Here is a 57481-nt window from a genome sequence, read left to right on the forward strand (position 1 = left end):
GGATGTCGGATCCAACGCCGCCACGCCCAGATTTGGAGTCGCCGGCAGTCGCCCAAGGCCGGCGACACCATCGTCGCTTTCAATCTTCACATTGCGACCTCTCCGTCTATCTCTGCGTTGGTCAGTAATTTGGGCCAAAATCTTCCCTTTTCTCTGTTTCTAATGAAACTCTAGCACTAAAATGGCGACCAGAGGTAGCAAATCGGAGAAGGTGAAGCGAATTTTCCAGCATTTGATGGGAACCGTGATGGAGGGCTCAACAGGGAGGAAATGGTCGCGCTCGCGGTGGCCGTGAACCCGAGGGTCAAGTTCAAGACCTAGGGCGAGTGCATTGACGGCGAGAAGGGGCTCACCTATGAGGGCTTGTTGAGGACCTACGATAACGGCACCGGCGACGTGGACCGCTACTTCAACGTGCTGGGCCTCGAGCTCAATTCCGCCGACGCCAAGAACAAGGAAGTGAGGTCGGGCTCGGACGAGGTGTCGTCGTCGATTGTTGACGAGAGGGCAATGGAGATGCAGAAGAAGCAGAGGACAGCAACTTGGGCTGGTGTCGCCTAACCATGGGGTGGCGTTTGCGGATGATTTGGAGATTTAGGTGAAGAGGTTGAAGGCGAAGGATGAAGAAGGTGAATGGCGGAAAGTGCAAGGGAGAAGAGAATGAAAAAACAAAAAAGAAAGAAAGAAACAGTCAACCCAAGCTGACGTGGGAAAAGAAGATAGACACGTGGATGACAAGTTGGAAAAAAATTGTCAACATTTGGACAGAAAATTAACCTAGGGCAGATTTGGGTTTAAAATAAAAGTTTGTGATTTTTTATGAGACAAAAAAAAGTTTAGGGTAGATTTGGGACAACACCTAAAGTTTGGGGTTTTTTAGGGAATTAGGCCCTTTATTTGATATAAAGTCTACTTCAAGCCCTTATTTGAGAAAATGAGAGCACTTCGGGTTGTTATTTGGAATTTTCCCTTAATAATTGGATTTCATATTCTATTTAGTCCCCCATTAGTTTAATGACAAATTTCGACATGTTATAGGTGAAAATATCTGAATGCATCATATTAACTTAGGCTTAAAATGTACTCTCACGTGTAAACTTCATATCGTAAAACCATGTCAATTCATATTCATCATCGCAAAACATTACATTTTTTTTGGTTAAAAGTAAGCTAAAAAAATGATGTGTTTTTTAAATTTATATTTTCTCTTATCAGAATTAGGCTTCATCAAAAATCTACTTTCATAATCGTAGAATCAGATTTATCATTTCAATTTCAAGGATACTTCTACACAGTTTGGTAAAAGAAAAAAAGGAGAATGACCAAGCCTAATTTATGGTAATCTTTCTTTGAAAGTTGTAATTTTTTTATTAATAATAATGGGCCGCGCTTTTTTCACTCCTACTATGGCTAAAACACTCCCTATCATAATCTTTTGACAATTTTAAGCTTTGTGGGTTCCATCTTTTTTAAACATCATTTTTTGCTTGGTTGTAGTGTCCCATTTGTTTTATTCTTCATATATCGAACTTTCAATATAAGTTTCAAGACTTAATTTCATTATTCGTTTTCAAAACAAGTAACCGAAAGTGTCGGAACAACACTCAAGAGCAACGAGTCTGGTGGAGAATAGATACCGATGTAGCTAACCTTGCTACGATCTGTGTAGAAAGACTCGACGAGCCTTTCCTTGGACATCAAGAGCTTTGATACCAAGATAGATTATGAGGCAGAGAAATTGTGTTATTTATGCGTATTTGATAACGAAGAGTACATTAACATATTTATAACATTGAGTATTTAAGGTAACATGATATTATTACAATCAATTAAGATTAAAAAAAAGGATATGTATAATTAAATAGAGATAATTTACAATTCTAATGACGTGGAGAATCATGAAAAATATTTTAAATCGCTTAATCATTTTTCAATTATTTCAAACTATATTAATAAATAACAGATAAGAAATGATGATCTCCTTGGGCTTCACAAATATAATTTTGAGTTACATGCATAATATGACATTTGAGAGAATTAAATCATCACTCCCATCGATACATGATAATAATTATAACTAGGGGTGTCAGAACCGAACCGGAAAATCAAACCGAACCAATCCGAACCGAAATTTTGTGTGTTTTTTATTTGGTTCGGATAATTAAAAAAATAACAGTTTTTTTTTTGCCAGTTCGGGTTTTATCGGTTCGGTTCGGTTCGGTTTATAAGCGGAGCTGAACCGAAAATGCACAACATTCAGATTCGATCATTTGGGTTTCTCTCGCGAGATCTTCACGTCTCCCTCTCTCTCTCTCTCTCTCTCGTCCAATCAATCCTTCGATGATTCTGTTCCCTCTCGCATTCACGCCATTCTTCTTCGCAGCGAACAAGGCCCCTCTTTCTATTAATCCCTCTCTCTCTCTCTCCTCCCCATTTCTCCCAAGATCCTCACCTTCATCGCGGTTTCCAGCTGCATGGCCAGCAAGACCTCCTCGGCGAGGAACAGGAAGAGCACAGCTCCTCCGCCCTCTCCGCGGCGCGTAATTCTCGGCATTGTTTGCTGAGAGGCCGCCGCCGCCGCAGACCACCGACACGTCAGGGAGGATCTGGTTCGTGCCGTACCACCGGCCGTCGGAGAGCTCCGCGTGGTCGAGCTCGACCCAGTCGCAGCTGCCGCGGGGTTGCAGGGGGCGGTAGCGGCGGATCTTGGGGAAGCCGTCGAGGTCGGCACGCGCAAAGGCGGCGAAACCGTTGAGGGCAGTGGTCGTGAAGAGGAGGAGAAATCACCATCGTTCTGAAGGTGAAGCGAAAGGCCCCATGAGAGAGAGAGAGAGAGAGAGGGCGACAAAGAACGTAAGGATGCGGTGGGAGGAGAGAGAGAGAGAAAGGGCATCTGTCCAAAAACCCCAAAAAATCAAATCAAATCAAATCAAATAAAGGAAAATCGAAAATTCGAACCGAACCAAACTGATCCGAACCGGGTTTTTGGTTCGGATCATATTCGGTTCGAGGAGCTATTTGATTTGGTTCGAATGTTCATCCAAACGGTTCGGTTCGGTTTGGTTCGGGTTTTCCGAACCATTGACATACCTAATTATAAGAATGATATTACTAATAAGACCAGATATCCATTTTTACTAAAAAAGAAATTTGCTATCCCACGCGCCGCGCGTGGGGACCGCTGGATCCTCTCTCTCCCTCCCTCTCGTCACAGAGCAAAGCACAAGATCTCTCTCATCAATGGAGCGTTCCGCTTGGCCTAGGAACCTCTCCTCAAGCCGCAAGCGCGCGATCAAGGAGCTCCTCCATGGCCAGAACCCCACGAAGAAGCTCAGACATCTCTTCGACGCTCACTCTCAACCTGGCAATAACACACGGCAGCCCTTGTTTGCGGAAGTTCTGGTCGTCAACGGCCTCGGGTCGTTCAGCAACACCCTATCCGAATCGATGAGCGCCGAGTCCGACGAGGTCATGCAGGTCCCGACCAACGCCTGTGTCTGGTCCGAGGTCTCCGATGAGGAGAGCATCAACACCCCGTTCCGGAGGTTATCAAGGGACAAAATTCGTGTTTTTCTTTTCTTACTTTGTCTGAAAAGTAATTTATCTATTTAAGTGGGGTTTCGCGTAATTTAAAAAAATGCGAAGTTTCTTTTTGGCAAGGAACAATTACATATAAGGGGAGCATCACGTGTTGGAAGAAAAAGTTTGGCTCTATATCTTTTGGAAAAGTTTCTTTGTTTAGTTCCATATATTTTTTGCTTTTTATCCCCTGATGATTACCGCGAGAAACAGATCTTTTGGAGATGACAGAAAGATGGAGGATCCAGAGCTCGAGGAGGGCGAGGCCTATTCTTACCATGACAACGATCATGGTTTCGATGACGGCATAGACCCTGATGTTTCTCTATACATTGCAAGGTCCTTCTATTTGTATTTGTATTTGTTGTATACTCTGAACTAGTTCATTTATTCTCGTGTATTTCTTGCGTTTAGCAAGTGCTGGCTTTTAGGATTTGACTTGCCATATTTGGTCCACTTTACCTCCCATTTATGGGCTGTAGACACTTTATAGGTGGATATGTTTAAATGTTTCTGTATGACATATAGATCTGTTCTTACTACGGGGTTTGGATGCTATTGGACTGAGTTTCTTGTTCACAAAACCTGTCATAAGCATTCTATACGAGGCTAAGTCTCAAGAATCTGGAGATAAAGAAGAACAGATTGATGCAATGATTTGATTTGAGAAGGAGAAAGAAATGTTGGCACAGTATATCGTCTAGCTGTTGTTGGCGTTCTGTTTTTCCTTCCCAGCAGTTTTATGTATGTAGGGAAAGGTATTTAGCTGGAAAAGGGCACTTACTTTAGTGAAGTTTCTGATCTTAGAAATATCTTCAGTATGAAGAGAGGAAGGATGGTGGATAGGATTACGAAGTAATTTCTTTCTTCTTCATGTAACTTTTTGGTACAGTAGCAGCTGTGTCTCTGTATAAACCGTTACTCTGTCTCCTTCATTCCTTTGGTCATTTGTCTAAGTGTCTTCAGGATTGGTTTCCTATGTATGCTTGTCCCCTTTGTCGTGTAATTATTGGGAAATGGTTGACGTTACTGTTTTAATTTTGAAGGAGGAGAAACTTCAGGAAGTTCTGGGACACTTCCGTGACGATTTTAAAAGAGGGGTAACAGCTGAGAACCTGGGTAACTGAAAAAGTTAAAGATGATACTTTTTTGTGATCCAAGAATGACCGATGTGTATAACCTTAAATTTTTGGGGATATGTATTCTGCAGGGGCAAAATTTAGTGGTTACGGTTCGTTTTTACCAGCTTACGAGCGATTTCCACCCAGAGGTCAGAATTATGGTACACCACGGTCGACACGTACGTCAAGTGGGGAGGTAGAGAGTGTTTTCCTCGGTGGGAAACCTGTATTTCAATTTGGTTTTCCTCTTATTACTGGATTTAGCACTTAAAAGAGTTCTGCTTTTACTCAGGATTTGCGCCATGATTCTTCAGTTTCCTTACCCACCACCCATGCGAATAGGGATCTACCTGTTTTTGCTGCTACCATGTCACACGCTTCAAGGAAGAAAACGAATGTGCAAAATTCAGTTAAGCAAGATGGGTGCAGGCCACCTCTCCAGGCTGTAGAATATTTTGACAGTAAGTCTGCCAATTTGTCTAATCGGAAATTGCTTAAAGGTTAGAACCCTTGCCAATGGCCGGCGAGGGTCGCGATGCCTTGCCGGTGGCCAGTCGCTGGCCATGGCCGAGTACCGGACACAAGCCAAAGGGAAGGAAAAGGCAAAAAAAAAAAAAGGAAAAGAAAAAATTGATAAAAAAAATTCGAAAATAAAAAAAAAAAATTATATACGTTAGCGCCGACCGTGTCACATAGGACGGCCGGCGTTCACGTCAACAATTTCCAGCCTCAATTAGCCGAAAGGACTTAATTGGTATCAATTGAAAGGGTTAGAACAGAATTGATACTAATGCATTAAGTTTATGACTTTTTGGTATTTTTCTCCCCTGATCTTATGATTTTGGGACATAACTTGACAGATCATGATTGGATTATAACGAGATTGTCTAGCTTCCAGCATCAAGAAGTTTTTTTTTTCTTGTTATTTTATTTATTTTGATTTTGGGCAGAGAATGAAAGTGATTTTACATGGAGTTGAATTCAATTTATGGTTCTGAATAAATCTAATATGCTCATTTTTTTCCAGAAAGCCTTCGGATACATGGACAAAAGGGAGCTCTCAATTCATCGACGACGGGCACTCGAGGAGGAAATACGGTTAGAAAGAGATTCTCAACTACGAGTATTCCAGGTGCTTCACAAATGATATACATTTTCATATATCTTCAAAGATATATATATATATATATATATATATATGTGTATGTGTGTGTGTGTGTGTGTGTGTGTGTGTGTGTGTGTGAAATAGAGAGAAATTCATTCTTGTTTGATGTCTAAAACAGGGAAAATTGTCCAAAAAATCCTAAATTTTTTAAGTTTGCCAATTCAGTCATAAACCTTTTCACTTTTTGTCAATTAAGTCTATCCAACCAATTTTGGCCGTCCAGCGCTAACGTGGCCGCCGGCCAATGCTGATATGGCCGCCGGCTGGCGCTGGCCGTCCGGCCAACGCTGACATGGAAATTTTTAAATATTTTTTTTCAAAATATTTTTAATATTTTTTTCTTTTTTTTTTTATTTCTTCCCTTTGGCTGGTCCGGCAACCGACCAGAGGAAAGAAGGCCAAAAAAAAGGAAAAAAAATTCGAAAAAATATTTTAAAAATATTTAAAATTGCCATGTCAGCGTTGGCCAGACGGCCGGCCGGCGTCCACGTCAGCTCAGGGCGGCCAAAATTGGCCGAATGGACTCAATTGGCAAGAAGTAAAAAAGGTTTAGGACTGAATTGGTAAAAGTGCAATAGATTTAGGACTTTTTGGATAATTTTCCCGTCTAAAACATATATTATGTATCTTTACAATAAGTCACGGCTTCAAATTAATAAGAAACTCATCCACTATGTCGACTTGGCTAGTATATTTATGCTTCTCTCGTGATGAACAATTAAACAAATAATTATATGGTTATTGACCCACCACGTGTGATAAATTGAGGGAACGAATTCTTTTGATTGTCATAACACGATATAATTTATATTCTGATCGAAACAAGCTCAATATTGCTTTTTATCGACTGTCATCATATGAAAAAATTTCAGGTTATGTTTTGGATTGGAAGCGTCCAAACCCCAATCTCAAATCAAGCGTTCATTTAATTTACAATTTAATCGAAACAAACGAGTAAGGCCGTGTTTCGGGGCACTTGCAGGACCTGCTGCTGGTGCATTCACAAGATCGACTAGGGATGTTCGGCGACCAAGCAGGTCCGACGGACCAGCCCACTCATCTACGTGATTTTACGTACCAAGGCCGCCACACTTGCAAAGATGCTCATCATTTAACCCCCCCCCATTCTCAGACCATCCCCCCCAAAAAAAAACCATTCATCCTGGACTCACCATTCGACCAAAAATAAAATAAAATCCTGGACTCACCAAGCCCTAGGGACTCCTCCATCCTCCTAAGTTTCAACGCTAGCGTCACTGCCAAACAAGACGACATCAACAACAACCCCTTCTCTTCTCCTTCAACTTTCTATCAGTGGATCATGAGCAAAGGTTGCCCAGTGAGGATGATCTGAACCCCCACGGCCACAGCCATGACGACAATAGCAACAACAACATTTAATCCGCAGCATCCGATTACTGCCCTGTATTCAAATCTGCCGGGGAGATCTAAGCCCTGTCGTCAGATCAAGGGATTGTGATGCTTAGGGTCTCATGGTTTTGATATGATTGTGGGGTTCTGAGTTTGATGATCTGTTGGATTATGAACTTCGATGTTGATTTTGGTGTAGGTTTCTTGATTAATGTGAGAGGTGTTTGCTAGAATGAGTTCCCTTGAAACTATTTTAATCTAATGCGGCTGTTTGTTTGTTTAGGAGAAAAAAGGAGCCATATAATAGCTAGTGTAACAATAGTACATTGTTGAAAAATATTTTAAGGGGTTTTATATATCCTCTAAAGATCCTCTCACTTTGAGGAACTCCAAATACAGGGAAAATTGTACAATCAGTCCTAAACCTATTGTACGGATATCAATTTAGAATTAAACTTTTAAATTTGTCAATTCGGTCCACAACTTTTGTGCAAAATAAATGAAGTTTTCCAATCAATTTCCGCTTGAAATCACTAATATAGCGATATGCCACGTAAGATGATCGGTAATGACTGTACGTGGCGATGGCGTGGTGGATGACGTGTGCGTTGGCTGAACGGCTCGACTGACACTAACATGCTGATGATGTGTGGGTGACATTAGCAACACATGTGCAAAAGCTTTATGTGCGTGGATCCAAGAGGTTGGGCTGCGTGTGGCGATGGATTGAGATGACATTTTAAGAATTGACTCGTTTGAGGGCGGCAAGTCTGATAGTGGTTTGCTTTTCAAAACAAGAAATCGAAAGTTATGTGCGGCGAGTATATTAGAGAACAGGGTATATTGGCGAACAGTGCGGTTGACGTTGGGTTCAGATATCAAGAGCTCCAATACCAAGATAAAAATATGCGGAAGAGAGAATTGTGTAATTTTTGTATATTTAATAATATTGAATTACATTAGCCTATTTATAACCTTTACAAGATGACTATTTAAGGTAGCATGATATTATAATATCAATTACAATCAATCAAGATAAATCAAGAATATGCACAATTAAATGGAGATAATGCACAATGAGACACATGTAGAATCGTGAAAGTTACGAGAAATCGCTTAATTATTTTTTAAATTATTTCTAACAATATTAATAAAACAGAATAGCAAATATGATATATTGCTCTCCTTGGGCTTCATAAATATAATTTTGAATCACAGGCATAATATGATATTTGAGAGAATTAAATCATCACTCCCATCTATGTATGATGCGACTGTAACAATAATAATACTAATAAGACCAGATATTCATTTTTTTTTCTCTTTAGAAAGAAGTTGCTATGTGTCATGATACCCCACGCGCGGCGCGTGGGGGAGAAATGGATCCCACAAGACGCGGAACCTTCACACATGTCAACGAGCTCTTTTGTCCTCATCAAAAAGCCTCTCTCTCTCTCTCTCTCTCTCTCTCTCTCTCTCTCGACTTTCACGCCCTCATCTCAAAGCAAAGCACAAGACCAGTCTCATCAATGGAACGTTCCGCTTGGCCCAAGAACCTCTCCTCAAGCCGCAAGCGCGCGATCACGGAGCTCCTCCACGACCAGAATCCCACGAAGAAGCTCGGACATCTCTTCGACGCTCACTCTCGCACTGGCAATGACACCCGGCAGCCCTTGTTTGCGGAACATCTGGTCGTCGTCAACGCCCTCGGGTCGTTCAGCAACGCCCTATCCCTATCGAGCGGCGCCCAGTCCGATGAGGTCGTGCAGGTCCTGAGCAACGCCTGTGTCAGGTCCGAGGTCTCCAAAGGGAAGTGAGAGTATCCAGTCCCCGGTCCCGAGGTAATTAAAGGCCAAAACTCGTGTTCTTTTACTTCTGGTTTTGTCTGAAAAGTAACAAAACTATGACAGTGGAGTTTCGCGTAATTTAAAATCATATGAAGTTTCTTTTAGGCAAGAACAATACATATAGGGTGAGCATCACATATTGAAAATGAGTTATTTTTTTTGTTATTTCATTTATTTTGTTATTGGGCAGAGGATGAAAGAGGTTTTACATGGAGCTAAATTATACATACATGGGTCTAAGTAGTTCAAACATGAAATGTAAAATTACTCATTTTTACGCAAAAAGACTTCAGATACACGGACAAGACTAGACCAAAATTTGATCGACAATGGGCACCAATGGAGGACATATGATCATAATTCTATTTTCAACTCGAAGTTCTCAAGGTACTTCACAAATGATATATCCATTTTCATTAATTTCTCGTATATCTTCTATTTGTTTTGTTATTAGTTAAGATAATGAATCTTAATAATTCTAATATAAATTGGGAATTACTCATTTTTTCATAGAAATACTTCAAATATACGTTGGACAGTAAGTGTGAGTCCTGATTTGGACGACGGGTACCAATGGAGGATAGTTGATCAGGGACCGATTCCCAAAATCCCTGGGTACTTTACAAATGATATACCTTTCCCTAAACATCTCATATATATGCATCTATCGAGAAAAATATTGTATAAAGTAGAGAGAAATCAATTCTTGCTTGATGTCTAAAACAAATATTATGTGGGCATCTTTACAATAAGCCATGTCTTCAAACTTAATAAGAAACACATCCATCCATCAACGTGGCTAAATTATTTATGCATCTCTAATGATGAACAATTAACCAAATAATGTGTTATTGCTTGTGATTGAAGCTGTGTTTGGGGGGCACTTGCAAGAAGTACTTCAGGTGCGCTCACCAGATGGATCAGGGATGTCAAGCAGCCAAGTGGGTCGATAGGACATTGTATGACCCACGATTTTTCCGGATCGCATGCCAAGACCGCCACACTTGCAAGAAACTCATCCTCAAATCCCCCCCACTCATCGTGGACTCACCAAGCGCTAGGGACGACTCCATCCCCCTAAGTTTCAACACTAGCCTCTTTGCCGAACAAGACGACGAGAACAACCCCATCTTCTTCGACTTTCTATCGGTGAATCAGGAGCAAAAGTTGCCTGGTGATGATGTTGTGAACCCACCCCCCGGCCACAGCCATGACAGACAATAGCAACAACAACAATCAATCCACATCATCCGATTACTATGCCGTATTCGAATATGCCGGGGAGATCTTAGCCCTGTTGTCAGATCAAGGGGATGTGATGTTAAGGTCTCGCAGTTTTGATATGACTGTGGGCTCTGAGTTTGATTCTCTGTTGGATGATGAACTTCAGTGTTAATTTTGCTGTAGGTTTCTTGATTAATGGGTGTTTTCTAGATGAGTTTCCTTGAAACTATTTATCCCATGCGGCGGTTTGTTTAGGAGAATAAGGAGCCCTATTATAGCTAGTGTAACCACATTACGTTGTCAAAATATATTTTGTAATTACGAGGTTTTATATATTCTCTGCAGATTCTCTCACTTTGAGTCTTTGAGGAACACCAAAAACACTTCACTTTTATAAAAGAAGGTGCAAATATCCATCGTTACACTCAACTCAAACTTATACAATAAACATCACGAATTATCTGCAAATGAAAATTTGTTCTACAGCAAACTGACTCTATATTGACTAACATGAACCGATTCCATCAAGGGCCAAGAAACAAAAGGTTCAAATCCTTAATAACCAACTCCACATCCTATGATCAAAATATACCAGAACATCGCACCCTTTTATAATCTAAACCATCAACTATATCTGCTGCATAACGGACACCACTGATCTAGAGGTCCATAAATATAAGGGAGTTCTCCTCCGCTAACCACTTCTCCACCGCACATAATCTCAAATACAACTTAGAGGTGTTTGTACTTCGAGTCCCTACATCCTTCGAAGCAGTGTTTGACTGTGAATCTCACAGTTTTAATCACAGCATCAACAAGAGGAAGAGATTGAATGTAGCTTGGAGCTCCCGGCTCTCCACTGAAAAACGCGACGACTCCATATTAGCTTCAACAAACACTTGCGAAAATCTCTTCCCTTAGTGGTCTGCTTCGACCAAGATAGTTCAACATTCCAATTGCCAATGCTTCAATGAATGAAACACATATGCAAAATGCGAACCGATGAGAACGACCACACTTCGAAAGTAGGTGAGATTTGGATTCACTATGATCATCACAAAACTGCAAGCCGGAAAAGAACAACCTACTCCAGAGCAATTTATCCTTCTTTCTGCTTCTAACAATATCAACTTCAATCCTCCTAATTTGACATAAAAGACCTGAAATCACAATGCTTGACCTGTCTCCAATGTTTCATGCTAGCTAGGTTGATTTTGAATTCACAAATAATTGTAAATATTTTCACCGACTTCGTGCAAATATAGATGCTGAGATCAAATGTTGCTGATTCATATTCGACTACATAGAATATGACGGAATCGTATAATTTATCTTTTTTTTTAATGCTGATGAGTGACAATAATGTGTTCGGAGCTCTTTGAGCATCTAACTAATTCCTACAGCGCTAATTCCGGCCCCATAAACATTAAATTGATGGAATGTGCAAGTTTAGTGATACCTAAGTAGTTGTTGACTTGTGATGACTAAAAATATCAAAATTAGAAGTTAAAAATACAACACGGGCTAAGTTATGTTTGCTTGTCCTAAGGGGATCTGTAGTAAAAAGCCCATCGTTGACTCAGTTAATGGGCTTCCATTCAACGCAAAGTGCAGAACAAGACCACAAGAGTGTCCATGTAACAAAATCCCAATTAGGCAATTATCGAATTAATAATTGGATTTCATATTCTATTTCCCCCATTAGGTTAATAACAAATTTCGACATATTATACGTGAAAATATCTGAATGCATCACATTAACTAGGCTTAAAATGTACTCTTACGTGTCAACTTTGGGTCGTAAACCCACTCAAATCATATTTATCATCGTCAAACATTACGTTTTTTTTATTAAAAGTAAGGTAAACAACGATGTGTTGTAAATTCATATTTTTTTTCTTATTGGAATTAGTCTTTGTCAAAAATCTACTTTGATAAACGTGGAATCTAATGTATCATTTCAAGGATACTTCTACATAGTTCGGTAATAGAAAAAACGAGAACGACCCCACCTAATTGATGGTAATCCTTCTTTGAAATTTGTAATTTTTTTTATTAATATTAATTTTCCCTTTATGTATCATTTTGTAACTTTTCTTTACCGGAACGCAATTTTCTTTTTATCGTCATAAGTTATGTGGATGCTATGATTCGTAATAGTCCACAAAAATGATAGCCATCTACCTAAGTTAATAGTATTTTCCTTTTCCTATTATTAGTAAATTACCTTTACTTAATGAATCATAACTTTCATTTGATGTACATAGTTGATTCGTTAATAGTAAATTTAGGCTCCATTTGTTTCAAGGAAAATATATGATTTGGAAATCTAAAATTAATCGCTTGTATTGCTTGAAATAATTAGTCAATGAAAAATATTTTTATTATCGAAAAAAAATTATGTCTAAACTTTTTCGTAAATGATGAAAATATTTGTCGTTCATTCATTTTTGTAAGCGCTATAAACAATCATTTTTAAGAAAATATTTTCCAAATCATGTATTTTTTTGCGAAACAAGTGGAGCCTTAGCTGTAAAATATTTTTCTACAACTTTTATTTAGAAGGCGTAATTTTTCTTTGATGATCGTAATATCAATTGTATCGGGATTGATTGTACATTGTTTGCTTAGGTTGCGGTAGACAACAGTTTGATGCATGGTGACCATGTTGGTCATAGTGCGTACAAAAGTGTCTACGCAATGAGGAAGAAGCGGAAGTGGCAAGCACTGCATCTGCAGGATTAAAGATAGACAAAATCGTCCGTTGTGCCTTCGAAGTAGCAAGTCGAGTTTCCTCTGTCAACAACTCCAAGAGAACTTCCTCAAGATGAGATAAAGTTGTCGATATAGAAAAGAAACTCGTATAGGTTCAAATTCATCATTAAGTACTATCAGAAATTGCATAACACAAATGAGCAAATTTACAAGCGGTAGAATCCAGTGTTCAATATAGCTCAGATAAGGCTAGCTAATCCTCAATGGCATGCATGGAGGATAAAAAATCATTAACAGATTGACTTGTCTTGTTACGCGTGCAATGCAGATTACCTAACAAGTTATTATGATGGGCAACATTTGAGGTGGAATATTGGCTAGCAACTAAGGGCACGTTTGATAACGTTTCTAATTCTCTGTTTTTTTGTTTTTTTGTTCCCCCGAAAAGAAAAAGAACAGAAATCTGTTTGTGTACGTCAGTTAATTTTTCTTTTTCCTGGAATAGAAAAGTGGCTAAGGAATAGATTTGGCATAGAAACAAGAAGTAAAAAAAATCTACTTTCCCGTTTTCAGGAACGAAAAAAGAAACAATGTCATTTTACAGAAACAATTTCATAAACCATTAAATCCCAAAACTCCAAACCCAAAACCCTTAAACCCCTAAACCCAAGAATCAAAACCCTAAACCCTAAAACTTTAAACCCCAAAACCCGAAACCCTAAATCCCGAAATCTTAAAACCCGAAACCCTAAAACCTAATATCCAAAACCCCAAAATCCAAACCCTAAAACCCAAAATCCTACCCCAAAACCAAAAATCAAAACCCTAAATCCTAAAATTCTAAACCCCAAACCCTAAAATCCAAAATCCTAAAACCCTAAAACCTAATACCCGAAACGCCAAAATCCAAACCCAAAAACCCAAACCCCAAACCTCAAAACCCTAAACCCTAAATCCCAAACCAAATCCAAACCCCAAAACCCTAAACACAAAACCCTAAAAACCTAAACCATAAATGTTAAACCCTAAACCCCAAACCCCAATTTCCTCGATCACCATCCGGTATTTGTTTTGTCTAGAAGGAGTAATTTTCTTTATGATTGTATTATGGTCATCCAATTATTAAGTCTTCACTGACATTTTTAAAATTAAATGAAAAAATTGGGAATATAAATTTTAGGATTGTATCAAACGCATTTCTGTTCTTTTTTTATTCCAGGAATAGAAATTTTGTGTAGTTCCTAGACGCATTATTCTACTCAGAAACTCGTCTAGGAAATAGAAATAAAAAAAATTATTTCTGAACAGAAATTGTTTCCGGAAAAAGAAATGTTATCATAGGCACTCTAAATCCAGGCTTCCTTTGCCATTGAGGCGACCAAACTGAAGTCTGGTAGATGGAATCAAAGTACTTCAAAACCACGTTTGGATGTGATGATTCTTACTATCCCGCTTCTCCAAATATTTAACAAATTTGTCCTCATTTTCACCAATAGTCTTAGTAGGCGCATGAATATCACCAATGCCAAAGACTGCGTCCTCTAAAAAAGTTTATCATCTCTAGCCCATAAAATATAATATGAACCATCCAAAATGGTCTAAATAGATGGTAAAACTTTCAATTTATCCATTAAGAGTCGGTCCTAAATCTCCAAGAACCAGTTGGAAGGTGGTTGAATCGGACGGAAAAGGAAGAGAACGTGTCTGGTTGGATAACTAAATCGGTTTGGTCTGCAAGGATGAATCGGTTCAGCCTGCAGAGGAAGAACTGGTTGAGTGTGCGGGTTATGCATCAGAGGCTGAGGTAGCGCTGACGTGACAATCTGTCATGGTGATGACGTGGCAGCTGACGTGGTGGCTGGCGTGTGTGTTGACTGGATGACTCGACCGACCCTGACGTGTTGATGACGTGAAAGTGATGTTAGCGATACATGTGCAGGAGCTTCACGCGAGTGGATCCGAGAGGTTGGGCTGCGTGGTTGTGTTTGAGAGTGCGTGTGGTGGTGGATCACAATGAAATTTTAGGATCTAACTCGTCTAAGGGTGGCGAGTCTGATGGTGGTTTGTTTTTCAAAACAAGCAACCGAAAGTGTTGGAAAGGCACTCAGTAGCGGTGGGTTTAGTGGAGAACGGATACCGGTGCGGTTGACGTTGTTATGACCCCGTGTGAAAAGATTAGCCAAGATATCAAGAGCTCTGACGCCATGATAAAAATATGTGGAAAAGAGAATTGTGTAATTTCTGTATATTTAATAATGAAGAGTACATTAGCTTATTCATAACATTTACAAGATGACTGTTTAATATAGTATCAATGACAATCAATCAAGATAAATAAGAATACGCACAATTAAGTGGAGATAATGCACAATCCTGAAAGATATGGAGAATTGTGAAAAGAAAATCGCTTAATTATTTTCCAATTTTTTCTAACTATATTAATAAAAAAAGAATAACAAATATGGAATAATGATCTCGTTAGGCTTCATAAATATAATTTTGAGTTACATGCATAATATGACATTTGAGAGAATAATATTATCACTTCCATCGATATATGATAGCAATTATAACAATACTAATACTAATAAGACCAGATATTCATTTTTTCTAGATCCCACAAGACGTGGAATTTTCGCACCTACTTCCACTTATCTCCCTTGCCTCTGGCCCATGACAATGAGCTCTTTTGTCCCCTCTTTCTGTCTCTCTCGATTGATCGACTTTCACTCCCTCATCACAGAGCAAGGCACAAGACCTCTCTCTCATCGATGGAGCGTTCCGCTTGGCCCAAGAACCTCTCCTCAAGCCGCAAGCACGCGATCAAGGAGCTCCTCCATGGCCAGAATCGCACGAAGAAGCTCAGAGATCTCTTCGACGCTCACTCTCAAACTGGCAATAACACTGGGCAGCCCTTGTTTGCGGAAGATCTGATCGTCAACGCCCTCAGGTCGTTCAGCAACACCCTATCCCTATCGAGCAGCTCCGAGTCCTACGAGGTCTTCCCGGTCCCGACCAACGCCTGTGTCATGTCCGAGGTCTCCGAGGAGAATGAGAGTATCAACACCCCGGTCCCGAGGTAATCAAGGGCAAAAATTCGCGTCTTTTTCTTTTTTTTGGTTTTGCTGACTTGGTCTGAAAAATAATTTATCTATTTTAGCGGAGTTTCGCATAATTTGATAAAAACCTATGAAGAGTCTTTTTGGGAAGAACAATCACATCTAAGGTGAGCATCACATGTTTGAAAATGATAGTGCGAAGATCTCTCGGATTTTGGGAAAAAGAGAAGACGTGAAAAGATCCTTTTGCTGTTCATATGATTTGGGGACACAACTTGACAGATCGTGATTGAAATATAACGAGTTTGTCTAACTTGCAGGATCAAGAAGGTTTCTTTTTATCTTGTTATTTCATTTATTTTGTTATTGGGCAGAGGATGAAAGAGGTTTTACATGGAGTTAAATTATATTTATGGGTCTAGAGTCTAACATGAATTGGAAATTACTCATTTTCCTGCAGAAAGACTTCAGAAACATGGACCGAAGTGATTTCTAATTTCATGGACGATGGGTTCTCATGGAGGAATTATGTTGAGACATGGCTTCAGAACTCCGAATTCCCCAGGTACATCTTCACAAATGATATACATTTTCTTAAATATATCTCATGATGTCTAAAACAAATATTACGGGGGAATCTTTACAATGAGTGATGGCTTCATATTTTTAGAAGAAGCACAGATGGAATTGGAATAATACGAGTTTGTCTAACTTGCAGGATCAAGAAGGTTTATTTTTTCCTTGTTATTTCATTTATTTTGTTATTGGGCAGAGGATGAAGGAGATTTTACATGTAGTTAAATTATATTTATGGATCTAAATAACTCAAACATGCTCATTTTTCCGCAGTATAACTTCAAATAGAAGGACAGAAAGGAGCTCTCATTTCGGCGACGACGGGTACCCATGGAGGAAATACGGTCAGAAAAAGATCCTCGCCGACGAATTCCCCAGGTGCTTCACAAATGATATACATTTTCATATAAGTAGAGAGAAATTCATTCTTGCTTGATGTCTAAAGCAAATATTATGCATCTTTACAATAGATCATGCCTCCAAATTAATAAGAAACCCATCCACTCCTATCAACTTGGCTAGTATATTTATGCTTCTCTCATGATGAACAATTAAACAAATAATTGGATGGTCGTTGACCCACCACGTGTTATAAATTAAGGGAACGGGTTCTTCCTTTAATTTGCTAAAATTTAACTTCATCTTACCATAACACGACATAATTCATAATCTAATGGAAACGAGCTTCATATTGCTTTTCATCAGCTAATCATATGAAAAAATTTTGGGTTATATTTTGGATTGGAAGCATCCAAACCCCCAATCTCCAATCAAGTGTTCATTAATTTACAACTTAATCGAAATAAATGATTAAGGCCGTGTTTCGAGGCACTTGCAGGAACTACTTTAGGTGCACTCACAAGATCGATCAGGGGTGTCAAGCGACCAAGCGGGTCCAAAAGATAAAGGATGACCCACCCGTTTACAGGACCATTTACCAAGGCTACCACACTTGCAAAGAACCTCATCCTCTACTCCCCCCATTCATCCTGGACTCACCAAGCCCTAGGGACTACTCCATTTTAAGTGACAACACTAGCCTCATTGCCAAACAAGACAACAACGACAACCCCTTCTCTCCTTCAACTTTCTCATCAGTGAATCATGAGCAAAAGTTGCCCAGCAAGGATGATGTGAACACCCAAGGCCACAGCCATGACGACAATAGCGACAACAACAACCAACCCGCATTGTCCGATTAGTACGCCCATTTGGAATCTGCGGGGGAGATCTGAGCCTTGTCGTCCGATCAAGGGGATGTGATGTTTAGGTCTCATACTTTTGATATGATTGTGGGGTATGAGTTTTTGATGATCTGTTGGATTATGAACTTCAATGTTGATTTTGGTGTAGGTTTCTTCATTATTGTGCGACGTGTTTGCTAGATGAGTTTCCTTAAAACTATTTATTCTCTGCGGCGGTTTGTTTAGGAGAAAAAAGAGCCATATAATAAGCTAGTGTAACAATATAACGTCATCGAAAAATATTTTGTAATCCCAGAGTTTTATATATCCTCTAAAGATTTTCTTACGTTGAGTCTTTGAGGAACACCAAATACACTTCAATTTCAGAAAAGAAGGTGCAAATATGCATCGTTACAATCAGCTCAAACTTACACAGTAAACATCGCTCATTATCTACAAATGAAAATTTATTCTGCTGCAAACCGACTTTATATTGATTAACATGAACTGATTCCATCGAAGGCCAAGAAACAAGAGGTTCAAATGCTTAACAACCAACTCCACATTCTGTGATCAAAATATACCAGAACATTACATATCCGACATATACACACCCTTACCATCAACTATAGCTGCTGCATAATGGACGATCTAGAGGTACACAAATAGAAAGGAGCTCTCCTCCATTGAACCACTTCTCCGCAACACGTAATCTCAAATGCAACTCAGAGATGATTCTACTTCAACAGTCCCTACATCCTTCGAAGCAGTGTTTGTGAATCTCACAGTTTGAATCGCAGCATCAACAAGAGGAAGAGACTGAACGCAGCTTGGAGCTCCTGGCTCTCCACTGATAAATGCAACGACTCCATAATAGCTTCAAGTTACACTCACGAAAATCATTTCCCTTAGTGGTATGCTTCAACCAAGACAGTTCAACATTCCAATTGCCAATGCTTCTATAAATGAAACACATCCGCAAAATGCGAACCCAAATCCGATGAGAACAACCACACTTCAAAAGTAGTTGAGATTCGGATTCACTATGATCATCACGAAACTGCAAGCCAGGGAAATGAACAACCTACTCCAAAGCAATTTATCCTTCTTTCTGCTTCTAATAATATCAGCTTCAGTCCTCCTAATTTGACGAAAAAGACAATGCTTGACCTGTCACATGTCGGTGGGTCGACCCACCTTAAAGAATGCACATCGTTGGTTTAATTTGTAGAAAGAAAGGTCAGAAATCATAATGCTTGACCTGTCTCCAACGTAAATATTTTCGCCGACCTCATGCAAATATAGATGCTAAAATCGAATGTTGCCGATTCAGATTCAACTACACTGAACACGACAAAATCATATAATTTCTCCTTTTTTAATGCCGACAAGTTACAATAATGTGTTCGGAGCTCTTTGAGCATCTAACTAATTCCTATAATAGCGCCAATTCCAGCCCCACAAACATTAAATTGAAGGAATGTGCAAGTTCAGTGATACCTAAGTAGTTGGTGACTTGTTATGACTAAAAATATATAAATTATAACTTAAAAATACAACACGGGCTAAGTTATGTTTGCTTGTCCTAAGTGGATCTGTAGTAAAAAGCCCATCGTTGACTCAGTTAGTGGGCTCCATTCAACGCAAAGTAGAGAACAAGATCACAAGAGTGTCCATTTCTATGTACCAAAATCCCAATTAGGCATTTATCGAATTAATAATTGAATTTCATAATCTATTTAGTCCCCCATTGGTTTAATAACAAATTTCGACATATTATACTTTAAAATCTCTGAATGCATCATATTAACTAGGCTTAAAATGTACTCTTTCGTGTCAACTCCGGATCGTAAATCCATGTCAAATCATATTCATCATCGCAAAACATTATGTTTTTTAATATTAAAAGTAGGCTAAAAATGATATGTTTTAAATTCACATTTTCTCTTATCGGAATTAGGCTTTGTCAAAAATCTTCTTTCATAGACGTGGAATCCGACATATCATTTCAAATCAATGATACTTCTACGCAATTCTGTAAGAGAAAAAAAGGTGAATGACCAAACCTAATTGATGGTAATCTTTCTTTGAAATTTGTATTTTTTTATCAATATTAATTTGCCCATTACGTATCATTTTGTAAATTTACTTTATCAGAACGTATCCGTGGATCCTATGATTCATACTAGTCCACAAAAATAGCCATGTACCTAAGTTAATAATATTCTTCTTTTTCTATTATCAGTAAATTATCTACTGAAACATAACCGTCATTTGACGTACGGCGTTGATCTCATTAAAAGTGAATTTAGGGTGCGTTTGTTTCGCGAAAAACTTCATGATAAAGGAAAGTGTTTTCCGGAAAATCGTTTTCTAGAAAAACGCTTAGTTTTCCTTTGCTTGGTAATACATGATGAAAATCGTTTTCTGATGTTTGGATTTCACTTGGAAAATGATTTCAATTACATGACTTTATTTCAAGCAAAAAGAATATTTGAATTTTATTATCATTTTTACTTTTTTAAAAAAATCGAATTTTTAATTATTTTTTATTTTTATTTTCTTTTATTGGAAAAATTGGATTTTTTTTATTTTTTAAAATTTTCTTTTTTCTCTTAAATTTTTCTTTTTTCTTGTCTTTTCTTTTCTTTTTCCACCTTCCTCTGCTGCGACCGGCTGGTGATGGCCACCGGCGAGCTCAAGGCTCGCCCGGCGATGGCCAAGGCGAGCTCGAGCTCGCCTCGATTAGCCGAGTCTCAAGCTCGACGCCAAAGGTCGTGACCTCGTCGGCCTAGGACGAGCTCGAGGCTCACCACCAGAGGCCGTCGCGAGCTCGCCGGCTGTCGCCGTGGCCGGCGACCGGCCGAGGAAGAAGAAAAAGAAAAAGGAAGAAAAGAAAAAAAAAGAAAATAAAAAGAAAGGAAAGAAAAAATAAAAAGAAAAGAAATAATAAATAAAAATGATTCGATTTTTTTATAAAAATAATAAAAATAATTTTTTAAAAATAAAATATCGAATTTTTTTATAGAAATTTTTTTATAAGAACAAACGTTTCATTAATTAAAGACCCGAACCCAAGCGCCAAGGACATGCGCACGGCCTTTGTGGACTCGAGCTAAAGGATCGGGACTAGAAATCGAGCATCGAGGACCTGAGCACAGCATTTATGGACCCGAGTTCGGGTGCCGGAGCATCGGGTACTGACACCAGGGGTTTGGGCTCAGCCTCGATGGACCCAGGCGTGGGCGCCGGGCCAGGGACATTGACTTTTAGAGCCCAGTCGCCGAGACTTGCTTCTGAATGTCGATACTTGGGAACCAAGGTTGGGGTTTTTGTGCCCAAAAGTAGAGTTTCGGGTCCAAGCGTCGATAACTGTCATATTTCGGAAATCGTTTTCCGGTTCTTTCAAAGAGGAAATCATTTTCCTGAATTTAAGCTTTGGGAAGAAAACCTTTTCCGTTGACTAGGAAAATATTTTCCGTTGACTTATTTTCCTAAGCAAACCAAACACCGGAAAAATGAGAAAAGTGTTTTCCCCGAAAATATTTTCCGCGAAACAAACGGATCCAAACTGTAAAATATTCAACAACTTTCCTTCGGAAGGCGTAAGTTTTCGTAATTTTCCACGAAAGTTATTAATCTACCTAAGTTAATAACAATTTTTTTATGACATCACTAATAAAATATTCTTTGCTCATCGTAACTTTAGTTAATGAAATTGTAAGTTCGATCATTTTTATCCAATAATCCAACATTGAAAATGGGAAGCGTCTCAGTTCCGAGGTAGTTCTCACTTGTCAAAGTTCATTCTGCTCGGAAGAGAGAGAGAGAGAGAGAGAGAGAGAGAGAGAGAGAGAGAGAGAGAGAGGGAGGAAGGAGAAGGAGATGGAAGGGAGAGAATCGTGTGCAGTCAAGCGCCGGTTGGGGTTCTTCTTCTTCTTCGTAGCTCTGGTGTGCCTGCGCGATCCGATCGCCACCGTGGATGCTTCCGTCCACGACTACTTCAATGAGGCGTTCACCTCTCGCTCCAACGCCTTCTTCTTCCACGGCGGCAGCAAGGGCCTCCTCGCTCCGCGGTCCGTGACCCCACCTTCTTCGGCAGCTCCTAATACCACGACGGGCCCCAAGGGGAAGTCCTTCATCAGGTAATGGACTTTTCCACTTTACTGCTCCGGTTCTGATTCGGCTCCAAGTGATTTTTGGAAGTTTGCTGGTGTCCCAAACGGATGAACCGCCTTTTGTTGGTTTTCTGGAATGTCATGCTGAAGCAGCGAGATGGTTGAATTTCTTTGATTCTATGTGGTTTATACATATATCGACGGGAATGCAATCGAAGTCCTCCGGATGAAACACCTGAAATTGCCTACGTGTCACTAAATAATTTTCTACATAGCATCCCAATATTGAACTTTCAATATAAGTTTCAAGACTTAATTTCATCATTTGTTTTCAAAACAAATAACCGAAAGTGTTGGAACAACACTCTGAGAGCAACAGGTCTGGTGGAGAATGGATACCAACTAGCCCTTCTTTGGACATCAAGAGCTTTGATACCGTGACGAGAATATGAGACAGAGAGATTGTGTAATTTACGCATATTTAATAGTAAAGAGTACATTAACATATTTATAAAATTGACTATTTAAGGTAACATGATATTATTACGAGGGTTAATACCACCAAAAACCCTAAACTGGTATGCGTGTGACAATTTTATCCCGAACTTTTTTTTTTTTACCATGAAAAACCCCAAACTGGTACACTTGTGACAATTTTACCCCGAACATACCACAAAAAACCCCAAACTGGTACACTTGTGACAATTTTACCCTGAACATACCACAAAAAATCCCAAACTGGTACACATGTGACAATTTTACCATGAACTAAAAATTTAATATTATTTTTTTTATTTTTTCGAATTTTTATTTATTTATTTTTTTTTTTCTTCATCTTCAACCTCTGACCGGTCGCCGGTCCGATGACCGGCCAGAGGCGGAAGCCGGCGAGGTCGGCCCCGCCGGCTGCTGGCGAGGGCCGCCCCGCCGGCGTCAGGCGAGGGCGACCCTCACCTAAGTCGGGCGTGGACAGCCCTCACCCGACTCAGGCGAGGGCTGCCCTCGCCGAATCTGGCGAGGGCTGCCCTTGTCGACGTCGGGCGAGGCCAGCCCTCGCTTGGGTGGGCGAGGACAGCTCTCGCCCGACACCGGCGAGGTCGAGCCTCATCAGCGGCCGGCGGGGCCGACCTCGCCAGCTTTCGCCTTTGGCCGGTCGCCGATCTGGCGACCGGCCAGAGGTTGAAGATGAAGGAAAAAAAAAAGAAAAGAAAAAAATAATAAATAAAAAATTCAAAAAAAATAAAAAAATAATTAGTTCTGGGTAAAATTGTCACAGATGTACCAGTTTTGGGTTTTTCGTGATCAAAAAAATAGTTTAGGGTAAATTTGTCACGAGTTTACCAGTTTGGAGTAAAATTATCACATGTGTACTAGTTTGGGGTTTTTGGTGGTAAAAAAAAAGTTTGGGATAAAATTGTCACAGGTGTACTAGTCTGGGGTTTTTGGTAATAAAAAAAAATTTCGGGGTAAAATTATCACACGCGTACCAGTTTGGGGTTTTGGGTGGTATTAACCCTTATTACAATCAATTAAGATTAAAGAAAAAAATAGAGATAATGCAGAATTTCGAGAGAAGTGGAGAATCATGAAAATTACGGAAAATCGATTAATTATTTTCTAATTATTTCTAACCATAGTAATAAAAAAAGAAGAATAACAAATATGAAATAATGATCTCCCTAGGCTTCACAGATATAACTTTGAGTCGCGAGCACGATACGGCACCTGAGAGAATTATTACAATAATAACACTAATAAGACAAGATAATCATTTTTTTCCCGAAAAAATGAATCTGCTATGTACCTTGATATCATCGATCGACATAACCGACACTCCCACGCGCCGTGCGCGGGGATAGCTCGATCCCGCGAGAGGTGGAACTTTCGCGCCACCTCCCACTTTTCTTCCTCGCCTCTTGACCACGACAATGGATGAGCTCTTTGTCCCCTCTTTCTCTCTCTCTCTCTCTCTCTCTCTGTCTTGCTTGACTTTCACTCCCTCGTCAGAAAGCAAGGCGGAAGACCCGTCTCATCAAATGGAGCGTTTTGCCCTGGCCTTAGAACCTCTCCTCAAGCGGTCAAGCCGCGAGCGCCCGATCAAGGAGCACCTCCATGGGCCATGGCCATAATCCCAGGAAGAAGTTCAGACGTCTCTTCGACGCTCACTCTCAAGCTGGCGACAACACAGGGCAGCCCTCGTTTGCGGAACATCTGGTCGTCGTCAACGCCCTCAGGTCTTTCAGCAACACCCCCTATCCCTATGGAGCAGCGCCCCCGTCCGACGATGTCTTGCAGGTCCCGAGCAACGCCTGTGTCAAGTCCGAGGTCTCCAAGGGAAGTGCGAGCATCTAGACCCCGGTCTCGAGGTATTTAAGGGCCAAAAGAAATTCGTGTTCTTGTTTCTTCTTGTTTTGTCTGAAAAGTAATTTATCTATTTAAGTGGAGTTTCAAATGATTCAAAAAACATATGAAGTTTCTTTTTGGCAAGAACAATAACACATAAGGTGAGCATCACATGTTTGAAAATGACACTGTCAAGATCTCTCGGAATCTAGGAAAAAGAGGAGACGTGAGCCGACTCTTTCGCCGTTCTTATGATTTTGGTACACAACTTGATAGAGATCAAGATTATTGGATTATAACGTGCTTGTCTAATTTGCAGAGAATAGAAGTTATTTTTTTGTTATTTCGTTTATCTTGTCATTGGGCAGAGGATGAAAGAGGTTTTACATGGAGCTAAATTATATATGTGGTTTCTGACCAAAATTTTTTTTTTTATATATGTGGGTCTAAGTAATTCTAACATGAAATGAAAATTACTTATTTTTGCGTAGAAAGACTTAAAATACATGGACAAGATTGGTCCAAAATATGATCGACACCACGCACCAATGGATGAAACGTGATCATAAATCAATTCTCAACCCCGAGTTACCTAGGTGCTTCACAAACGATACATCCATTCTCATAAATTTCTCATATATATTTTATTTGTTTTGTTATTCGTTAAGATATGTACATGGATCTTTAGAATTCTATCATGAATTGGGAATTACTCATTTTTCCGCAAAAAGACTCAACATAAATGGACAAGATTGGTCCAGAATATGATCGACGCCGCGCACCAACGGAGGAAACGTGATCATAAATCGATTCTCAACCCCGAGTTATCCAGGTACTTCACAAATGATACATCCATTTTCATAAATTTCTCGTATATATTTTATTTGTTTTGTTATTAGTTAAGATATGTACATGGATATTAAGAATTCTATCGTGAATTGGGAATTACTCATTTTTCAGCAGAAAGCCTCGAGCTTTGTGGACAAAAGTGAGTCGTGATTTGGTCGAGTGGTATCGATGGAGGAATTATAAAAAGAGACCGATTCTCAACTTCAAATTCACCGGGTACTTCACAAATGATATACCTTTTCATAAAATATTGTCTAAAAATTTTTAGACCTATTATACGGCAGCCAATTCAGTCCTAAACCTTTTAGTTTTGCCAATTCAGTTATAAGCCTTTTGACAACTTGCCAATTCAGTTATAAATTTTTCAATTATACCAATTCAGTCCTAAGCCTTTTAATGAATTATCAATTTAGTCTTTCGGCTAATTTTGGGCAAAAATCGCTGACGTGGTGGTCCAGTCGGCATCGGTCGTCCTATGTGGCGTGACCGGCGTTGACGTGGATAATTTTTATTTTTGAAAAAAATTCTAAATTTTGTATTGATTTTTTTTTATTTCTTTTCTTTTCTTTTCCTTTCTTCTCCATTGAGCCTGCGAGCCGCTGACCCCTAGGCGAGGGTTTGGGCTCGCTAGCCCTCGCTACGACTGACGACGGCATTGCGAGCCCTCACTCAAACCCTCGCCGGCCACAGTGTCGTTACCCAGGTATTTCACGAATGATACATCCATTTTCATAAATTTCTCATATATATTTTGTTTGTTTTGTTATTAGTTAATATATGTACATGGATCTTAAGAATTCTATCATGAATTGGGAATTACTCATTTTTCTGCAGAAAGCCTCGAGCTTTATGGACAAAAATGAGTCATGATTTGGTCAATCGGTACCGAGGGAGGAAATATAAAAAGAGACCGATTCTCAACTTCAAATTCACCAGGTACTTCACAAATGATATACTTTTTCATAAATATTGTCCAAAAAGTCTTAAACCGATTACACGGCAGCCAATTTAGTCCTAAATCTTTTAATTTTGTCAATTCAGTTATAAACCATTTGACAATTTGCCAATTCAATCACAAACATTTCAATTGTGCCAATTTAGTCCTAAACCTTTTGATGATTTGCCAATTCAATCCTAAACATTTCAATTGTGCCAATTTAGTCCTAAACCTTTTGACGATTTGCCAATTTAGTCCTACACCTTTTAATGAATTACCAATTTAATCCTTCCAGCTAATTCTGAGCAAAAATCGATGATGTGGTAGTTTAGTCGACACCGGCCATCCTATGTGGCGCGACCAGCTTTGACGTGGATCATTTTTATTTTTGAAAAATTTTATGAATTTCGTATTGATTTTTTTATTTCTTTTCTTTTCTTTTCCTTTCTTCTTCATTGAGCCAACGAGCCGCCGGCCCTTGGGCGAGGGCTTGGGCTCGCGAGCCCTCACTGCGACCAATGAGGGCATTGCGAGCCCTCACTCGGACCCTCGCCGGCCACATTGTCGTTACCCAGGTATTTCACAAATGATACATCCATTTTCATAAATTTCTCATATATATATTTTATTTGTTTTGTTATTAGTTGAGATATGTACATGGATCTTAATAATTCTATCATGATTTGGGAATTACTCATTTTTCAGCAGAAAGCCTCGATTTGGACGAAAAGTGAGTCGTGATTTGGACGACCGGTACCGAATGGAGGAAATATAAAAGGAGACCGATTCCCAACTCCAAATTCACCGGCTACTTCGCAAATGATATGCCTCTTCCTAAATATGTCCCATACATGCATATATTGAAAAAAAGATATTTGCATAAAGTAGAGAGAGAAATCAATTCTTGCTCGATGTCTAAAACGAATATTACGTGGGATCTTTCGTTGAAATATGTAATTTTTTTGTGTTTAATATCAACTAACCCGTTGTTTAGCAATCTACCTAAGTTAATAACAACCCCTTTTTATGTCATTACTAATAAGATTTTCTTTGCTCATCGGAACTTTAGTTAATGAAATTGTAAGTTCGATCATTTTTATTTAATAATCCAACATTGAATGTAGAAATTCCCCCATTTTTTTTTGCGAGAAATTAAAATAGAAAAATGGGAAGCATCTCAGGTCCGAGGTTAGTTCTCACTTGTCAAACTTCATTCTGCTCAGAAGAGAGAGATAGAGAGAGAGAGAGAAGGGAGGACGGAGAAGAAGGAGATGGAAGGGAGAGAATCGTGCACAGTCGAGCGCCGGCGGTTAGGGTTCTTCCTCCTCTCCTTCGTAGCTCTGGTGTGCCTCTGCGATCCGATCCCCGCCGTGGACGCCTCCGTCCACGACTACTTCGGCGAGGCCTTCGCCTCCCGCTCCAACGCCTTCTTCTTCCACGGCGGCAGCGAAGGCCTCCACGCTCCGCGGTCCGCGATCCCGCCTTATTCTTCTTCTTCGTCGGCGGCTCCGAACATCACGACCGGCACCAAGGGGAAGTCCTTCATCAGGTAATCGATTGTTTTTCTCGTTTTCCTGCTCCGGCTCCGATTCGGCTCCCACGTGATTTTGGAAGTTTGCCGGTGGCCCAAATGGATGGACCGTCTTTTGCTGGGTTTCTGGAATGTTGTGCTGAAACGGTGAGATCGTTGAATTTCTTAGATGCAATCGAAGTGCTTTGGACGAGACGCCTGGAATTTGCCTACGTGTCGCTGAAGAAATTTCCGCGTGGCATCCCTTAAATTGGGCATTCAATATAAGTTTCGGGACTTGATCGCATTTTTCGATAAAGGGTTTAGACTTGATTGGAAATTTTAGGACCGGATTGCACTTTCCAAGTGAGGTTTGCGACTCGATTTAAACAATTGAAAGGTGTTGGACTAGATTGCATTTTAGGACTTAAAGGTTGCTGTTTACCCGCTCTCTTTGTATCTTGGATGGGGTGCTGGAATTTCTAGTTTTACTCTGCATCGTTGATTGAGTAGGGCTTTCGCTGGAGGTCCGAGAAGTTGATGATTCATTAACAAGGCGATAATGAGATGGCAGTGGTGGTCCCCCGATTGTTGCTTATTGCGGAAGAAACTGTTTTATTGGTCGATTGTATGTCGGGATGTCTAAGGAAAAACCTTTTTTCTCTGTTGAAATCCGAGTAACGACTGTTTTAATGCTTTGCTGTCTCTAAAATTCTGCTGATGTTCTTTCTATGGGATAGTTCAGGTAATGTAAGGATCATATTTGTACCTCTTGGTGTGCCTGCTTTCCGTTTCTTTTGATGTGCCGGCTCCCTGCTCTATAGACACGAACACATGCGTTCGCACAAAATTAATTGCCTGAACTTATTGCATATTGTCACTGGATTGGAGACAGTATTGTAGTCTCTGTTTATACATCTTTTTTGTGCAAACCCTCGTCAATCTCGGTTTGAAGGTTTTCCCTACGACTATTGATATCGATTCGATTTCATTGTCTTGATTCCACAACTTAGGTTTGATGACGTCACCTTCATAAGGACAAAGGAGTCTGCTAATGCACAGAGCGAAATGCAACAGAATTCTGGCTCGGTGGAGGCTATCATACTTGATATAAAAGATCGGAAAAGGATTGGAGGTTCTTATTTGAAATCTGATATGATATGTTGCACTCCGCAGTTGGCTGATGAGGGAGGCTGCAAATTAGGTGAAGTTATTATTCAGAGAAGCCCAGATAACCGTGAATGGCCTAGACGCATAACAACTTCCTTTGCTGGGAGAAATCAAGAAACAAAGATGGATAGTGTGACTGTTGAGATCGATAAGACAGGGATGTACTACTTGTATTTTATGTTTTGTGATCCACATCTCAAGGGTACCATAATTAAGGGGAGCACAGTATGGAGAAATCCAAGTGGTTATTTGCCTGGAAAAATGGCTCCTTTGATGGTAGTGTTTGGTTTAATGTCATTGGCTTACCTTGTACTTGGACTTATATGGTTTTTGAAGTTTGTTCAACACTGGAAGGATGTCATACAGTTGCATTACCACATAACTGCAGTTATTGCTCTTGGAATGTGTGAATCGGCTCTCTGGTACTTCGAATATTCCAACTTCAACTCTACTGGAAGAAGACCGATGGGCATCACGATATGGGCCGTCACTTTTACTGCTGTTAAGAAAACACTCTCTCGACTTCTCTTACTGGTAGTGTCCATGGGTTTTGGAGTGGTGAGACCTACCCTTGGGGGCATAACCTCAAGAGTGCTTCTTCTTGGTGGAACATATCTAGTTGCATCCGAGTCGTATGAACTCGTTGAACATCTTGGGAATATCAACGACTTTTCTGGAAAGACAGCATTGTTTCTGGTTTTGCCAGTTACATTGCTGGATGCTTGCTTTATATTATGGATCTTTTCGTCATTATCCAAAACTCTGGAGCAGCTTCAGGTACTTTTTTTTCTTATTTCACCCGGAAACCTCTCATTATCTGTTCTGCATAGCTAATTCTATTCTTAGTTATTTGGCAGTAGCGACTAATCAATAGAATGATTTCTAGTGTCGTACTGTGAACATCTTTTAATTATGTTGATTACTAGACATTTGTGAAGTTGATGTTCGGTAAAGAGACACATGCAGATGAAGATCTTATTACAACAGTTATGTTTTTTTTTTCGATGAAAGGAATATTTTCGTTGTCAATGTAAACGTATCAATATTTTCAATGTTTTCGCAATCTACTTGAATCATATCACTGGGAAAATCCTATTTACTATCCTTTTCCGCAAACGTTTCTCAACTTAATCGACAAAGGATCTAAAAGAAGAACCTTGAATGAAGTCATAATGTCTCATTTGATGTGCTGCTGAAACAGTTTTTCCATCTCCCTTTTGGTTTGATGATTTTCAATCTCTGTGCAGACGAAGAGAAATATGGCTAAATTAGAGCTTTACCGAAAATTTACAAATTCACTTGCTGTATCTGTGCTACTTTCAATTGCATGGATTGGCTTTGAGGTAATGAACTTTGTCCTCTACAAAATGATATTTAACCATTGCATAATGATTGGATATAGCTGATATATTTGAGCAGATAATATGATCAAACAACATCTAATGCTAATGCAATTCTGAATTGTTCTGGTCCAGCTATACTTCAATGCTACAGATCCATTGAGTGAGCTGTGGCAAGTTTATTGGATCATTCCAACATTCTGGACTATTCTTGCGTACTCTCTCTTGGTTGTTATTTGCATTCTCTGGGCTCCTTCACGCAACCCAACTAGGTATGATATATATGCTTTCAGTGTTCATTACTTTTTGCTACTGCCTTTAGCACAATAGCAAATGTTGGCTCTGAAGGGTCTCCGCATTTGACTTTCGCCTCTATATTTGTTCCTGTGCTTGTTTGGTGCAATCAGAATTTAAGTTAGTTAGACCCGTAGTTGGAATGTTCTCCCATTTTGTTCCACTCTGCTTGAATTCCATTATTAACAGTGTGGCATAAATTTCTTGCTCTGCTATTCTGAGTTTTTTAGATTTCTATGTTGGAACTTTTTTCATAGGAAGGCATATTAGACTGCAGTCAACTGGATGAATAGTGAACTTGTTTTGGCATAGTACACAGCTGTACATTGCTGCGTAGATTGTACCCTGCAATTTGATGGATCAAATGTTAAATACGAAACTTTATATTCTTGATGAATCAATATCCATTTTTGTTTTTCCATGACTGGGAGGTATGCATGCTGATATATTAGTTTGTGAGTTCTCTGCAAAAAAGAAAAATGAAAACAAATGGAGGATACCCTGGAATGTTGGAAGCTAGAATTTATTCTTTGTCTGTTGTTTACTTCCTCAATTCCGACGTCATTGAGTCTGGATCTCTGTCATCTTTCTGTCTCATTTACCCCTTTTAGGATCTGTACATGTATTTGCACCATGTAATCCTCCAAAGTGGAGAAGGAAACGGTGATGAGAATTACAATATTGCGACGAGAATTATATGATATAATATTGTTTCAAATGGCAAACATAGTCCTATTCCATCTAGTCACTTTATTTGGTCCTACCATGTAATTTTTATATTTTGACTATGCAACAGGAAGTAATGTTGATAATCTTGCCAATGCGTTTTCATCATCATTGACATAATGGCAGTTCTTTTGAATCTATTATGTTCCCCATGCTTCTATGGGTTCCCTTCCCTCATTTACATGTAATCATCCTTCTGCAGTTTGTTAAGGTTCTGTTCAATGTGGTAATGTTTTGTTGAACGAATCTAAATGGTTTGTGACTTGTAGATATGCATACTTGGAAGAGAATGAAGACGTTGAGGAGGGCATCTCTTTGACAAGTTCTAGCAAGGCGACAGGTGATAGTGTGACCAAACTCGGAGAAGATGTTGAGGAGGAGAAGCGCGAATAGATGGCACTCTTATCTGCGTTGATGTCTTAGTTCTCTGTACATTTTGTTACACAATCCATCCTGTACCTACTACAGACTCGCAACTGATATGTTCATAGAGTTTACAGATGGGGAAGAGAGTAATACTAACGAGATACTATGGATTTACAGAGTGAGGACACCTCTCTCTCTAGTTACGATTTTTCTTCCTTCTGTGATTATTCAGTAGAGAACTCAAACTAGGAAATGGAACTGAGAAATGAGAAAATGTCTCATAGCTGAGGCTCTTAACTCTGTGCCCCTCTTTCTCCCCATATGACAATTACTTATAGTTGACATCTTTCCTTTAATGTAATTCAATCCCTTTTTGAGATATTTCCCATTATGCACTCGGATTTCATGCATGATGGTTTATGTCCCTTTTCATTGGAATCGGATGTGCTTAATGGCAGGCTTTGCACTGTAAAATGCAATTCAGAGATTGCAATAACCACTAGAAGTCAGAAATAGTTTGAGGCATTAGCATGAGGCCATCTCTACTTCTAAAGAATAAGCCGCGAAGAGAATGGGACATTGAACCGGTAGTAGAGAGACTATCGGGTACTTGAATAAGTTCTACCGCATGCTAATTGTGGACCCGAAAGATATATATGAAGAATACTATAAAAGACGGTTGCACAAGATGCGCTGGCATGATACAGCTCCAAACTCATTCAATCAAATTTTCTTCTTTTATGAGCCGCAGCAGATTGGCTATTCCATCTTTTCCTCTTTCTGGTGATGTTGATTGATCAGGGTCGCACTCCATTAGTTTCATTGTTTAGTTGACCTTGTGCCCAGTGTAATTATAGGGTGACGAGCATTTCGGTAACTGTCGATCTATATGTAGCAATTCTATGCGAAACACCACATTTTATCATTGCGAATTTGGTGGTAAGATCCTGTTTACCATGAATTCAGACTTCTAGGTAAATATTGGCAGTTCGTAAGAACAATGGAACTTTCTGTCAATACTTAAAAGTTTTCAAAACCTAAAACATGGGCATACATAGTCAGACAGGTACATGTCCATACCATTAGATCGATCGCCTCTAAAATTTGTTTTCCTGCACGTACTTCCCTGGGAATGTCACAGCTGATAAAGATCGGAAAAACTCACCGAACGCGAATCATCGGAACTTCGACATAGACGATTTGATCACTGCAAAGAGAACCTCATCTACCGTCTAAGCTCACCCGGATCTGGCTATTGCTAGTGCTTCAAAGATCTCTCTCTCTCTCACACACACGCACAGCTAAACACCATGCAAAAACCTTGCAGCAGACAATACCTTGGTGTTCCTGTATTGTAACTGCTGTCTTCAATATTGTAGTAGTCAGGTCAATGCAATTCTTTCTTTTTCATCGGAAGATAGACGAAACACCGGTAGACCATCTCTTTTTTTACTGCACCTATTATGATCATCACCGGACCCTCTGGCGCTTGAAAGTTCCGCCCCTTCTTTCAGCATGTACCGTGCTTATCTGATGATGTCTCGAAATCCTTGATTTCCGTGAACCTCTCCTCGACGCAAAAGAAACACACCTAGACTTCAGCTTCACATGCCTGCGGCGGTGATGGCGATGGTGCCGGTGGCTACGGTTGCTATATGAAGCAAGAGGGCCTTCTGTCCTCTCTCTGAGTAGTTTCCTTTTCCTACTTGCGCTCAGATGACGACTCGAATAATCATAACTTATGTCACCCAGGCTATGTCCTGCTTCAAAGTCTCGGAAGCGGCGTCGCCCACGGTATACCCGCTTAGTGCTGGATATCTTGTACCACACGAAACAGCAAATGTGGCCCAGCGCGTGCCAGTACGTCTCGCACGTGACCCAGCACATGTTACAGAGGCTTCTCCCTATGCACTGGCAAATCCCCAGCTTGAACAACAGATACAGGAATAGTAGACCTGAAAACCATCGCGCCCACACGAAAACACGTCAGCTGATCATGAAATTGTAGGAATACCGGATCCCGGTTTTCTAATCGAATGCACAAGATTACAATGCAGGAATTACTCGCGAAAGCTTCAAATGAGAAGGCAGATAGTTCTCTAAACATTGCATTTTGCCAATAAGTATATCTTAGAAGCAGAGAGTTCCTCAAACTTGTCTGGAATCTGAGAGAATATCAAATGATAGTGGTCGCTGGAAAAATCCTCGACATTATTTCTCTGGTAGAATGCTAAAATGAGATTATCGATATGGAAAAGACATGATATATCCTTTACCATAGTCTCAACCAAAAGGTACAACATCATAAGAACTGAAGGACTGATTTTTGGCTAGCAAATCAAATCTATTTTAGCCTAGTGAAGCGAAGCTCGGTGACTAGCAGAGAGAAATGACAGTCTGGACGGAGAGATAATGAGGGAAATGAGTACATTACCTATGTAACAGAGGACACATATCAGCAAGAGTTTGATCAGATTCGTGACGCATAGATGCTCGATAAAACAAACTACATCCCACGGTCCCGAGCATAGTTCCCTGCATCATTGGAAACAATGGGAAACTAGGTAAACATATGGAGACTGGAACAATGAGGTGAAACAGAAAGGTAACTCAAGAATTTAATACGGATGACAGATAAATCATCCGTAAAAGATATCGAGCAATGCCAGAAACAATTATTTTTTTGTTACAAGCTCTGCGCCGCAGATTGTTTTCGAGTTTTTTGCCAAACCAGACCAGGAATGGACTTACATGGTTTCAGACATAACAATATGAACAAGAACCGGAAATAACAACATAAGAGTTGTAATTGGCGGACGCCAAAACTATCTGAATGAAGCAAAGTTCATATTAAGAAAGCGCTTACTCGCACGATCCGCCGAAAATGGTCTTGAATGGAGCGGCGAGAGCATTTCCAACGACAGAGCCGACGCTATTAGCAGCTTTACTGAGAACATCTCCCATTGCTTTATCTGCCTTTCTCCATCTAAATCAGTGCCTGAGAAATCAATAATTGCAACACTAATGTCATTCCCTGAGGGTAAAATGATAACAAAAAAGGGACAAAACAATCCTCCAACTTCTGTTCTTTTGTTTCACGACGTATCCATTGTCCCTTTTCTGGTTTACATTATGAGAAGAATTGAACAGCCTCCCGCGATTCACAATGCAAAAGCATGAGGCTTTTCGCCAACCCAAATTCATCAAAAGCCCCAGAAAAAGAAAATGGCCGCTTACACTACACGATCTCATCATTTCCTAAACTCAGTTTCATGGCTTTTACGCAAACGAGATCACGGAGAAGACAAGGAAACTGCATATTATGGATGTTACAATGTGAAGCAAAGATGGAGGACCGCTTTGTATTGTAAAAAACTCTTCGCCGCCGATGTCGAGTTCTGGTCGATCTTTACCAGATGCTTCGGGCCGCGACCAGGGATGCTTGCGTTGCCCAGAGCAACCTCCGCTCCAGAAGGAACAATGGGAGGGGATGTCAGGAACCCCGTCTAAGAATACGTTTTGACAAGACAGAATGCACGAGCGAGATGGAAGCACCGAGAACATCTACGGGATACCCATCTGAACTGACGACAAGACCATCGATATACTACAGATCCCAACAGACTTCTCCTTCCACAGACTATCAGAGACGACAAATCCGTGGAGGGGAATACCAGTGGGAACCACTTTTTGAAGTGTTAGTTAAACTGAAGAAGGAGAGAGGATGAACGAACGGTTATCATCCCTCGTCATCAGTTTTCTTCTGTGTTCGTGAAGGGATGCCATGCCATTACCTTTCGGCGTCTAATTGTATAAAAAATTGAGAATGTGAAAGTCTCCGCTACCCTATTGTGTAGGTAACTGCCTTCCATACTCCCTTTTAAGCTTATATACTGCGACGGGATTCGCACCGCGTCGTTCGACAGGACCCTTATTTGGAAATTATGAATCATAAAATCGGGCCGTCTGTCTCAATTACCTGCCATTTTGAACATCACAATTTCAAAAAAGGGTTTCTCGACTTTAAGTCTATACGTAGTGACCATCGGTGTACCATGAGCGGCGGGTTTGCATCCATCTCACGTGCAAACCAGATGAGGAACGGCGATGCATATAATCGACAGATTGGAATAAGTTGACGACAAACCACAGAAGGAATGATACATTATAATGAGCATGAACAATTTGAAATTTGGTTTTTATACCATGAAAAAGAATTATGGGTCGGCCTGAATGATGATGAGAAGCAGTGCAGGTCTCAGTGAGAGAAAGTAAGAGTCACAATAAAGGATCAACAGCAAAACAATGACATAACATGACGAAGCATCATTAGTTGGTCTCATTCGAAACATTCGAATTAATTACTCTAAAATGAATCGCAACGACCAACCGAGACATACTCAGCTTCCCCCGACACACGTGTAAGCCCATTTCTTTCTTTCTTTCTTTTGTCAAAGTTCAAGCCCCATTTCACATTTACATTATGTTCCCTCTTCCTGTCCCAATGACTTTATGTTTTTCAGATTGGTTCTTCGTGAAATCCCTTTGTTTCGTGAAAATTAAATGATTCGGCAAATATTTTCCTAAAAATGATCGCTTATATCGCTTAAAAAAATAAGTGAATGAAAAAATATTTTCATCGTCAACGAAAATGTTTATATATAAATTGATGTTGATAACGAAAATATTTTTCAATTGTTAATTATTTCAAGTAATACAAGCGATCGTTTTTAGGAAAATAATTTACAACTCGTTTATTTTCCACTAAACAAACGGAGATAAGAAAAGACAGTTTTTGAAAGGAGAATAACAAATGGATACATATTGTGTGTCCATGGGAAAACGTATCTCGTGTTACCGTGTGATAAGCATTCCAACGACCATTTGCGTTTGAATTTTGAAACTCTCAATCTTTATCGGTCGATTTTTCTGCACATGTCACATTCACAGGGAAAATTGTTTAAAAAGTCATAAACATATTGTACTTTTACCAATATAGTCTTAAACCTTTTAATTTTGCCAATTGAGTCCTAAACTTTTTCATGTTTTGCTAATTGAGTCCATTCGATCAATTTTAGCCAAAAATCGCTGATTTGGCAGTCCAGTCAACGTTAGCCGTCCTACGTGGCACAATTGACATTTGAGTGGACAAACTTTAATAATTTTTTATTCTTTTTTATTTTTTGATTATTTTTTATTTTTCCTTTTTCTTTTATTATTTTTTGGTTCAAAGGGGGAGGGCCTCGAAGCCCTCGCCGAATCTGGCAAGCCCTCGAGAACCCTCACTATGGCTAGGCATGGTGGCACTCCCCAGCCATGGTGAGGGCGGAGGAGGGCTTTGCGGCCCTCACCTAGGAGCCAGCGGGAGTCGCCGGCCTTTGGTTAATGGTCAGTGGAGGTCGCCGACCCTTTGAACCCAAAAAGAAAAAGAAAAGATAAAAACTATTATTAAAAATTGTCCACATTAGCTCCGGCCATGCCACATAGGACAGCTGACGCCCACGTTAGCGATTTCTGGCCAAAATTGACCGAATGGACTCAATTGACAAAACTTGAAGAGGTTTAAGATTTAATTGGCAAAATTAAAAAAGGTTGAGGATTGAATTGGCAAAACGTAATAGGCTTAGAACTATTTACCGCCATAAGAGAATGCCTTCTCCGGCCTATAAGGGTTCGTTTGGTAACCATTTTGTTCCCGAAAATAATTTCTGCTCAGAAATGATTTTTTTATTCCGTTCCCGGAATAAATTTCTAAGCATTTGAAGGCGTTTGGTAACTGCCCAAAATTTCTATTCCTGGAATAAAAAAAGAACAGAAATGCATTTGGTAACTACACAAAATTTCTTTTTATTAATAATATTTTGAATTTTTTAATATTTCTTTCTTTTTTTTCCATTTTTTTTCGTTTTTTCTTCTTCTCCTTCCTTGGCCCATGGCTAGGTTGCCGGCCACAGGCGAGGGCAGCCCTTGTCCAGGCTGTGAGGGTCCAGCCCTCGCCCTCGCCGGTGAGGGCCGCGACGTCCTGGTTGGCCTTGGCTTGTGGCTAGTCGCCAGATCGGCCACAGGGCAGGAAAAATGAAGACCGGCCACGAAAAAGAAGAAGAAAAAAAAATTTCTTTTCTATTTCTGATTTTTGTTCCCAGAATCAAGAATCAACCTTTTTTTTATTCTTGATTCTGTTTCAAAACTGATTCTGGGAACAAATTTGTGTCAGGGAACAAAAAATTTATCAAACGAATTTATGTTCTTTTTTTGTTTTCGGGAACAAAAGAATAGAGTATTGTTTGGTCGGTTACCAAACAGCCCCTAAGATGACAAATTGTTAGTGGTGTAAATCACAACAAAACACCGCATAAAAGTAATGATCCTCCATGAAGCATCCCAAAGTTTGCAAACATATATAAAAGTAGTAACTAAGACGAATTGCGCACTATCAATCTCGAATAATAAAATTATCGTTATATGTTTCACAATAATTATGAGGTAGATTAATTTAATTCATGAAGAAAAGGGGATAGAGAGAGACTCTAAAGGCCAAGAAGAATCTCATAAAGATATGTTATGCGAGATACTTTATTATCAATATGTCTCAACCTAAATCTAAAAGATTCCAAGAAGTAACTGGGCAACACAACACCCATTATTGCAAGTCGCCACACCGTGAGTCACCAAGCCTAGACTCTAACGGCACGCCATCTAGTAACTTGTTGCTACATCATGACACCCGCCTTCGTCCATTGTGTCTCATCAGTGCATACTATATTAGTTACCCGATGTGAGATTACGCTCCACCAATGCATTCGCCCTCGCACCTTAACATGATTAATGAAAATAAACGACTTCCTAGATTGAATAATCCACTTTTCTCAAAATGAATTATTGCTATCAATAAATTATTTTTGGAGCGAATTGTCAAGATTCGATATCAAAACATGTACTCTAATATCATGTAAGACAAAACATTCTTTCAACAATATATAAACATAGTTCTCAACGATTTTTTTTTTTTATCTGTCATACTCTAACTCTCAGCTCATTCTCAGGCTTTTGGAGTCAAAACCCAGATTTGAAACTAAATATCTTCACCCTTAACCCCTCTCAGAAGGTAAGGGATCGAACTCCCCACCTTCTACTTTTCTAGTAGGAAGGGTGGTCACTTAAGCAAATACTGGTTCTCAATGATTACTAGCTTGAAAATATTATCCGTTGTACAATTATTACTGACCAGGAGATTCATTTGGCTAGGATAATTGCAAGTTATTGCATAAACTATTGAATTAGGTCACCCACTTCCAGAAAAAAAAAATATCGCATGGTCTATAGATTATATAGATCAAACCCATCTAGACCGTTAATCATGGGGAGTCCACGGTGAAGCTCACACAATTAATAATTGAAATGATCTACGTTCATATGACTTATTTATCATGTAATAGCTTACATGTCGGTCTTAGTCGGAGAAGTAAGAATCACAAGTAAGGCTCGACAGAAACCAAATGACTAAGCATGAAAGACAATTAATTACTCTCTTATCACTCGCAACGACCAACTAATACTCAACCTCCCTCAACACGTGTCCATTGTTCAACCCCTCCCCATTTTCTATATAAACTCACGAACCCAATCACGTTTAGACTCTCCCAATTACCTACTCCAATAGCTTTCATACCCTCCACAAAGTAACTCTCACCTGTATAGCTCGGAGTATTCACAATGGCTTACTCCACATTGTTGAAGCTGGCTTGTGTGCTGCTCGCATGCATGGTGGCGGCGGCTCCGGCAGCTCGAGCCACAGTGACGTGCGGCCAGGTGTCGAGCACTCTGGCCCCATGCATTCCCTACGTGAGGAGCGGCACAGGGCCGTGCCGGCATCTTGCTGCAATGGGATCAAGTCGCTCAACTCGGCGGCTCGGACCACGCCGGACCGCCAAGCCACTTGCAAGTGCTTGAAATCGGTCTCGGGAAGCATCTCTAGCCTTAATTATGGAGTCGTCGCTGGACTTCCCGGAAAGTGTGGGGTCAGTATCCCGTACAAGATCAGCCCCAGCACCAATTGTGACAGGTATGTGCTTTTAATCTCGTGTTCCAAAGGTGCGACGAAACCTTATCTTTCCTTGACCACAAATCATTAGTATGTTACGTGATACATGCATTGTGTAAAACATACTTTCTTCATATCTAGAGCCGCTGTTTTTCCTTCTTTTTGTATTTTGTTTTTGTGAAATTAATTTACAGTTGGGAAGCTGATTGTTAGATGTTTTGTTGCAGCGTGAAGTGAGAATGGATCGTACGAGTACGTTTCAGCATCTGAGATAGAAAGAGTAGTTAGCTTTGAATAAAATGAATTTACGAACCAATATTGGGTTCGTAACTTGATTGTGTATGACTAGTATCCTTTGCTTGTGCTATGTACTAATAATAAGAATATAAATGAAGCTGAAATGAAGGAAATTACGATATGTTTCCTTTTCTTTGTTCTCAGTATCATTTCGTGTTTTTCTTTTTCCATTATTCTTCTCATATTGGCAATTTTCAAAGGAAGAGAAGACGTGGCGTTGAAGGGTGAATAACGAATGGATATTGTTGGAGTGTGCTTCGTACTTTGCTCCGACGGGAAGGTTCAGTGATTCCGCTCCCCAGTGAGTAGGCGGGGGTTGTAGGGGGCAGCGCCCCCTAGAACCAAGAAGGCTTATATTTTTTGAGTTTGTATTTTATTGATAGTTTAAGCTTGTACTCATGAATAACTATTGTTACCTATATATATATTCTATTTATCTTGTAATTGAGTGATGTAACAAAAAGTATGATGTGTCAATTATAGTGGAATCATCTACTGGACGTAGCACTAGTTTAAGGGTGAATCAGAATAAAAACTTTGTGTCTCGATTTTGTTTTCTCGCTTTTACTCAATATTTCTTGGTGATTGTACGTCGAATCCTAATAGATATATAGTGCGAGATAATGGGACAGACGGAGCCAAGACAAAATGTTATCAAGGTTGAATTTAAACCGAATTAGTAGTTCACATATGCTCTAATCTCCTTGACAATCATGTTAATTGTTACGACTAATGCAAAAGCTTAAACAGACGAAACAATTTGTGCAAGAAATAAATTGCAGAATTTAAACCCAAACTAGAGCGATTTATGTGATTCGAAAGTGTACCTATGTCATGGAGAGAGTTGATGAGATGGTTTTACTAAAATCGGGAGATCGCAGATTACAACTGATCAAATGCTCACCATCTTAGTGTTTCCCCATCTTAGATACACCCTAATTAACAAGAAATCAATTACAGGAAGAAATTTTCTTACGCTCTCAACTCTCTTGAATGATGTTTCTCAAAGATTTTTGAGTTTTTTTCCCAAATTTTTATATTCAAATATGACCTACAAATTGAGTTTCAATGTAAAACTTGTCGGCCCCATGTGGATTCGGTCGACCAACTTAAGCGATCATAGCCTTGCAACTATGAATGGCTCTTGGGAAGTGAAAGGCATAATGGGTAAGCCGCCCAAGATGGGTCAAACTAGCACATGAACCAAAAGGCTTACAAGGTGGTTATTTTCCTTTTACTATAAATAATTGACTCCCAAAGGAAAACGTACATGATTTTTACATACACAACAAGACACCTTTTCGAAAGAATGTCTTCTCCAGTTTTTCTTCGAAACACTAATGGGTACTAAAGATAATCGAGGATTGCTCTAAAGTGTGCAAAGTGGCATTTAATCTGTGGAAATACCGGGTATGTTCGTTATGTGATATGCATGTACGATCGGTGATACAAGATGATGATTATTGGGCACGTTTTCCGAGTTATTCGAATGTGTTTCAAATATGTTGACTGAGGAATGTATTTTCCTAACAAGAAGATTTTCGGTTGACCTACTAGTTGGCTTGAACGACTAGTGTTGGGGTTGTCTAATACATGTCTTGTTCCTCCAACTTCCGTCCCTAAGCCACACCAATGTTGAGTGTTTTGGGCATCTCTCACCCCAAAAGCTAGCTCAAAAGGTGAGGCTTTCCTTTACACTAATAAACCGATCACTTGTCCCTTTCACAACCGATGTGAGATAATCCTAACAAAGTACATTGTTGGCTCATTTTCTAATGGTTCAAGTTTTGGGGGGAAAAAACAGTTTGTCTAAGAATGATGAGCAAAACTAAACAAGTGCAGTTGTACATGAACCAATTTCATAGTTTTGTATCAATTCTCTGCTTGTTTATTCCCTCAAACACTACGTATTTGGTCTTCGGCATTTATTCGCGTTCTCTATCTGCGTTTGGACAATATGAGATATGTCATGATCGAAATGTTGATTAGTGAATTTTTTCACAAAGTACTGATACTACAATTGAATGGAGGAGAAAATCTCCTCCGATCAGGGTTTAAGGAAAATATAATCCATCATTATGTATAAACCACTCCGGATCAAGGTCGTTTGCACAAGTCAAAGGCCCATATTAGACCAGTTTATGGGACTTCAAGATGTTTCGGAAATCCCCATGTAGTTAGCACAGATCTGTGCTCATGCTCCTAAGTTATAAAATAAAAATAATTCATGAATTATTCAGATATTAGTGTTTAGGATAGAGCTATACCTTCCTTTATCCCTAGTTAGAGGAAATTTACTCAACCCATACCTTTGGTCAATGGTTTACAAATTATAGACATTGCTTACATACAAATTTAACTATATATACATGTCGTCAATATCCATATTTATAAGTCAACAATCAAAAGAATGGTTGCGGGAGAAATTTTCTCTAACAAGATCGGAGAAAAACATGACTTTATATATACCCTTTTCATAATCTCTCGACACCAAAACAAGTGTATGTAAATAAAATTCAGAAGAAGCTATTAGATGCTCATGTGTCACGGGCTGCCAATTCCTTAACTGTGTAATAGTCCGTGTGGCGCTTGACGTGTCGTTTACACCAGGCTAGCCCTCATTCACTAGTTGTTCCAAAGAATAATACGGCGAATAACTTCCTCGTATTGGATCGTACCACGTCTAACATAGCTCGGGCGTCTAGTCCATCAAGCGAGATACACAAAATACTTTAGGTACGACAACTGATTTCGGCCTGCCATGGCTTCATCAAGAGAGCAGCATCAACTCCCGATCAGTTTATGCACGGGAGGCGAACTCCGCCTTTAGAGCTTCTAAGGTATATTCATTACATCCTATAACTCCTAGCACAAACCAAACTGACACTACTCTTACGACCCAGTTATATTTATCCCTGCTGCATCCTTACTCTTCACTTGATAACTCCGAGCACCACTCACAAGAGTAAAGAAGTACGAGAGAATCACGGTCCGTGGCACATGGCCATAACTTCAAACTTCAATAATAGAGCCCGATCAAATATAATTTTTTTTTCTATTTTTGGCCAAGGCGTGTGATCGTAGTTAAAATAACTACTTCACACTGGCTAGGACTCTCTCCATTCATGAGCGCATTTACTCCATGAAAAATCAACAAATTTTAATTATTCATATCACTTAAGAAAATGAGTTAACAAAAATGTGTCTATTATAATTTTTTTTTATATATAATAGGGTGTTTTTCTCAAAGAAAACACTTTTTAATGCATTTTTCTAATCGACATAAACAAACAATCAAAGTTAGAAAAAAAATCTTTTCCAAATTACCAATTTCGCGCGAAACAATAAGCTACCGATAAAGAAGCAACGCATTTACTAGATGAACTCTTATTACGATGCGTTTATTTCGAGGAAAATAAATATTTTCTTAAAAATGATTGCTTGTATTGTTTATAAAAATGAACGAACGAAAAATATTTTCATCGATCACGATAATATTTATATATATATTAATAACGGAACATAATATTCAAATTATTCGTTTTTTCTTGAAACAAGCAAAGGTTAAATGGACTTTTGAAAGTTTTAATGTAGGAGGTGGAGGAGATTTATCATAAAGATGCGGTAGCGTGATGGATCGAAAAATGTCACGTTGAAATGTGTTAGAAAGTCTGACCCACAAAATTATTACATTGATTGAGACTGAACATCTATGTAAAAGTCTTGCCAAACCAATGAATAAAGGTTAAAAACTCACCTTAGATTTCGTATGTTATATCCGCAGGAGTACGGATCCAACCGAGGCTGAAACAGCCAAAGAAAGCGTAAGCAAGGACGGCCCCTTAAATGAGAAGGCATTCAATCACACTTTGTCACTGCTCAACTACCAACACCAACCTATTTTTACTCTCACGCACACGTGTCACGCAACCATTCGCCTTCCTTTAACTATCCAATTGCGTTTAAACTCATCCAATTTACTAGGGCTGCCTTTCACATCCTCACGACATGCATGCTGGCCGGGGCGGCTCCGGCTCCGGCAGCTCGAGCCTTAGACCTGCGGCTTTTTGGCGAGGGCGCTCTAGCTCCGTGCATTCCCTGCGCGAGAAGCGGCACAAGGCCCATGCCGACAGCTTGTTCCAACAAATTCAGATCGCTCAACTCGGCAGCCAAGACCATGCCAGATCGCCAAGGTGCTCGCAGGTGCTTGGAAGCGGCTTCCGGCAGCATCTCTGGCCTTAATTACGGAGTCGTCGCCGCAAGCGCGGTAGGGTCAGCATCGCGTACGTTATCAGCCCCGGCACTAGCTATGATAGGCATGCGGTTTCACCAGTATAAAATCGATCTTCTTTCGTAACATATGGTGGAACAATGAGACCAAAAGCATGACTTGAAGTTATGCCACTTTTGGTCTTCAAAATTGTCGGGTTTTTTATTGTTACGTCCACATCAATCAATAAATTTTGAGAAACCGTGGAGACCAGATCAAGCGACGCACTTAAGTTGGGATGCGAGGCCTCTGTCTAGCTTTGGAAACTCTTGAATGCGGATGGTTTCGTACCAAATGATATAGAACAAGAAGGATGAGCCATTTGGGCGAAACCCAACACGATACAATACTACCTTCATGTACTGCCAATTGAAAAGTTGCTACATTTAAATGTTAGTGAGTAGTTCAAACGAGAATTGGTGTTCGAAAATCAGTTGGCACGTCTACATTAGTGTTGACTGTGACACGTAAGATAGTCGGTATTCATGTTAGCAATTTCCAATCAAAATTGACCGGAGAGACTAAATTGATAAATTGTCATAATGTTTATGACTCAATTGACACAATTGAAATATCGAGAACTGAATTAACACAAGTGTAATAAGTTTAGGACTTTGTTTTGTTATTTTCCCGGCAAACATCCATGTAAGTCTAGCTACTTGGGCTATTTAAGAGGCCATAACCCAGAACAAATGGGTGGAATGCCAATAAATGACCTCTGGTTTCTAAACTGGAAATTTGTAGACATCCCAACTAATTGCGCACACCATGGGGATTAACCAGGCCTAATAATGTGACACAAACGTAACATAAAGTTTTTTCTTGGAGACAAGGCGAGAAGTACCATAAAGGCAGGCATTCTAATTTTACCCCAAACGAAACTTACCAAAGGCCATCCCAAATTGGAAAAGTTCTTCTACGTACTCAAATTATATAAACTCACTTCATCTCAGTCATTAAAATGGTGTGGATCACATGTAAAATTTACATGATTTAATGGCTGGGATATAATAAGCTCATATACACTGTGTGCAAGCGAAATTCAATTCAAAATTGTGGATGGAAATTTCTAAGGTACGCACATGGGTATAAATGCTTTGAACTTGATTACGACGTAGTGTCGTAACGTCGGCGATATCTACAACGTTGTGGTACTTGATTACGATTCAACGTTGTATAGTTTGTATGATGCATAGGGTGTGCTGTAGTGGACCTAGGGTGCCCGATTGGTGGCAAATCTGCACGAGCCGTACTAAGCTATCTCTAGATACGCTCTCTCTCATATTTAAACCTCCCCCACCAAACTCCATCAGAACACTAAATGAGATTCACCTACCAACCAAAACCTCCTATTCAAATCTCCTCCTATATAAACAACACATTCTTCCATATATCCCCGAGAAGAAGAAGAAACAACAAGAAGAACACTAGCGGTGTGTCATCCAAAAGTCTTGCAAGTGCCCTCCAAGCAAAAGTAGTCACGAAAATGGCCAACCCTGGACTCCTCAAGGCCGCAGCTCTGGCGGTGGCCGTCGTCTGCATGGTGGTGGCCAATGCGCCCCCGGCCGCGTCGCAGGCGTCCTCGTGCAACCAGGTGATCAACACGCTGATGCCGTGCGTGTCTTACGTGCTCAACGGAGGGACCGTGCCGCCCGCCTGCTGCAGCGGGATCCGGTCGCTGTACTCGGCGGCGAAGACCACGGCCGACCGCCAGGGCGTCTGCAGCTGCCTGAAGTCCGCCATCAACGGGATCTCCTACAACGCCTACAACGCCGGCCTCGCGGCGGGCCTGCCGGGCAAGTGCGGGGTCAACATCCCTTACAAGATCAGCCCCTCCACCGACTGCAAGAGGCAAGTGCATCGTTTTATCGAGCGCCATTAGAGTAATGCAGTAAGAATACTTTCGAATGTTCTTGCTAAGCCTCATTTTTTGGTTTGTGCGACTGTGTATTGCAGCGTGAAGTGAGAGAAAGATGGAGCGCCGGACCAGATACTTCCGAGGGCAGGACGAAGATTAACGTTAGAATAAGAGGAACTACTACTATCGCCTCGAGCGACGGCTCCTCTAGTTACGACAGTAGTAGTTGCTGTGTCGTTCTGGATCTCTGTGTCGAGCAGTGATGCCATGCGTCGTGTAATATGGTCCGATGTGTTCTAAGCCATCTATGGAGAAACTACTTTGTTACTTTGAATGTTACGTGTTTCCAGTGCTTCAGTGACCAACTTTGCCTCTTGTTCTCAATTCGATACAAAAGCGTGAGTTGTGAACATATATGCTTGCTGAGAACAAGCATGGAGCGAAATATGACAGATCCGAGTTGAATGACCCATTTTGATATATCTAGTTATTCAGTAAGGTTTGTTTCTCGGGAAGAAGGATTTGGAAAATATTTTTCTAAAATTGATTGCTCGAAATAACTATTCGATTGGAAAATGTTTTTATTAGCGAGAATAATTTTTATTTTAAATTTTTTTTGTGGATGGTAGAAATATTTTTCGTTCATTTATTTTTGTAAGAGATACAAATGATTATTTTAAAGAATATATTTTTCAAATCATTTATTTTCTCCGAAATAACTGAAGCTTTAATATATCAAAAGATAACCCTCTCTAGTTACGAATTTTTTCAAGTGACTACGATAGAGTCGGTTTGTTTCGAGGAAAAATGAAAGTAGTGGTAAAATGATTTCCATTTTGGGGATTGTTGTAATTTTTCTAAGTTACACTGAAATTTTGAAATGAGTTAGAAATCATTTTCTAATTCTTTGTAACTTCTTTTTTTTTTTTTTTTGATAATTGGACATGGATTCGATGCACAACCGCTAAAACCCAAACCCCGGTCACCGGACACTGGATTGGGCACCCAACCCCGTGCTTGAGCAAGATCTATTACTTAAATATTTGCATAATGCTGATTAGATAGTGCGAGCAATAGTTGCAATTGGCATAATTGAGCGTGAATATATGTACTAATGGAGCCGAGAGCCGAGTTACCTGCGGTAACTCCTTAATTCTTCGTACTATAGAGTAAAATTAAAGAATGGGTAATAGTAAAAAGAATTGTTGCCTTAGGACCTAGATCTGAGGTCATCCACGACGGCCTAAAGACCCAAATCGAGGTCATGGGCAACCTCGACTATCTCGCGCTACACCTCTACGAGAGAGAAAGAAAGGGGGGAGGGAGGGAGGGGGAAGTGAGACGAGTAAGAGAGAGCATACCGGAGGAGAGAGAGCACGGAAACATGAGCTCGGGATGGGTCGGAGACTTCGCCGGGGAGGAGGATGACAGTCGGAGGCAGTTAAGAGGCGGACGACGGCGGTTGGTGGTGGTGGTGGTGGGGAGATTGGGGCTTGGGAGTGAGCGGGGGTCTGTCAAGGACATAGCCGAAGTGAGAGATGGACAAAAGAAGTCCATTCATCGATGGGGCCTGCCCTTTTCAACCCAACGACCTCACCACAAAGAAGCCCAAACAACAAATTCTACTCTTCTATAGCTCCTTTTGGAACCGTGGTCATAAATTTATTTCTTAACATATATATATAATTAGTTGAGTCATTATATGTATTAGTTGTATTTAGTAAATTTCTCATAAATAAATTTAAAATGGAAAAGCCCTAAATAATATGGGCGCTTTTTTTTGTTAGAAAAAAAACATAGATATTAAATGATTTCACAACTGATTTTGACCCAACCCACTTTTATGACTCTCTCTCGTCCTCACTCACTCCACACTCTCATCTTAATTTAGGTACGAATTTTCTTAAATCATGTTAAATATGAAAACGTTTCAGCAATATGTGTCGAGTCGGGTACGGATCATGTCGGGTACGCGTCACTAGATTTACATTATATTGAAAATAGGTCAAAACGAGTTAAAGGGTTCGATTTAGGTTAGATCCTTTCGACCCAATCCGACCCACCGGTGGGACGGGTTCACCCTTCTCTTGTGTGTCTCTCTCTCACTCTCATCCTTTTTTCGACTTTGGAAACTGGTGGAGCTCCGCTCGCAATGCGTGCCTCCCCCCGCACTACTTTATCCCCAACCCCTTTCCCCTTTCGACTCAACGTCTCCACCACAAAACAAGCCCCATCGTTGAGCTCGCTGTAACCTAACGGCCGCGCCATGCGACCAGAGCACAAGCATCCCCACCAGCCGCCGCCGCCGCCGCCGCCGCAGCAGCAGCAGCAATGGAGAGTCAACCTCCACGCGAGGTCCGGGAACTTCACCGTCGAGCTCACGGCCACCACGCCGGTTCCGACCTGGCGGCCCCGCGACCCCCATCGCCTCTCGCTCTTGCTCAGGCTCTGGAGCTTCGTCCTCCGCGTCCAGTCGGACTGCGAGACCGAACTTCCGAGGCGACGCTGGCGGTCTCTCGGATCCAGATTCCTCGGAGCTCTCGAGAGAATCCGAGGATTCCGAGCCCAGAAACGAGCCGTCGCGACGCTCGAAGCCGATAAGGTACGTTACAGACTACGGATTCTTGCAACGTAAAGAGTTTCGCAACTGAGGATGTCTACATAATTCCATCGGTCCTGTGCACGTGTAGGCTGAGATCGGGATTACTCGGCCGTACCTCGTCCTCGTCCTCATCTCCGCGTTTCTTCTCGGAGCGGTCTCGGCCCGCCGCCTGGACAAGATCGGTGCGGGCGCCGCGGCGGCGGCTTCTTCGATGATCCTCGCTCGCGCGTCGAAGAAATTGTTCGCGAGCTTCGCGGTGGTGCTGTTGGGTCTGTTGAGCGTAGCTCGATCGTCGTCGTCTCGAGCGCTTGATCTGGGGAAGCACGCGGACTTCGCCGGAGGCTGGGCGCCGCGAGGAATCTTGTGGAAGATCTGGAAGAGCGCGGCGGCGTCTTGGAACTCTTGATCGGCCCGAATTTGATGGGGTTGGATCAGGTGAAGCGAAATCTCAGGCACTGTGATTCATTTCGAGAAGCGTCCTCCGCCGCCTGCCGCCGCCGCAGCACAGGCCGGTACGAGTTAGAGTAGAGCCGGAGTAGTATCTAAACGAGCCGAATCTACGTCGCAGACGAACCGAAGTAGGCGCTAACCGGCTCGGCCGATCGCCTACATGTGGTTCTCGATGGAATACGGTCGCTCTCGGCGTCGATTTCGCGTTCTATTTAGAGTGTTCGGATGTTATTTTTTGTGTTACGCTATCGTACATTGTGCAAAGATATAATCGGCTTCTAATTTAAAAAAAAATTGCTTTTAAATCTGAAGGACTTATAAAAATTAGTGTAATCAAATTCGTCCGTTAACTTTGTCCAGTTTGGCAGACCAAAACTACCGCCTCTTCTTTAGTACGGTCTCTCTTCGAGGTGGCCATTCTATCAATGAAACCATATAGGATGACCGAATTGACATCCTTTTTCACCCGGAGGGGGGTTGAGCGCCGCTCGCCAGGAGACCCTTGCTCGGACAGAGGTGAGGGCTTGCGGCACTGACTTGCGCGTGGTGGCCGAGCCACCGCCACATTACAAGGGATGACAAAAGCGGCAACTTGAGGACTTCGACCGACAATGCCGTCTCGAAGATCGCTCCGGCGACGTCCTCTCGGACGAACCCACTTCTCGTTGGTTATCGGAGCCCCTGTCCATGATCAATCGGCGTCGCTACATAAATGGGCCGGATCCTATTTAGAATCCAATCGAACTTGACTATTTATTGACGGTAATTGCGCAACCAGTTTTAGAATTTCTAGCTCAGCTTATCTCGTGCCCTTGATGCCATGGTCAAATCAGCGTCGCCACGTAAATGGGCCGGATCCCACGTTGCGTGGGCTGGGCCCAATCCACAAATGACGACCGCATTCAAATCGACTGGGCCCCAGGTGGGGCCCATCGGCCAGTGATGATGGGGAAGCTTCGGCACGAGTGCACGGCGTACGCGCGCACCCACTCAAACATAAGCGCCATCGACAAGCTGTCCCATGTCGGGTGGGCCCGCCCCCCCCCCCCTCCCCCCCCAAAAACCCGAACTGGAATTCTCTGGTTGGAAGGCGCGCGAGCCGTCGATCGGACCCGGGTACGAGCATCCGACGGCCAGCGTCGAAAGTCAAAGCGGCATGCCGATAGGTCTCTTTGACCACACGGGAATTGTGTCGTTAGAAATTAATGGGGGTTTTCCTTTCCTTTTTTGTTTTTTAGTCCCTCTTTTGTTTTTCCTTTTCTCCGCCTTTGACTGGATTGTCACTTCAAACGAGGCTCTCTTTCTTTGAAAATCGAGGCCACTTGGACCCGCTTTTACGTAACTGCCCCTGCCCCCCCTGCCCCCCCCTGCTGCCCCCCTCTGCCCTCCTCGGTTATGCATTGAATTGAATGGATTTTGTAAGCACAGTTTCTTATCGAGTATTTCGGATGAGCCTGTCGATGGCTATGATCACTCTCTCTTGTTTCCGAGGATGGGAAAATGGGGGTCGAACTAATTCCGCGTCGGAAATAATAAGGTTTCCGCCCACGCAAATTCTCGCTGTTTTTGTACGCTCTCGTAAGTCCAGGCTGACTAGCTAAGCGCGGACGGAACGCGATTCGTGCCGAGAAAACAAAGGAAAATGCACACCGTGCGACTTACGCCGTGATATCGAACAAAACAAAAACCGGGTAAAAATTGCGAGAGCCATCCTTTAAAGTTTTCCTCAACCGTGCTTTGCGTTCCGTACTCCGCGCTTCCGTTTCCAACCTTTTTAAAAAATAAACGCGGCTTTACATCGTGGTATCTCGAAAACTCACGCGTCCTATAGATGCGGTAGATGCAGAGCCCGCAAAATGCAAGTCCCCCGAAACTGCAGGGAACGATGCCCATGTCCGAAACTGCGAACGTCGTCGCCGCCGTCGTAACAAAAACACGGCTTTCCAAAAGCCCGCACGCGCGCGGCTTGGCCCTTTGAAAATTTCCAAAATTTTTTACCCCGAAAAATTTCCAATTCTCCGGAAAATATGTAAGGGGGGGAGGGGCAAAACCGGGAGAGGGAATTCCCGCTGTCGCAGATGATGATTAATAATTTTACTAAATCCGGTTTTTTCCTTTCTTCTTTATGGTAGGTTTGACCACTGCTCACTGGGCCCCACTCCCTCCTCCCTCCTCCCTCCTCCCCTTTCTCTCTCTTCTCTCTCCAGTCAATTCCAATATTCCTCGGCATCTCTTCAATCACACACCCATCTTCTCTTTCTCTCTCTCTCTCTATCTCTCTGCGCTTGGGGGGCACCATTGCCTTTGCCTTTTCCGTTCCGGGGCTTTTCCTTTCTTTTCCGCTTTCCCCTGTTTTCCCATTCTTTGACCGCCCCTCCTCTCCCCTTCCTCTTCCTTCCGCGCCCCGAGAAAATCGTCGATTGGACCGCAAAGGAGACGAAGCTTCAAGCCCCCCCCCAACTCCGCCTCCGCCTTCTCCTTCTGCCCCTCCTCTCCCGCACCTCGCCTGCGGATTGCGCTCGAGCTTGTGGCTCCCCCACGCCCCCGCCCCCGCCTCCCTGCACGGTGGGATTCGAGTCTCGCGCGGGCGCGCGCTCTCTCAGGTAACGATTTGGGTTCTTTTGTTGCTTCCGGTTTCGGGGGGTTGTTTGGTCGCTTGGTGGGTGTGTGTTGTGGGAGACGCCCCGTGGACGGGTTGGTCCTCGAGGGTCCTCGTTAGCTAGCGCGCGGGTGGGTTTTTGGGGGTGGGTCTTCATCCGCGGCTCCCGGGGAGGGGAGGGGGGGAGGGGATCTTGCCGGCGCGGCCGGGGATTCTCCGGCTGTCAGGAAGTCGCCGGGGGGTTGGAAATGGGTGGTTCTTTCGGAGGAGAATTGTGGCTTGGGTGATGGGTTTTTGGGGGTTTCGCTAGATCTGTGGAGATGGGCGATCTTTGTTTTTTTTTTTTTTTTCGGGTTGTCGTGCTTCGATGAATGGGTGTGGTGATTGTTTCGCTGGACCAGGGAATAGGGCGATGTGTTTGTTTCGTACTGTTGGTGAGTTTAGGAAATTTTTCAAACATTATTGTCGTTTCGGGTGATGTGGTTCGGGTGGGCAGAGCAGCGGAAAATGGACTGGCTAGATGAAGTCCTTGATTTATTATATTTGCCATGCTCGATCGGAGAATGTGGGCGCGTGCCCGCCCGTGTTGAATGGCTTTGTCCACTTTTGGATTCCGATTTCCGATTGCCTCGAGATGGTGCGCCATGTTAGTCTAGGAAGTCACGGAATGAGTGCCTAGTGTCTCCTTTTGGGAACAGCCAATGAAAGCGAATGAAGACGAGATCTTTGGTAATTATTTTAGAGGCTCGGATGCAGGCTGAAGGTGGGGAGGATTATAAGACGAGCCTAATTACAAGGAGGGGAGAAACAATTTGTACAACCTGCTATTTATGGTGCCCGTTTGCTTGTGCAGTCTAATATGACCTTTTTGTCAATGTGTTATGGTCGATATGATTCATATAAATGATGCCTTGGGAGTTGAAGACGTACTCGTGAATTGCACAAATGAACCCAAATGAAGTTCTGTACAAGTTTGAGATGCTTATGTGTTTATTGTTTTTCTTTGGCAGGAACATAGACGACCAGATAGCAGCTGCAGATTTCTGAATCTAGAATGGGTTGTTTCACCGTTTTGAAGGGTAGGAAGAAGAAACCTGAAAGAACCAGTTACACCAAGCATAATAACGACTCTAAGGAGCACATGCCAATGATTCTGCCCGAACCGCAGATACGGACGCGGTCATTACAGTCTGCTCCACCGAGTTTCAAAGCTAGAGTTAAGCCTGTTCAGACAGTTTACATGGTAACAAATGGTAGGATGCGTGCATTATCTGCTCCATCTATTGCCTTTGATATGGCCGAACAAGATGCTCTCTCATCGGCTGAATTTGATGAACTAGAAGATTCAAGATCCCGTACTTCCATGAAAGAACCAAGGTCCTCGAGTCCACAGCCTCTTCCCCTTCCATCACCTCAGGGTGCTGCTGTCCTAAAAACTGCAGGAAGCTTTAAGTCCGCAGCAGGGAGTGGCCCACTATACCCTTCTGGACCCTTGCCTTTGCCACCCTCAGGGGCCCTTCGAAGCTTTTCAATTGACGAAATTGCTGCAGCTTGCCATAATTTCTCTGTAGATCGATGGACATCAGGTGGTCTATCTTCAATAATGTATAGAGCATCCTTTGGAGAAGATAATTCGAGTTCAAGGAAGTTTGAAGCTACTGTCACTTGCCTTCAGACGTCCACTCAGGTAACAAGTGCTTTAAGATGTTGTGTGTGCAACATCCGTAGTTTCTTGCGGAGCTTAAAGATATTCGATGCAAAAGAATGCTAGGAGTTTTTTACTTCGCTTTGAATATGAATTTGGCAGTTTATGAAACCTAGATCTCGTGACACTCACTAGAGGTTCGGTTATAATAAGATGATCCGTCCTACAATCTTCATTGGCTTACATGTATATGTTTGAGTTGATTGGCCTACTTGTATAGTAGCCTCACAAATTTCTTTCACCTGTTGCTTTTAGGGGATAAAAGAGTTCATAAGTGATGCAAACACTCTTGCATCTTTGCAACATCCTTACCTCTGTAAGCTGCTCGGGTACTGTGCACGTGAGGGTTCAGAACTAAGAGCTCTTGTGTATGAGAGGCTTTACCATGGAAGCTTAGACAGGCTGCTATATGGAAGATCTGATGGACCACCTATAGATTGGAACACCAGAATGAAAGTTGCCTTATGTGCTGCCCAAGGTCTTACTTTCCTGCATGAAGAGGGGCCCTTTCAGGTAAGCAAAAGGCTTTTGTTTCTCATTTCTCTATGCGTTATTGGTGACACATGGTGCAGTATGTGATGAGAAAACTTGAGAAGGCTTTACAAAATTCGGATACAGTTGAAGACAAAAGTCTGACATGATGAACTTATATTTCTAGGGTCCTGATTCCAGGACTTATGGCCTTACAGAATTGTAATTTGAATGTTCAATGTTTTTAGATACTGATTGGACTCTTACATTTACAGGCTATGTTCAATGAATTTTCAACGGCCAACATCCAAATCGACAAGGATTTCAGTGCCAAGCTTTCAGGATATGGTTGCATTGGGCACATTCAAGAGTCGGATATGTCCTACAGTTCGGTGGTGAGTTCTTACTTCGACTTGTGTTCTGACTTCCTTGGATTGTTCAGTCTGTTTCTTGGTCAACAGAATTTCTATTAACCACCATGTTTGCGTCAGTTCGATGGTAGATATAATTGTCATTTTTATGTGTGTTCAGGCATTGGCGAACCTTTCCGTGGAGACGGTGGAGAAGGGATTGCTCACTCCAAAGAGCAACGTATGGAGTTTCGGCATAGTTCTTCTTGAACTGCTCACAGGTAGGAAGAATCTGGATAACAAGTTTCCTAAAGAAGAGAGGAACCTGGTCAAGTGGAGTCGGCCTTTCCTGGCCGATGATTGCCGGCTATCACTAATAATGGACCCTCAGCTCAAAGGTCGTTTCCCGGCTAAAGCAGCAGGATCAGTAGCTGACATTGCTCAGCGATGCCTCCAAAAAGAACCTTCAGAAAGACCCACGATGAGAACCATTGTGGACCTTCTAAAAGTCATACAAGACGTGAAGTATTCCTGCCGGTTCCCTTTGCAAGAGCCAGCGGCAATTACTGGGAAGCAAATGTTGAAATCTCCGAGCCTAAACGGAATCATGGTCCCAACACCCAAGTTGAATTTTTCCCCGTCCCCACCCCCTAGAGTGGCCCCACCATCCGTCTCTCCCAGGAAATTTCGTGCTCTACCCACATCTCTTCCTCCTCGCGCATGTTCCTCGACCCTTGCCTTGGAGGAATTAAATTCTCAAGAAAGCCGAAAATCTTCATCATCATCAACCGTGCGAAGGGCTAGTGTGGAAGGATTTTGATTGTTGATAACGTGATTTTATTTATTTATTCTCGGGTTCTCGTGTTCATTCGTGATTTAGTATGAAGTACAGATTATAAAGGTGTGGTTTTTTCACCTTGCCATCCCTCTAGGTCGGGTCATAGAGGGGATGCTGTTTTGTAGATAGAGTGCAAGATCATGCTGTCTATTGTTATACAAGAATGCCATTTAAACCAGAGTGGCCATGTCCTTCATCTTGGCAATGTTGTCACCAGCGCTCGTCATTGTATATGCATGTTTCTGTCTGAATTATTGTTAATGGTTTTGCAATAAGCCTCTGTGGAGGAAAGTAACGTTGATATATTCCTTTTTTAAGTGGAACTGCAGATAAAGTGTAATTATTGAAAATATGACATACTTGTCTCCACAAATTGCGTTCCTGACCTGTTCGTTTAGCAGGAATGTCTATGCCAACAATCGGGATTAGTTATCTATTTCACGGGACTATTTCAGGGAGGTGTTTTGGGGATGATTCCCTCTCTGCTGGATGCTGCTAATAGAACTGTCTCTGAAGCGGAGGAATTCTGGAGCTGCCTCTGCAACAAAAAAAAAAAAAAAATTCTATGACCTGACCTAAAAGGCCAGACATTCTGTCGTGGTCGGTATCGATTTTCAAGCCGGGGCTGGAGGTTTGTTCGATGACTATAATCGGGCTTACCTCGTCCGCCGCGGCGGAGCTTTGGGCTCCAGATTGCTGGTTGATCAAAAGATGGAGAATCTGCTGATTGAAAATTTGAGTGTTCAACTGATCCTTCCTTTACCAATATAGTAAAAGATTGCAGGCACTTGCTGATCTCTATCCTGGAACTGAGGATCCAACACGGCTTTGATGCAGCAAACCAGTCTGCAGGAACGCTGGTGGCGAACGGGAATTTGGGCATTCGGTATTGGTTCCCAACTCGTTCCGCATTAAATCCTCGGAACTAAACAAAGACTATTCTCGCGCAACTTTTCTTTCTTACAAATAGATTTTTGGAAATTTGTAATGGTGATGTAATTTCTTTTTAATAATTCAGGACTGTAAGTGTAGAGATCCAGATCTATCTGAAGGGTCATTGAACGCTTTGTAAGTTCCATCAAAGCAACTCCCTCTCGCTTGCTATGCAGTTGTACACATAATTGCTCCGTAAATGCAGGCCCGAACAAAAGGGGGACTAATTTGACAACAATCACAATTCAAGGACAAAATTGAACATTAGCTTTAGGGGGTGTGCAAAGGAACTGGAACTGCCCAGACCACTCGGAATTGGACTGGACCGGCCTGGAACCAGCGGTTCCCGTGAGGACCGGTCCGGTTCCCGGTTCTAATTTACTAGAATCGATGAGTATCGATCTGGTTCTCAGTTTTAGGGGTGAAACTGCCTACCGGCCCACCCGGACCAGACCGGTAATACATATATATAATTTTTAAGAAAAATGTCAACCAAAAAAAAAAAGAAAACATTTTTAGAAAAATAAAAACCATAAAATCTCTAATTTGAAGCTCGACTTTTAACTCTCATCAACTCACGGCCGCACTCTAGCTGTTCATCGCCTCCCTCTCTCACTCTTAGTCACCTTCATTTGCGCGAAATTTGTTGAGACTGGTTCCATCGACCCACCCAAGAATCGGACCGGACCGGCGGTCCAGTTTTCGGGTGGATCCATAGAACTGTGGACGGTTTCCGGTTCCAATTTCTCAGAACCGATCCTTAGTGGGCGATTCTAGGTTCTATGTTGAGAACTGTCCGTCCGAACCATGCTCACCTCTAATTAACTTAGAGGTGAGATAGAGGTGACATATGAGCTGGATAACTCAGCCTGGGAAGAGGCCCATGATCATTTGCCGTGGCCACTAGAAAAGGGTCTCCGCGCTTGCCCATGCCGAGCATGCATGGCTACTACAATGTCAAGCACAAGAACAGCCAAGCTACCCTGTTTGGCGTGTGTAAGCTCGGGGATCAAAATTTTGACATTGTTCATTATTCTGAACAGAGCATGCCAAGCACATATGGAACGAAAAAAAGAAGATGAAAAATATGAAAAAACATACCTTAGCTTGCTCTCATTATTACTCATATACCTCTATATTTGAAAAGTCGACCGTAATGGTCCAATGGCGGTGGCTCTTGTCCTTCGATCCAGGTTGTTCATGGCCTCGTCGCGGTTGGCAACCTCAATTGGGCGTTTTGAGCTGCCACGAACAACCTTGACTAGTGGTCGTCCCTGGCTCGAGGGAGGCTTGCCGGCCTCATATTGAGCTCAACGCCATCGCGGTGTGATCGAGAGAGAGAAAGCCCAAAGGCAGAACACAGAGGACGGAGGTGGTGGCGCCAAGGTTGATGGCGAGCTATGGCAAGCCTAGCGATAAGAGCGTGGTGATGGAAGGCGTCGACGGTGATTGGCCGCAGCGGTTGTGCTCAGGATTTGAATTTATTAGGCAATTTCGAGCGAGCATGAGATTTTAAGATCTGGGCGATGATATTTTGATAAGGAAAACATATTTTCGTTAATAAAGTTATAAG

The 57481-nt window shown here is 41.4% G+C and overlaps 8 protein-coding genes, 1 long non-coding RNA gene and 1 pseudogene across 12 annotated transcripts; 9 read left to right on the top strand and 1 right to left on the bottom strand.

Annotated features, from left to right (window-relative positions):
• Positions 1-3188: 3188 nt before the first annotated feature.
• LOC115677168 (uncharacterized) lies at positions 3189-5301 on the top strand. 2 transcript variants are annotated; one of them, XM_056316591.1, is made up of 5 exons: positions 3189-3545; positions 3793-3913; positions 4626-4698; positions 4790-4896; positions 4993-5301. In XM_056316591.1, the coding sequence occupies exons 1-5, from the start codon at positions 3241-3243 to the stop codon at positions 5203-5205; spliced, it is 819 nt and encodes a 272-aa protein (XP_056172566.1). In that variant the 5' UTR covers positions 3189-3240; the 3' UTR covers positions 5206-5301. The 2 variants fall into 2 exon arrangements, with proteins under 2 accessions (XP_056172566.1, XP_030456123.2); XM_030600263.2 differs by having other exon boundaries at positions 3192-3545; positions 4790-4849.
• Positions 5302-8765: 3464 nt separating this feature from the next.
• On the top strand, positions 8766-10307 carry LOC115677041 (uncharacterized). The gene is made up of 2 exons (XM_030600085.1): positions 8766-9035; positions 9951-10307. Exons 1-2 carry the CDS (start codon positions 8766-8768, stop codon positions 10305-10307), a joined length of 627 nt encoding a protein of 208 aa, XP_030455945.1.
• A 5440-nt stretch (positions 10308-15747) lies between these two features.
• Positions 15748-16692, top strand: LOC115677043 (probable WRKY transcription factor 70). The gene is made up of 2 exons (XM_030600086.2): positions 15748-16101; positions 16542-16692. Exons 1-2 carry the CDS (start codon positions 15794-15796, stop codon positions 16690-16692), a joined length of 459 nt encoding a protein of 152 aa, XP_030455946.2. The 5' UTR covers positions 15748-15793.
• A 5034-nt stretch (positions 16693-21726) lies between these two features.
• LOC115677164 (uncharacterized) lies at positions 21727-31875 on the top strand. 2 transcript variants are annotated; one of them, XM_030600259.2, is made up of 5 exons: positions 21727-21986; positions 28612-29545; positions 30016-30111; positions 30244-30380; positions 31398-31875. In XM_030600259.2, the coding sequence occupies exons 1-5, from the start codon at positions 21727-21729 to the stop codon at positions 31519-31521; spliced, it is 1551 nt and encodes a 516-aa protein (XP_030456119.1). In that variant the 3' UTR covers positions 31522-31875. The 2 variants fall into 2 exon arrangements, with proteins under 2 accessions (XP_030456119.1, XP_030456117.1); XM_030600257.2 differs by lacking the exon at positions 21727-21986 and adding an exon at positions 27272-27637.
• LOC130139475 (uncharacterized) lies at positions 24041-26238 on the top strand. The gene is made up of 3 exons (XR_008817643.1): positions 24041-24325; positions 24400-25367; positions 25986-26238. It is a non-coding gene; the product is annotated as an uncharacterized LOC130139475 (long non-coding RNA).
• Positions 31876-32261: 386 nt separating the features above from the next.
• LOC115677167 (uncharacterized) lies at positions 32262-35326 on the bottom strand. Of its 2 annotated transcripts, XM_056316542.1 has the most exons (4): positions 34851-35326; positions 34361-34492; positions 33929-34029; positions 32262-33449 (listed from the first exon to the last, which is right to left on the bottom strand). In XM_056316542.1, exons 2-4 carry the CDS (start codon positions 34456-34458, stop codon positions 32965-32967), a joined length of 684 nt encoding a protein of 227 aa, XP_056172517.1. In that variant the 5' UTR covers positions 34459-34492; positions 34851-35326; the 3' UTR covers positions 32262-32964. The 2 variants fall into 2 exon arrangements, with proteins under 2 accessions (XP_056172517.1, XP_030456122.1); XM_030600262.2 differs by having other exon boundaries at positions 34361-35326.
• A 3881-nt stretch (positions 35327-39207) lies between these two features.
• LOC115677057 (non-specific lipid-transfer protein 1-like) lies at positions 39208-39643 on the top strand (annotated as a pseudogene).
• Positions 39644-45492: 5849 nt separating this feature from the next.
• LOC115677051 (non-specific lipid-transfer protein 1-like) lies at positions 45493-46294 on the top strand. The gene is made up of 2 exons (XM_030600098.2): positions 45493-45953; positions 46059-46294. The coding sequence occupies exons 1-2, from the start codon at positions 45589-45591 to the stop codon at positions 46066-46068; spliced, it is 375 nt and encodes a 124-aa protein (XP_030455958.1). The 5' UTR covers positions 45493-45588; the 3' UTR covers positions 46069-46294.
• A 1787-nt stretch (positions 46295-48081) lies between these two features.
• On the top strand, positions 48082-49198 carry LOC115677187 (uncharacterized). Its single transcript, XM_030600287.2, has 2 exons — positions 48082-48562; positions 48651-49198. The coding sequence occupies exons 1-2, from the start codon at positions 48227-48229 to the stop codon at positions 48966-48968; spliced, it is 654 nt and encodes a 217-aa protein (XP_030456147.1). The 5' UTR covers positions 48082-48226; the 3' UTR covers positions 48969-49198.
• A 2944-nt stretch (positions 49199-52142) lies between these two features.
• On the top strand, positions 52143-55278 carry LOC115677178 (probable serine/threonine-protein kinase PBL18). Its single transcript, XM_030600275.2, has 4 exons — positions 52143-53298; positions 53572-53829; positions 54063-54182; positions 54319-55278. The coding sequence occupies exons 1-4, from the start codon at positions 52666-52668 to the stop codon at positions 54955-54957; spliced, it is 1650 nt and encodes a 549-aa protein (XP_030456135.1). The 5' UTR covers positions 52143-52665; the 3' UTR covers positions 54958-55278.
• The last annotated feature ends 2203 nt before the right edge of the window (positions 55279-57481 follow it).

This window comes from Syzygium oleosum, unplaced genomic scaffold (assembly GCF_021117445.2).
Source record: "Syzygium oleosum isolate NSW1041296 unplaced genomic scaffold, Sole_v2.1 Sole_v2.12, whole genome shotgun sequence".
In the NCBI taxonomy this organism is placed as follows: Eukaryota; Viridiplantae; Streptophyta; class Magnoliopsida; order Myrtales; family Myrtaceae; genus Syzygium; species Syzygium oleosum.

Coding starts and splice junctions, on each gene's coding strand:
- LOC115677167 (XM_056316542.1), bottom strand. CDS start 34,458: ATGGGAGATGTTCTCAGTAAAGCTGCTAATAGCGTCGGCTCTGTCGTT. Junction 34,030..34,360: donor ATTTTCGGCGGATCGTGCGA/GTAAGCGCTTTC, acceptor CCAATGATGCAG/GGAACTATGCTCGGGACCGT. Junction 33,450..33,928: donor ATGTGTCCTCTGTTACATAG/GTAATGTACTCA, acceptor GATGGTTTTCAG/GTCTACTATTCCTGTATCTG.
- LOC115677168 (XM_056316591.1), top strand. CDS start 3,241: ATGGAGCGTTCCGCTTGGCCTAGGAACCTCTCCTCAAGCCGCAAGCGC. Junction 3,546..3,792: donor ATCAACACCCCGTTCCGGAG/GTTATCAAGGGA, acceptor CGCGAGAAACAG/ATCTTTTGGAGATGACAGAA. Junction 4,897..4,992: donor CACGTACGTCAAGTGGGGAG/GTAGAGAGTGTT, acceptor GCTTTTACTCAG/GATTTGCGCCATGATTCTTC.
- LOC115677178 (XM_030600275.2), top strand. CDS start 52,666: ATGGGTTGTTTCACCGTTTTGAAGGGTAGGAAGAAGAAACCTGAAAGA. Junction 53,830..54,062: donor ATGAAGAGGGGCCCTTTCAG/GTAAGCAAAAGG, acceptor TTACATTTACAG/GCTATGTTCAATGAATTTTC. Junction 54,183..54,318: donor ATATGTCCTACAGTTCGGTG/GTGAGTTCTTAC, acceptor ATGTGTGTTCAG/GCATTGGCGAACCTTTCCGT.
- LOC115677051 (XM_030600098.2), top strand. CDS start 45,589: ATGGCCAACCCTGGACTCCTCAAGGCCGCAGCTCTGGCGGTGGCCGTC.
- LOC115677164 (XM_030600257.2), top strand. CDS start 27,360: ATGGAAGGGAGAGAATCGTGCACAGTCGAGCGCCGGCGGTTAGGGTTC. Junction 27,638..28,611: donor AAGGGGAAGTCCTTCATCAG/GTAATCGATTGT, acceptor TCCACAACTTAG/GTTTGATGACGTCACCTTCA. Junction 30,381..31,397: donor CCTTCACGCAACCCAACTAG/GTATGATATATA, acceptor TGTGACTTGTAG/ATATGCATACTTGGAAGAGA.
- LOC115677043 (XM_030600086.2), top strand. CDS start 15,794: ATGGAGCGTTCCGCTTGGCCCAAGAACCTCTCCTCAAGCCGCAAGCAC. Junction 16,102..16,541: donor ATCAACACCCCGGTCCCGAG/GTAATCAAGGGC, acceptor ATTTTCCTGCAG/AAAGACTTCAGAAACATGGA.
- LOC115677041 (XM_030600085.1), top strand. CDS start 8,766: ATGGAACGTTCCGCTTGGCCCAAGAACCTCTCCTCAAGCCGCAAGCGC. Junction 9,036..9,950: donor ACGCCTGTGTCAGGTCCGAG/GTCTCCAAAGGG, acceptor TTGTGATTGAAG/CTGTGTTTGGGGGGCACTTG.
- LOC115677187 (XM_030600287.2), top strand. CDS start 48,227: ATGCGACCAGAGCACAAGCATCCCCACCAGCCGCCGCCGCCGCCGCCG. Junction 48,563..48,650: donor CGACGCTCGAAGCCGATAAG/GTACGTTACAGA, acceptor GTGCACGTGTAG/GCTGAGATCGGGATTACTCG.